Source organism: Spermophilus citellus (genome assembly GCF_964194105.1).
Source record: "Spermophilus citellus genome assembly, chromosome: 4".
NCBI lineage: Eukaryota > Metazoa > Chordata > Mammalia > Rodentia > Sciuridae > Spermophilus > Spermophilus citellus.
Genome location: NC_138185.1, coordinates 50,734,995 through 50,807,083, shown reverse-complemented (window position 1 = coordinate 50,807,083; position 72,089 = coordinate 50,734,995). Strand labels below are relative to the sequence as shown.

The 72,089-nt window shown below is 40.0% G+C and overlaps 1 pseudogene across 1 annotated transcript; it reads left to right on the top strand.

Moving 5' to 3' along the window:
* Nucleotides 1-38,427: 38,427 nt before the first annotated feature.
* LOC308648147 (melanoma inhibitory activity protein 2-like) lies at nt 38,428-47,410 on the top strand (annotated as a pseudogene). The gene is made up of 2 exons: nt 38,428-39,290; nt 46,542-47,410. The product of its transcript is annotated as a melanoma inhibitory activity protein 2-like (transcript).
* Nucleotides 47,411-72,089: the final 24,679 nt, after the last annotated feature.

Below are 72,089 nucleotides of genomic sequence, written 5' to 3'. Positions count from 1 at the left end.
GCTTTACCTACATTCAGCATTTGACATCTTGTTCTACCTTGGGCAGTGTGGGAGGCAGTGGGAAGACAGAGTGTGGTTCCTGCTGCTGTAGTTTAGAGTTGTGGCTTTAAAGGGTCCAGGGCCCATCCCTTGCACACCCCCTGCCAGTGCAGAGGATGCAGGGACTAGGCTATTTGTGACGGACTAGCAGCTGCCCTGCTAGTGACCTCTTCTCACACTAGCTAGGGAGACTCACACCCTCCACTCTTAGCAACTGGAGTGGAAATGCCCACTCTGGACTCTGGTGAGGGACCTGGGAGCTTGACCTTTAACAGCTTGACCTTCCCTCCACAGCTGCTGGGGCCTAGGACAGCATGTAAGAGCTCCTCCTGACCCTCTGTGCGCTGGTATATTTGGAATACCTTTTGTGTCATTCAAGAACTCATAAAGAGCTGAATTTTGAAATCTCTTACTGCATTGTGGATAATAAATTATCTGAATCTAAAAATATGTTGGGGAGGGGAGAAGGACTGGTTTCAGAGTTACATAATGCATAATAGTGGGACTGATATCTCTTATTTAAACTGAAGTCAGCATCTTTGCTTCTTTCTGGGTGAAGTTCTCATCCACCTTGCAGCTGTCAAAATGAGTAGTCTAGTGTCTGCCACCAGAATGTGGTCAGATTAGACTCGGGCTTAAAGGCCAGTGTTCTTGGGTCAGGGACCTGGGCATGCAGGTGGCCAGATCTCAGGGCTGTGGTCCAGAACCACAGGCTGAGTGAGGAACTGGGGGAGCATACAGAAGCCACAAAGGCCATGGTATGGGTCCCTGGGGACACATGACTGTGCCTACTAAAAATTAAGGTTCATATGCATTTAACATCTTTGTAGAGATTTTAAAATTTAAAGTCTCTATAAATCTATGTTTGATCCTTCAAGCTTTCTTTTGAGTTAGGCAAAGGAGTGGGTCGGCAAGATTCATTGCATAGGCAAGGAGCTGAGCCATTTTGCAGGGCAGTGGGGTGGTGGCTTCTGTGGCAGATCACCTGGGCTCCTGTCCTGGCTCTGTGGCTTAGCAGAAATGTGATTCTGGCCAAATCATTGAGTGCTTTTTAGCTTTAGTTCATCATTGTTAAAATGGGGATATAAATGGTAACCTTTCAAAAGTGATGTTTGAGGTTGAAGTAAGATGTTGATAAGACCTGTTAAAATACATCAGGCACTTAAAGGTCCCAGGAGTGGGTTTTGGTGCTTTATCAGGTATTGATATGTATCATTCTGTGTGTTACAAATATGCATTATTATGAACAGAAAATGCATGTAAATTACTTGGCCAGTGCCTATCACTTATCTAAGGGTTTAAGAGAAACTAATTGTTATTATTTATTGTTTATTAGGTACTCATATACTGTATTATTACACATTTGTGAACCAGTTCATCTTTAATTCTTTTTTTTTATTTTGGTGGTCATGGGGATTGAACCTGGGTCCCTGTGCATGCAAGGCAAGCACTCTACCAACTAAGCTACATCCCCAGCATCATCAGTTGCATCTTTCTTTCTTTCTTTCTTTCTTTCTTTCTTTCTTTCTTTCTTTCTTTCTTTCTTTCTTTCTTCTTTCCTTCTTTTTTCTTTCTCTCTTTCTTTCTTTTTTCTTTCTTTCTTTATTGTATATGTGAGTGTGAATAAATGTATTTCCCAAATGCATTCATTAAAATTTCCCAAATATTAATATTCTCTCTCTCAACATAAACACATAATATTATTTTAATAAAGTGTTCAAGAGTAAGTTACACATATAAGGTACTTTGTAAATACTTTGCTGTGAATTTCCCCAGAACGTTAAAATTCGGAAATGAACATCAACACAAAGAATTTTCTCATCTCTTGGCTTTATTATTATTTCTTGTCCCACTACTGTTCACTGTAGCAACCAACCAACCAATCAACCAACCAAAGCCCGGGATGGTGCATTGCATCTGTGCCCCTTGTTCTGAAAGTGTGCAGTGCCATAGTCCAGGCTGCCCTGAACCTTGTTCCTTTCCAGCCTCACTTCTCCTCCTCTGCAGAGCACAGGGTCTGTTTACCTGTCACTAGTGATGTCACTGATGGCCTGGAGTGGCTGGTGTATGCAGTGTCCACACCATACAGCTTCTGTTTCTCCTCTTTGAAATGAACACATCTCCTGCACAGAGATCCTTTGCCACTGTGCAGATATCCTGTTTCTTGCACTTTCAATCACTAGTCAAATGCATGAATGATTCTGTCTGAAACAGCTGTGGTAATAAACGGTGCTTGCAGAAGGTGGTGGTCCCCTTCCACAGTTCCTTCCACATGTACTGGATGGAGTTTGACCCTAAGACACAGCTGTTGTTCCAGTTGTGTTCTTATGTTGGTGTGGATTTGTGTCAGCTGCCAGGATCATTTGCCATAATGCTGAACCATCCTGACTCTGCAGCAGCACCTTCTCCTGTCTCCTGTGTCCATTTGACATCTTCTGAGCATGCTATTAGGTTCTGAGCGTTTTCAGCTCATGACTTTGCACATTCCTCACCTCAGTCTGTGAATCAGCCATTTCTCCAAGCTTCTGGGTTCTTTTCTGGAGAGTGGTGTTCAGAACTGCAATCTGGGCTCTAAGTGTGCTGACTGCTTAAGGGGTGTCATCCTTTGGGTCTGTGCCCTTCCCCTGAACAGAACTTAGGGAAAGCCATATGTGTGCACACACATACATGGTCATACTCCACACATGCACACATGGGCATCCCACCCAGAGCTCCTGCTGGCCACCCATGCCAGGTCCTATTTGCAGAGCTCACCCTGACTCTTCCGCCTCTCCATTTGAAACCCGTTCTTCCAGCAGTGAGAACCCTGGCACTCATTATCCAACACATTGTTTGCTCAATCCTAGATACTAAAGGAGCTTTGGAACTGCTGACCCCCACTGATGTGGAGAACAACCCAGACAGACAGAATTCAATATGTGTTTACAGTTATTTTTGTCTTTGCTCTGAGAGTGTATAGTCAAAATAGTATGCCCCAAAGTCACTTGCAACTACTAGATTCTAATCATTCAACACAATGGAGGTTGATTCTTGCCCACACCCTAAGTCCAACACAGATCAGCGGGGGGTGTGGGGGTGTGGGGGGTGGGGGGGGTGTGCGCGGCGGCTTTGCTTTGCATTGTTCTCTCTCTGGATCCAGAGTGACAGAGCAGTCACAACCAGCGTGGCAGAGAAAGGAGGGCACAGGGACTTGGGTTCTTGGATCCTCTGGTTCAAAGTGAGTGCCTTTGCTCACTCTTCTTCTGTGACAAGGTCACCTCATTTGGTCACACCTACAAAGTGGTCGGAAAAGGCCAACCACTCCCTAGAGCTGATGGGCAAGTCTTGTTATCGAGTGTTGTCCTTATAAATCACTCGGAAAAGGGGATAGGAAAGGTAGCAGAATACAACAATTACTAATAGGGCATTATGTAAAATTGTGGATGTGTAACCGACGTGATTCTGCAATCTGCATTTGGGGTAAAATTGGGGGTTCATAACCCACTTCAATCTAATGTATGAAATATGATATGTCAAGAGCTTTGTAATGTTGTGAACAACCAATTAAAAAAAATTTAAAAATAAAAATAAATAAATAAATAAATAAATCACTGGGAAAAAAATCTGTTTCACAGAGGAGAAAGCTGAAGCACTTGGACTCTTCTTAACTAATACATGAATCCAGTCCATCAGGTTCTCTGCTCTGTACTATTGTATACTGTGTGCATGTACCATGCACACTGAGGCGTGCCCTGTCAGGTGGAGGTTCAGAAGGTTTCCACCTTCTGTAATGGACACAATGCTTCAATGAGTACCCTTGAGCAGGTGGCCTGGGTGGGCATGGCTCTCCATGAGGCAGCCTGTGTGGAATTGTTGAGCAATACAAGGCCTTGGTCAGAAACTCCTTGCTGCTCTTTCCTTCTTGATAAAGTAAATATAGAACCAACCTTGTTAATGTACTACCAGAATTGTATGGTTGCCACATGAAGCCCTAATTCCAATGCCTAGTACATAGCAGAGGCTTTCTAATGTAGGAGCTCTTGTTCTTATTGTTGTTGTGAGTGGAGCTGGGGATGTGGTGGAGCTGTTACTGTGCAGTTCCATGGCTCTAGGGCATGGGCTCTGGCTTTCTCTGTTCCCTTTGTGTGCTCTGTGGGCTGTTCTTCTGATCCAATGAGTCTTTGGGTTCCCAGTGTGGGAGCCATAGCTGCCACCTTCCCTTTTGAAAGGAGGTGCCTGGGGCCAGTGCATCCTCACCCCCTTCTTACCTCTGAGTCCTCTCCAAGGTTCATTGGCCCCTTGAGACTGAAAGCTATCAGAGCTGCTGTTGAGAGACCCTGGCCATCTGAGTGACAAGAAGGGGGAAAGAGGGACTGTGCAGAGCACTCAGGGCTGCTGGGGCCCAGGTCTGAGGATTCTTCTGTGAGTGGAGCCACCTCAGCTCTATAGAGCTCATACTGCTCAGAAGGCCACCTGTGCTTGTTCTACTCACTAAGTTCCCAATACTGCCAGGTCCTTTCCCATTGACATGTCATAGTGGCCATGTCCAGTTGGTACATAGCCCTTCACTCATCACCAACCCTGGGGCATGGCACGAGCATGTTCCCAGAACAGGTATTGCCTCAGTGTTCAGAATATGTAGTGGGTTTTAGTGTGTGTATAAGGTTATGCACCCATCAGTGCTAATTCTAGAACATTTACATCATTCGTGCAACACAATACCATACCTGCCCAGTGACTCACCACTACCTTTCATCCTCCTCTCCATTCACAGCCACTAATCCACTTCCTGCCTATTCTGGACATTTCATATACATGGAATCATAAGATGTGTGTCTGGGCTTCTTTCACTAAATATAAAGTTTTAAGGCCTACCCATATTATAGTATATATCAGTTTAGTCTGATGACTCAGTAGCGTTCCATTTGACAGGTCATCTTGCTAGCATCCCATGGGATTTCCTTAGGTATCTGGCACTTCCCTTCACTTTGATTTCTTGCATTCACAGAGCCAGAGTCAGCCAGGGGTGGAGCTCAGGGCCCATTTGTCCTTCCTGGGTGTGGGTGCACTCTGGGCATGTGCACAGTTCTATGGATGAGTATGGCCATACTTATGCATTCCCAGGAACATGTCATAGTCTTCCAAAGCCCTGTGGTCATCTCCTTACTCATCTTTTCCCTATAAGCTTTTTGATGAACATGCTCTCCACTGCCTCAGAGAGCTGTGCAGGTAAATAATTGCCTGTAATTGCTTTTGACAAATGTCTCTAGGGAAAAGATGGGCCCAGAGTCAAGTTACATACAGCCTTGCAAGTGGTGTCCTCCAGGAAACCCACAGACAAGTTCTGTACCATGGATGGTTTGGGAATGAGGGTGAAAAAGATCTCCAGTGGGGTGTTCTTTCCTGTGGTGCCCACACTGCTGGTTTTTACTGGGAAGGTGGTATCATATTTCAAAGCCATTGTGGAGCTGGAAAGTGGAGGAGTGGCCTAGGTCAAGTTAAAATACCACAAAGGTCTCCATTTTTTACTAGGATCTGTCCTTCTATTTCTTGTATAAATGCTATCCCAGTCATACAAGTGTTTGGTGCATCTTCAGAGCCCAGGAAAAGTTTATTTTGACAGTGTTTGCCAGTTTCCTTGTGACTTTTATGGAGAAGAGAGATTTCTGATGGCCTTACTCTGACTTGCCCTTGGTGTCACCCTCATGTGATGAAAGTGCCTTCCACAAAGGAATGTGAGATGCTATCTATGAATCAGACCTGGAGCTTCCACAGGTAGGAGCAGAAAATGCTTGTTGTGGATGATAGTGGATGTTTAGCAGTTTCTGTGAGCAGCTCACTGTTTTGATGAAATATTGAACGTGGTAATTGCTCTCTCAGTGTGCCAAGGGTACATAGGGATCTACTTTGAGATTTTAGAGAGGCTGAATTTATTAATATTATTTTGAAATTATCTCCTCAAGATCCCATCCCATGCTGGGCATGGTGTTGCACACCTGAAATCCCTGTGACTTGGGAGGCTGAGGCAGGAGGATCACAGTTTCAAAGCCAGCTTCAGCAATTTAGTGAGACTCTAGGCAAACTAGTGAAACTCTCTGTCTCAAAATAAAAATAAAAAAGGGCTGGGCATGTGATTCAGTGGTTAAATGCCACTGGGTTCAATCCCTACACACACACACACACACACACACACACACACACAAATCCCACCAGGACAGAAAACATGTCAAAAGAAGAAGTTTGGCTTACCACCTTGTTGGGTTGGGCTGCCACCTTTCCCACATGTTCCTTACAAATTTGATGTTTTCTCTTGAAAAGTAGCTAGTATTTGCAGGTTTAATATCACTGAAAAGCAATTCATGTATAAAATGATAATAAAGCTCATACTATATTGGGAGGGTCATTGAGGAAACAGACTGGATTATTAATTGCATGCTAGTCATTTAGAACACCACCTGTCTCCTAGTAGCTGTCTCAGTGGCTGTTGTTGCTGTCATTCAAGGCCAGCTCCTTCTCTTGCCCTTCTCCTGGTTTGGAATGGAGAGTGGGGGGCTGACTGAGGACACTGAGTGTGGGACCCATCTAGTGCCTGGGCTGAGGTGGGGACTGAGGAGAGGAGCAATGGATGACAGACTGTTGGAGGGCTGAGCGCCAGTGCTGTGGACTTCCACTGCTGAGCTGAGTTGTGCAGCTGTCGCTGGATTCTCTGCTTGGCCTTCCTCTCCATCCTGGTGTGGAAGTATCTTCTCCTCCATAGTGCCTGCATGAGCCTTGCAGTGGCTCTTTAACTCATTCATTGAGCAAACATTCTAAGATCCACCTGTAATGGCCGATGCATGGAGGGCTGTGCTCATGGTGCACATTCTGCCCTGAGATGTCGATAGATGGCCTGTTAAACATCCATAAGCTCCCTATGGAGTAGTATTTGTTTATCTCTATTTGAAGACCAGGGAACCTCTGCATGAGAGGGAATGTGGGGCAGAAGCTGCCCAGAGTGTGAGAAGGCGGGACTGTTCAGGAAACAGAGAGAAGGGGACAGGAGAATGATGGGGAGGTGGGCAAGGCCCAGGTGGCCTGCCTCAGTGAATGGGACTCTATCTTAAGAACAGTAGGGTACTTTCCAGGAGTTTTGATATAGGAGAGAGCCAGTCTGTGCTGGAGATCTTGACCACTGTGAAGAGAGACACAGGGAGAACCCCAGGGCCATTTTAGCTGTCCAGGTGAGAGAAGTTGGGAGAGCAGGGGAGTTGATAGAGGTGATGGCAGGAAGTTGACAGATGAGGATGAATGATGAAGACAGAACCTATGAGCTCCCAGGGGTCATCAGGGTTTGGAGGGGAATCTCTGGGGTGCTGAAAGGTGAGGGAGGGGCCACGGCACTCAGCTGAGCAGAGGTTTATGATGTGACTAGTTCTCCTTTGTTCTTTGTGCTGTTGTTTTTCTTCATTTGAAACAAAAATGAAGTGTGTACTCCCTGTGTTACTAAGCCCAGGAGAACAGGCAGTCCCTGCCCAAAGAACCCTCAATCCAAGTCCTGGAGAATGCTGGGGAGAATCTTGTGTCAGACATAAGACAGATGCAGGTGGGGCAGTTTGTGGGAGGAGGTGGAGGTCAGGGAGCAGCTTAGTGCTCCCTGGATAGGCTGGGTGCCAGGAGAGGGTCTGGCTGGACTCCTCCCTCATGCAGTTGCATCCCTGACCAGACTCACCCAGCTCCCTAGGTTCCAAGCTCGCTAACCTGCACCTCTTTCCTCCTTTAGGACATGGAGGTTTTGAACACAGCCATTCTCACTGGAAAGTTCTTCTTGGTCCCTGTCAAAGTCATGGGAGTTCAAGAGGATGTTTCCGTGGTGAACATGTGAGTTTGTGGAGTGCAGGTTGGCTGATGAGGATGTTGTGAAGGTACGGGGTTTCATCTGCCTGTGCCCAGCCTCCAGATCTGGTGAGCACCCAAACTCCTAGGGCTGTGGGCCAGAATGACCTCACTAAGCAGCAAATGGCTGAATCAGAGACACCTGGGTCAGATAGTGGCTGCAGGTGGCTGAGCTGCTCTCCTCTCCTGAGCCAAAATCTCAAGGGCAAATCTGTGTTCATTCTCAATTCTTTCTATCTTCCTTTTCTTCTCCTCCCTCTCTTTCTTCATGGGATAATGTTTTCTTAACATCAACAATCCCCATACCAACTCAATTGTTACCAACTCTCTGTGTCCAATAATATTGTTTACTTAATGTATTTTCTTTAACTGCCATGCTTTCTTGGAGTGGCTGGTTGGCTCAGCTACTGGTTAAATAGAGTGTGGTGTTAATAAATGCCTCCCTGTTTCAAACTTAAAAACAGATTTAATCTCATTATAGGATAATAAAACTCATGAGCTTGATGTACTAAATTTTTGTTAGTAACATTAAAATAAGTGACTATTAAAATTTCAAATAGCTCATCCTTAATTTGAATATAACTGAGACATATAGCTCAGTTGGGGTGTCTGACTAAGGGACATTTTTACTGTATGCTTCATTCTAATTAGATACATTTCTGACTCCAAATTCTGCCAGGAAGAAGTCCATGTTTTCAGTTTTCCGTGGTCTTTACAAAGTTCTCCTTGAACTACTTAATTTTGTGTTTCTGCCCATTTTTACTTAGTACATTGGTTGCTGCTTCAGTTTGCAGCAGAGACCTGAGGGAGAAAGGACTTCAGCCTTGAGGATGATCCTTCCTCCTTCAAGTGCCAAGAGAGGCTTTAGGTTCACTCTATCCATGTTTTAGAAGACAACAATGCCCAGCTCTGCCTTTCTTCACCTTCTCCCAGCTTTGGAGAACAGTCAGGGAAACTGTTTAGTCTTAAGAACTTCATGGAAAACAGTAAGGCCTTCAGAGTTTCCCCACGTAGAAAGGGTCTGGGAAGGGTTTATTTCTCCACAGTGTGATCTGTGGGATGCCGTGTCTTGGTCTAGAGAGACAGTTTAGTAAGGAAGAAATGATGTATTTGTGAGATCTAGTAAAAAAACAATGAGTCTGTAGGGAACCCCCATTTGGTGTTGGTTATTTCCTGGGCTTGGAACATTAATTCTCTCTGAGAAGATGTCTGGACTATCTTAAGACCTGTACACACAGCCCTTCCTGGGGCACCTTGTGATGGAACAAGCCCAGGCCTTACCTTCTCAGCTCAGGGAGACCAAGTGCTTGCAGGAGATCATGTGCATGGATGAAAACATGGGCCATGCACTGCTCCTGGCTGCCTTTGGCCATACACAGTCTTTACCTTACTCTGCCTTCCAGAAAGAAGGAGCAGAGATGGCTCTGTGTGATTATACCATCATGGATCCAGGTAAGTGACTCCCTCTCGGTCAGTTTCCTAAGCCTTCATTCCCCTCCTGAGAGCCTCCTGTGGAGCCCCACATAGAATCCTTGTTCTCCTGCCTGGAGAGCTTCACCCAAGTGAGGCCAGTTCAAGTTCATGTATCCTGCTAAAATATCCTCTGCCCATCCTGATATAGTTTTGGAAGCAGACAGGTGTTGCTTATTAAGTGTTGCAGCCTCATGAAAAAGCAAATGATTGTCCACTCTTCCAGGAGTGAAAGGGAGCCCACAGATCATCAAGCTCAGCCCTGCAGTAGGACAGGTCCTGCAGCCATCCTTGCTGCCTAAATCAGTGGGACAGATTTAGTTGAACAGCTGTGATGCACAGGCTGTGGCTTCACTCTTAATGTTCGTAGTAAATTTTGCCATGACTCTAAGATGAATGGAGATGTCCACAGAGCCCTCTGCTGGCCTCAGCCTCATACCAGGGACAGCACCAGACATTGGATAGTCATTAGTATCATTAGGAGAGCCCCCTCCGTCTGTGGGGCTGTTGCTCAATTGCTCCTTTATAGCATAGGAGACATCATAGGGCTCCAAGGAAGAGTTTTCTGGGTCCTTGAAGATCTTCATGCACTGTAAGTTCAGTGGCCCATGTCTGGGATTGAGATAGCAAGGAAGTGGGGATTCAGGAAGATGCAAATTATGGCAATGTACAAATTAGCTTCTTCGACCTGGGATTGTATGACTTTTGAAAGACAGAATCTGAAGGCATAAGTATTTTAAAAACCTGGAACTTGACCCTGATTGGACAAGGTTGAAGATTAAATCATACCAAGATTTAAGTCAACAATTACTCTGAAGTTAAAAATAAAGAAAAAATAGTAGGTGTTGCAGCTTAACAGTGTGTGTGTGTGTGTGTGTGTGTGTGTGCGTGCGCGCGCGCGCATGTGCACATGTGTACATGCACTGTGTACATGTACATGGCTGGCTGGATTTTATTATTTAATTTGTTGCAGTCATGTAAAAATTGACAAATTTGAGCTTCTAATGAAAAAATCACAAGATCATGTTGTCCTGGGCCTTTGGCCCAGGTAGGCCTCACCTGGAGTTGAGTAGAGAATACCCTTTGTGTAAGGCCTGCACCTCCCAAGCTCACCAGTCTCCACTATTCCCTCATCTCCCCCAAGGAGGTAGAGGGACATTTGTCACTTTACATCATACTCGTGAGGCTGGCTTTCTGATCTTAGATTTTAGATGAAAGTGAGTTTTTCTTGCAGTGTGTTCTCATTCTATCTTCCTGATGGAGATTTCTGTCTCTTTATAGCCACTAAGAGGAGAAAATTGGATTGTGTTCTGCCAAAAAATATCTGGGTGGACAAGGGTTCCTGAAATCAAATCACAGGAGAAAAGACTACAGCAAGTGCTAGTGTTTATCCTGGTGATAAGAAGAAGAGGGCCAGGGGTGAGGTGGTGACAGCACTGTTATGTCTTTCAAGGGCCATCATGTGGAAGAGGGAGATTTGTGCTTTTTGCATTCATAAAATGGAAGTTTAAAAGGACCATTTTTAGTTCAACATAAAGGAAGGACTGCAGAGGCAGTGAGTTTTTTGGTTAAGCTTTCAGTCAGATGATGGGGTTCAGATCTTAACTCCACCCCCTTTACCACTGGACCCTGGGCAAATTCCTTAACACCTGTGAATTCAGATCCTTATCTACAAATGGGGATGCTAATGGTATAGTGAAAAGTTACCTTCTATAGAGATTTGTTCTAATGCCATTGTGCAAGGAAGAATGAATATCAATCAAATTAGTCCTGAAAAGTCCTTTAGAGGAGACCTGGGGTTTTGGAAGTTCAAAAAGCAGTTGATTAAAAAAGTTTTTTTCTTGCTTTAAGCCACAGGAAAAGGGAAAGGGTTAGTTTAAAGGAAATGTTGAGGGGACCTGAGCTAAGATGGATTTGGGTAGCTCCCTCTTATTCTTCTCTGTGTCTTCTGGTGAAAGTTTCATCTGGTGGCAATCCAGGTATTCTGAGCATGTCTAATTGAATTGTTATATCTGTATGTGACAAAGTCCTAATGTGGAATTTGGGAAATGATTAAATGAGAATGTATATCTAAAGGACATCACAAAGTGTTTGACCTGTCATATTTCAATGTTGCATGGATAGATGTGCATATTTGTATCTATATTCATACACATGTCCACAATCACATCTACAAATCTTAACCTCTTCTTGGTTGTAAGGGCCACAGTATCTATGGCTGTGTCTATGCTGTTCCCAGCCTGAGCACAGTCTGGAAAAAGTAAATGCTGGTTGAATATACAAATGAATGAATGCTAGAGATTCCTGGAGGTGAGATAAGATACCATGCATGAGTGGTTTTCTCATCTTTGTGGAGCATCTCCACCAAATTTCCTGTTACTGGAAATCTTCAAAGAGAGGTGGAGGGGGCTCTAAAGCCACAGGACCTGGTGATGGGTGGAGACGTGGGCCTGACCTTTGGTTCACCTTCTTCTGCTCTCCTGGGGATATTCCATTCTGCAAAACGCCTTGATCATCTGCTTGTGGAGGGCAGTGCATACAGAGCCCCCAGGAGCTACCAAGATGGAATTCATCTGACATGTTCCCTTAGCAGTTTTCAACAGCACATGAGAATTAAGAGGCACTATTTGTTGAACATTTACTAAGTGCCAAGTACTATCATAATAAGGACATTAGCACTGTTGACCCTCTTCATTGTCACATGGGCTTCTAAGTGAGGCAATATGAGGGCCTGGAATTTGCACACAAGGAAATGGCATGTAGAAAGGCAATGCCACTCCCTTGAGCTCTAGTGGATATGGGATTGCAGTCTCTTCCAGGGCTCTCAGACCTTCACATAATGAGTGTCACTCTAATGTCATGTACAACATTGTGTGGGGGAGGTGGGGGTGGCAGTGACCATCAGGGAGTCTCTTGATGATGGCTTTCTCTGGATCTGCAAAGGACTTGTTTCCATCCACAGCATCTGGAAGGCATGTATGGTAGTTCCTGTGGTTGCTATAGCAGATCACCATGAACTTGGTGGCTGCCTGTGGTTCTGGAAATGGGAAGCCTTGGAGAGGCCAATAAAGCCACCTCCTCCTGGATGCCCAGGGGACACCTGTTCACTGCCTGTTCCAGCTTCAGAGGCAGGCTGCCTTCCCAGCTCATGTCCCTCCTCCATCTCAAAGTCAGCAGTGTGGCACCTTCACCTCTCTTCGTGGTCTCTGATCCCATCACCACATCCTCTTTGACTGTAGCTCTTCTCCTACCCTTACAAAGACCTGCCCAGTCAAGGTTCTTAAACATCTGTGACATTCCTTTGCTATACATACTGCTCTCCTAGGGCTGGTGTCACAAGTTATTACAAATGTGGTGACTTAAACAATAGAAATTTATTCTCCTGTAGGTCAAAAGTCTAAAAGCCCTGCTTTCTTCAGTAACTCTAGAGAGGGTCCTTCCTTGCCATGTGCAGCTTCTGGTGGCTCTGGGCATTCCTTGGATTATGACCAATAAACTTTAATTTCTACTTTCCTTGTCATTGAATTTGGAGTCACCCTGATTCAGGATGATTTCATCTTCAGATCCTTAAGGTTTACATCTGCAAGCCAATTTTTCCAAACAAGGTTTTGTGTGTGTGTGTGTGTGTGTGTGTGTGTGTGTGTGTGTGTTTGCTTTTGGGTTTTTTTTTTTTTTTTTGCATTTGCAGTTGTATCATGTCAATGAGTTGTGGCTTCCAGAGCCATTGTGGCCAGTCATGTTCCTTAGCAGGGGATGAACTCTTACATGCTCTCAGAGAAATAAATATAAGCACAAATAGATCTCAAAATGGTGCCTCCAACTTATGGCTACTATCACTAAGTTTCTGGCCTTCTATCAGCTGGACTCATAATGATGAGATGTTAAAGGGCCAATGAAAGAACATATTAACATATGAAAGCTTTACTTACCCAGGAAGGATCTTGTTTCCACAGGTGGTCTGTGAGAGGTCAGGTAAGGCAGTGGATGTCAGAAGAAACAAAGTCTGCTGCTGAATAGCCTGTGGGCTGCTGGTCACCAGACAAAGCCTAGAGGGCCCAGGCAGCACCTTGGAGAGCAGCCTCACTCCTTGGATCAATGTATCCCTTTGAGGGCTGCAAGGAGTTTCTCCCAGAGGCTGAACTTTCCAAACAGGATGGGCTGGATGATGGTGTGTTCTCAATGGATCCCTTACAGAGAAGAAGTGGCACCAAGGTGGGTTCCATAGATTATTAGGAATTGTGCTATTATAAATATTGATGTGGCTGCATCACTGTAGTATGCTGATTTTAAGTCCCTTGGGTATAAACTGAGGATTGGGATAGTTGGGTCAAAAGGTTGTTCTATTCCAAGTTTTCTGAGGAATCTCCATACTGCTTTCCATAGTGGTTGCACCAATTTGCATCCCCACCAGGAATGTATGAGTGTACCTTTTCCCCGACATTCTTGCCAACATTTATTGTTGCTTCTATTCTTGATCATTGCCAGCATCATCATTTAAAAACAGTATTATTGAGACCGGAGGAGGAAGCCGCCCAGCGCGTGCCAAGCCAGATCGGAGGAGGAAGCCTCCTGGCGCCAAGCCAGAACGGAGGAGGAAGCCCGCCCCGCCCAGTGTGCTAGTCTGGAGGAAGCCCATCAACCCTTAAAACCAATCAAAGGAGGTGTGGCTACCAGCACGGTTCTGCGGCTGATCCAGGTACCCGGTTTCCAACTCCCCCACCCTTAGCTGCCATAACTCAAAATATTTCCCACAAGCTTTTGGGGGTTGTAGCTATGAATGCAAAACAACAACTGTACAGGCACCTGGTTTCTACCTCAGAGACTAGAGTAGGGAAGATACAGGTGGAAGCTCATTTCCTTTCACACTGGCTATACCCACCACCCTGAATACAGAGGCTCAAGCTAGAAATAGACAACACCACCTACTGGAAGCAAGGAAAACCGTGTTCTGAGAGACTTTTTTTTCTTCCCTCTTTCTCTCTTCCACAACTTCAACATATGTGAAACCAAGAACTGTGCGTGAACAACCGAATTACCAAAGTAATATAATATAGAAGAATTGCATATACTCCACCTTCCCCCCATTTTTTTCTTTATTTCTATCTTACTTTCCTTTTCCTTCTCTTATTTCTCTTTTCTTCCTTGTTATTTTTTTCTTTGTTTTCATTCGTATTCTCTCTATCCCACTTTCAATCTCCTAACTTTTGCTATCTATACATAGGATAACTATCTAAATACAAATAGGAGGTTGAGTCTATACATTCTTCCATAAATTACCAGTCTATTGGTTAGAATTCTCCAAAGGTGCTAAGTTAGTTTAACCTCATACCCTCACTCCTTTCCCTCTAAGTATAAGATCCTTTGTCTGAAATTAAGTTTTCTATATGCCAACAGATATGGTATGCCTTTTATGAAACTAATAAATATATTCTTAAGTAATAATCAAAACCAATATCTATAGACTTAGAATCTAACTATAAATGTATTAATAATGAAAACTTGTGCTTAGATAATGTACTGTTGATATTGGGAACTTTTAACATTGTCTTTCTCCGCAAAAGAGGGATTTTGGAGCTATACAAGAACAATATAAATATATAAGGGGAAAAAAATAACACAACAGTTTCACAAAGCTAGAAAGAATCATGAGCAGTATGAAAAGACAAGGAAAGAAAGGACCACAAACAATACAGGTCAATTCAACATTAGATGAGGTAATATCTGCAGCTGATGGAATGTCAGACAAGGAGTTGAGGATATACATGCTTCAGGTGATCTGGAGTCTCAAGAAAGACATTATACAGCAAATTCAGACAATGAAAAATCACTTTGACAATGAATTACATAAACAAATCCAAGAAGCAAAAGATCAACTCTATAGGGAGATAGAGGATATAAAAAACAAACAGAAATCCTGGAAATGCAGGAAACAATAAACCAAATTAAAAACTCAAATGAGAATATTACCAGCAGAGTAGAACACTTAGAAGATAGAACTTCAGACAACGAAGACAAAGTTTTTCAACTTGAAAAGAACATAGACAGCTCAGCGAGAATGTTAAGAAATCATGAGCAGAACATCCAAGAATTATGGGATAACATAAAGAAACCAAACCTAAGAGTTATTGGGATACAAGAGGGTATAGAGGTCCAAACCAAGGGAATGAGCAACCTATTCAATTTAATAATACTAGAAAACTTCCCAGACTTAAAGAATGAAAAAAAAAATCCAAATACTAGAAGCCTACAGGACACCGAATGTACAAAATCATAAGAGATCCACACCAAGACACATAATAATGAAGATGCCCAACATACAGAATAAGGAGAGAATCTTAAAAGTCACAAGAGAGAGGAAGCAGATTACATTTAGGGGTAAACCAATCAGGATAACTGCTGATCTTTCAACACAGACTCTGAAAGCTAGAAGATCCTGAAACAACATATTTCAAACGCTGAAAGAAAAATGGTTCCAACCAAGAATCATGTATCCAGCAAAATTAAGCTTCAGGATTGAACATGAAATAAAAATCTTCCACAATAAACAAAAGTTAAAAGAATTTGTAGCTAGAAAACCAGCTCTTTAAAACATCCTTGGCAAAACATTACAGGAAGAGGAAATGAAAAATAACAATGAAAACCAACAGCAGGAGGTAGCAAAGTAAAGGAAAAAATAATCATAGAGGGAAAACAAACCATGTTAAGTAACATACATAATCAAATATGGCTGGAAATACAAGCCATATCTCAATAGTAATCCTAAATGTTAATGACTTAAATGCACCAATCAAAAGAATAGGCTAGTAGAATGGATTAAAAAAAGATCCAACAATATGCTGCCTACAGGAGACTCATCTGATAGGAAAAGACATACACAGACTGAAGGTGAAAGGTTGGGAAAAATCATATCACTCATACGGACTCCGGAAGCAAGCAGGGGTGTCCATACTTGTATCAAATAAAATAGACTTCAAGCCAAAGTTAATCAAAAGGGATAAACAAGGACACTACATACTGCTCAAGGGAACCATACACCAACAAGACTTGATGATCATTAATATATATGCCCCCAAACAATGGTGCAGCCACGTTCATCAAACAAACTCTTCTCAAGTTCAAGAGTCAAATAGACCACAATACAATAACCATGGGAGATTTTAACACACCTCTCTCACCACTAGACAGATCTTCCAAACAAAAGTTGAATAAAGAAACCATAGAGCTCAATAATACAATTAATAATTTAGACTTAATTGACATATATAGAATATACCACCCAACATCAAGCAGATACACTTTCTTCTCAGCAGCACATGGATCCTTCTCAAAAATAGACCATATATTAGGTCAAAGGGCAAATCTTAGCAATTACAAAGGAGTAGAGATACTACCATGCATTTTATCTGATCATAATGGAATGAAATTGGAAATCAATAACAAAATGAGAAAGGAAAAATCCTACTTTACATGGAGATTAAACAATATGCTACTGAATGAACAAAGGGTTACAGAAGACATCAAAGACGAAATTAAAAAATTCTTAGAGGTAAATGAAAACACAGACACAACATATCGAAATCTCTGGGACACTATGAAAGCAGTACTAAGAGGAAAATTCTTTTCATGGAGTTCATTCCTTAAAAGAAGGAAAAGCCAACAAATAAATGTCCTCACACTACACCTCAAAGCCTTAGAAAAAGAAAAATAAATCAGCAGCAAATACAGTAGAAGGCAAAAAATAATTGAAATTAGAGCTGAAATCAATGAAATCGAAACAAAAGAAACAATAAAAAATTGACAAAACTAAAAGTTGGTTCTTTGAAAGAATAAATAAGATTGATAGACCACTAGCCACACTAACAAAGAGAAGAAGAGAGAGAACTCAAATTACTAGCTTACGAGATGAAAAAGGCAACATCACAACAGACAATTCAGAAATACAGAAGATAATTAGAAAATATTTTGAAACCCTATACTCTAATAAAATAGAAGATAGTGAATGCATCGATAAATTCCTTAAAACATGAACTACCCAGATTGAGTCAGGATGATATGAACAACCTAAACAGACCAATATCAAGTGAGGAAATAGAAGAAGCCATCAAAAGACTACCAACCAAGAAAAGCCCAGGACCAGATGGGTATACAGCAGAGTTTTACAAGAACTTTAAAGAAGAACTAATACCAATACTCTACAATCTATTTCAGGAGATAGAAAAAGAGGGAGAACTTCCAAATTCATTCTATGAGGCCAATATCACCCTGATTCCCAAACCAGATAAAGACACCTCAAAGAAAGAAAACTACAGACCAATATCCCTAATGAATTTAGATGCAAAAATCCTCAATAAAATTCTGGCAAATCGGATACAAAAACATATCAAAAAGATCGTGCACCATGATCAAGTAGGATTCATCTGGGGATGCAAGGCTGGTTCAATATACGGAAATCAATAAACGTTATTCACCACATCAATAAACTTAAAGATAAGAACCATATGATCATCTCAATAGATGCAGAAAAAGCATTCGACAAAGTACAGCATCCCTTTATGTTCAAAACACTAGAAAAACTAGGGATAACAGTAACTTACCTCAACATTGTAAAAGCTATATATGCTAAGCCTCAGGCTAGCATCATTCGAAATGGAGAAAAACTGAAGTCATTCCCTCTAAAATCTGGAACAAGACAGGGATGCCCTCTCTCACCACTTCTATTCAATATAGTTCTCAAAATACTGGCCAGAGCAATTAGACAGACAAAAGAAATTAAAGGCATTAAGATAGGAAAAGAAAAACTTAAATTATCACTATTTGTGGACAATATGATCCTATACCTAGAAGACACAAAAGGGTCTCAAAGAAACTACTAGAGCTAATAAATGAATTCAGCAAAGTGGCAGGATATAAAATCAACACCCATAAATCAAAGGCATTCCTGTATATCAGCGACAAATCTTCTGAAATGGAAATGAGGAAAACCACCCCATTCACAATATCCTCAAACAAAATAAAATACTTGGGAATCTGCTAGGAGCCACAAGCAGATAAATGATGCATGGCACCTTTGCTTGTAAAGTGATGCCAGCTAGCCACTGAGATGATATGATTATGTTAAGATTTACATTCATATGCAAATTGGGCTCCTGCTGTTCACCTTGGCCTGCTACCAGACTCAAGTTACAGGACTCCTGGAGAGTTCCCATTGGTTGGGGAAGGATAGTAGGAGGAAATTCCGGGGGAGGTCCGGGCCCCCTGGTTCCGGGGGAACGCGCGGTTCCGGCAGGCGCCCGCGTAGGAGGACCGGGTTTGGCTTGCCGGCGCCTATGGAGTATTGGCGGCTTTTTCAAAATAAAGTTTTGTTCCTGCTTGAGTGGCTCGTGATTCTGTGCACAGCCAAGTCTGTGGCATTCATTAGCCCAATGTTTCCCTCTATGGCATCGTGGGCAAATACCCGGTATTCTATTCCTTTGATACCCAGCTTTGTTAAACCCTCCTCTTATGGGGCAACTCCTTTTAAAATGTCCTGTTTGATTACAATCATAGCATGTTTTTGGCCTGGCATCTAAAGCCTGTTGTACTGCTGCTAAGACTTGCCCTTGTTCATTAATGTCTCTACATAATTTAATATATGTGTTTAAATCTTCATGTCTCCATGGTCTAATGACCTCTCTGCAGCAACGATTTGCTTGGTCATAAGCCAGTTGTTTTATAAATGGCATTACCTGTTCTGTATTTCCAAATATCCTAGAGGCTGACTGAATAAGTCTATCTACAAATTCAGCGTAAGGTTCATTAGTTCCTTGTATTACCTTAGATAATTGACCTTGTAAGTCTCCATGCCCCTGTAAAGTTTTCCATGCCCTAACTGCATCTACAGCAATTTGTGCGTATACGCCAGGGTCATATTCAATTTGCTGTCTTTGACCCTCATAAGGTCCCTTTCCCAATAGCATATCTATATTTCTTTGAGGGTAACCAGCTTCTGCATTTCGCCTAGCTGTCTCCATGCAAAATTCCTCATTGGCAACCTTCCATAACAAATATTGTCCTCCGTTTAGCACAGATCGACACATGTTAGCCCAATCTGCTGGTGTCATGTCCAAGTTGGTAACAGATTCGACCATGCTTATTGTGAAGGGAGCTTGCGGCCCATAGGTTGTTACAGCCTCCTTTAATTGCTTTATTGTTTTGAAATCTAAAGCATGGTGAATTCGTTGCCCTCCTGCCTGCTCAAGTAGAGGGCATGCTAATCTTTGGGGTTCTGCCTCAGAATTCCGTCCATCAACTACGGGAGTTGAGGGCCGCTCAGCGGTAGATGGAGCTGTTGGTTGAATTACGCCCTCTGGTGATAGAACGGAGTTAGTAGCAACCTCCTGTTGTAATTCTCCACCTGATGGCTGTTTTTCCTCTAAGTTTGCTTTCTTTAAATTTTCCTCTGTCTGACTAGCTTGAGAGACCTTCTCTTTTGCTTGACCTAGCGTTTTTTCTACCATAGTTTGGATTTCTAACAATTTACTTAACAGTTTTTCGGTTTGTTTTTTACTGGATTCTAATCTACTATAAAGTTAATGTAACCCAATAAGATAGGATAAAACAAAGCCGAAACAGAATGAAACAAAAACAGAGCAGAGAATGGTTGTATCAATTTTCTCTTTCTCAGGGCCGAATAACTTCAAACCTTGAGCCAACCATTTTTCCCAGTTCGCCTGAGAAAATTCTAGGGCTAGGGAGCTTGAAATAAAAACAAAATAAATCAAAACAAGAACACATTGTTTTTTTAAATGGTCACCCATTCTGTCGCCTTCCCTCAGGGGCGAGCAATTTTACTCACCTCTAAGTTTCAGGCGTTCCCCGCATGGGCCGCCAAATGCCGCAGTCTTGGCTGGGCACAGAATCACGAGCCACTCAAGCAGGAACAAAATTTATTTTGAAAAAGCCACCAATACTCCGTAGGCACCGGCAAGCCAAACCCGGTCCTCCCACGCGGGCGTCTGCCGGAACCGCGCGTTCCCCCGGAACCAGGGGGCCCGGACCTCCCCCGGAATTTCCTCCTACTATCCTTGCCCAACCAATGGGAACTCTCCAGGAGTCCCGTAACTTGAGTCCGGTAGCAGGCCAAGGTGAACAGCAGGAGCCCAATTTGCATATGAATGTAAATCTTAACATAATCATATCATCTCAGTGGCTAGCTGGCGTCACTTTACAAGCAAAGGTGCCATGCATCATTTATCTGCTTGTGGCTCCTAGCAGGAATCAACCTAACAAAAGAGGTGAAGGATTTATACAATGAAAACTACAGAACCCTAAAGAGAGAAATAGAAGAAGATCTTAGAAGATGGAAAAACATACCCTGTTCATAGATAGGCAGAACTAACATCATCAAAATGGCAATATTACCAAAAGTTCTCTATAGGTTCAATGCAATGCCAATCAAAATCCCAACGGCATTTCTTGTAGAAATAGAGAAAGCAATCATGAAATTCATATGGAAAAATAAAAGACCCAGAATAGCAAAAGCAATTCTAAGAAGGAAGTGTGAATCAGGAGGTATAGCGATTCCAGATTTCAAACTGTACTACAGAGCAATAGTAACAAAAACAGCATGGTACTGGTACCAAAACAGGCAGGTGGACCAATGGTACAGAATAGAGGACACAGAGACCAATCCACAAAATTACAACTATCTTATATTCAATAAACGGGCTAAAAGCATGCAATGGAGGAAGGATAGCATCTTCAACAATTGGTTCTGGGAAAACTGGAAATCTGTATGCAACAAAATGAAACTGAATCCCTTTCTCTCACCATGCACAAAAGTTAACTCAAAATGGATCAAGGAGCTTGATGTCAAATCAGAGACTCTGCGTCTGATAGAAGAAAAAATTGGCTTCGATCTACATATTGTGGGGTCAGGCTCCAAATTCCTTAATAGGACACCCATAGTACAAGAGTTAAAAACAAGAATCAACAAATGGGACTTACTCAAACTAAAAAGTTTTTTCTCAGCAAGAGAAACAATAAGAGAGGTAAATAGGGAGCCTACATCCTGGGAACAAATTTTTATGCCTCACACTTCAGATAGAGCCCTAATATCCAGAGTATACAAAGAACTCAAAAAATTAGACAATAAGATAACAAATAACCCAATCAACAAATGGGCCAAGGACCTGAACAGACACTTCTCAGAGGAGGATATACAATCAATCAACAAGTACATAAAAAAATGCTCACCATCTCTAGCAGTCAGAGAAATGAAAATCAAAACCACCCTAAGATACCATCTCACTCCAGTAAGATTGGCGGCCATTATGAAGTCAAACAACAACAAGTGCTGGCGAGGATGTGGGGAAAAGGATACACTTGTACATTGTTGGTGGGACTGCAAATTGGTGCAGCCAATTTGGAAAGCAGTATGGAGATTCCTGGGAAAGCTGGGAATGGAACCACCATTTGACCCAGCTATTGCCCTTCTCAGACTATTCCCTGGAGACCTTAAAAGAGCTTACTATAGGGATACTGCTACATTGATGTTCATAGCAGCACAATTCACAATAGCTAGACTGTGGAACCAACCTAGATGCCCTTCAATAGATAAATGGATTAAAAAATGTGGCATTTATACACAATGGAGTATTACTCAGCACTAAAAAAATGACAAAATCATGGAATTTGCAGGGAAATGGATGGGATTAGAGCAGATTATGCTAAGTGAAGCTAGCCAATCCCTAAAAAACAAATGCCAAATGTCTTCTTTGATATAAGGAAAGCAACTAAAAACAGAGCAGGGAGGAAGAGCATGAGAAAAAGATTAACATTAAACAGGGACGAGAGGTGGGAGGGAAAGGGAGAGAGAAGGGAAATTGCATGGAAATGGAAGGAGACCCTCATTGTTATACAAAATTACATATAAGAGGATGTGAGAGGAAAGGGAAAAAATCAAGGGAGAGAAATGAATTACAGCAGATGGGGTAGAGAGAGAGAAGATGGGAGGGGAGGGGAGGGGGGATAGTAGAGGATAGGAAAGATAGCAGAATACAACACTCACTAGTATGGCAATATGTAAAAATGTGGATGTGTAACTGATGTGATTCTGTAATCTGTATACGGGGTAAAAATGGGGGTTCATAACCCACTTGAATCGAATGTATGAAATATGATATGTCAGGAGCTTTATAATGTTTTGAACAACCAATAAAAAAACAGTATTATTTATTTTACAAATTCATGGGTACTGTGTGATAATCTGATGCTTTATATAGAATATAATGTTCAAATCAGGGTAGTTAACATTTTCACCTCAAACATTTCAAACTTTAAAGTAACACAATAATTATACATATTTATGTGCTACAATGTAATATTTCAATACATGTGTACAGTGTGTGTTGATCCAATCAGGACACTTTGTATTTCTGTACCTCTCATTCCTCATAATTGGGGCCTTTGAGCTCTTCTCTGGTTATACATAAAACAAAATAAGTTATTGCAAAGAATTGTCCCCCAACTATTTTGTAGAGTAACAGAACTTATTACTTCTATCTAACTCTGTTTTGGTACACATTATCTAATCTCCAACTACCCACACCTTCAACACTTCCCAGTCTCTAGTAATCACTGTTATACATTTAGATTGACTTTTAAAAACTCACACCTATAAGAACATGCAGAATTTGACTTATTTCTGTGAATATAATATCCTCCAATTCCACCAATTTTGCTGTAAATGATAGAGCGTCATTCTTTTTTAAAAATTTTTAAAAATTTATTTTTTAGTTGTAGTTGGACACAATACCTTTATTTCACTTATTCAATATATGTGGTGCTGCACATCAAACCCAGGGTCTCACATGTGCAAGGTGAGTGCTCTACCACTGAGCCACAAGCCCAGCCCTAGAATGTCATTCTTCTATTTCTGAATAATATTTTATTATATACAACTGTGTGTATATAGTGCAGTATCTTTATCCACTCCTTCACTAATGGGATTCTGGGTTTATTCCATATTAGCTCAATAGCTGTACAGTACAGTACAGCCATGAACATGTGTGTCAGGTATCTCATTTCCTTTGGAGATATACCCAGAAGTGCATCATAGAGTAGATCAACTTTAGTTTCTTGAGGAAGTTCCATCTGTTCTCCATATGGCAGTGTTAGTTTGTGTTCCTATCAATAATATATGATAGTTCCCTCTCACTCACATCCCTGCCAGAATTTGTTTTCTTTTTGGTAATAGCAATTCTATCTGGGATAAGATAGTGTATTTTAATTCTTATTGCCATGAAGGCTAAGTAAGTTGAGTACTGTTTTTTTTCTTTTTCATGAATTTCTTGGCCATTTGAATTTACCCCTTTAAAAACAGACATGCAGACTAAGGTAACCAGCGGCCACCATCTTGGACAGCTGAAGTAACCACCGCCACTCGCCGACAGATTGCAACAACAAACAGGTGTGTGTCACCCAGCTCAGCCCCCATACATAGGGGGATTTCGCTTAAAATCTCTCCTAGACTTTCAGGGGGAGGGACTATCAGAGTGAGCCTGCATAAAGACTAAAGGAGAGCTAGAGGCACCTGACCCTCAACCCCCCCCCTCCCATCAGCGGCCAAAACAAAACCTGTCTAGCCAGCGCTGGGGAGGGGCAAGCAGAAAAAATCAAAACCATAGAGTGCTGGGGATCCCAAAAGCCAACGGTGTGACCCCGGAGATCCAGGCTGTCTGATTCGCGCGGCCTGCCCCGAGGCTACAGAAGGCGTGGCGCCCCAGAGAAGGGGTTAACGAGTCAGCAGGGAATTAAGTGGCTGCGACACGGTGGTATCCCACCAGCTAAGCCCAAGCCCGCACTGACCCCCGGGCTGAGTTTGGGATTGTTGACGGGGACGGAAGCGGTACAGCCCCACCCCCCACAAGGGACACTCCACTAAGGTAACCAGCGGCCACCATCTTGGACAGCTGAAGTAACCACCGCCACTTGCCGACAGATTGCAACAACAAACAGGTGTGTGTCACCCAGCTCAGCCCCCATACATAGGGGGATTTTGCTTAAAATCTCTCCTAGACTTTCAGGGGGAGGGACTATCAGAGTGAGCCTGCATAAAGACTAAAGGAGAGCTAGAGGCACCTGACCCCCAACCCCCCCTCCCATCAGCGGCCAAAACAAAACCTGTCTAGCCAGAGCTGGGGGAGGGGCAAGCAGAAAAAATCAAAATCATAGAGTGCCGGGGATCCCAAAAGCCAACGGTGTGCCCCGGAGATCCAGGCTGTCTGATACGCGCGGCCTGCCCCGAGGCTACAGAAGGCGTGGCGCCCCAGAGAAGGGGTTAACTAGTCAGCAGGGAATTAAGTGGCTGCGACACGGTGGTATCCCACCAGCCAAGCCCAAGCCCGCACTGACCTCCGGGCTGAGTTCGGGATTGTTGGCGGGGACGGAAGCGGTACAGCCCCACCCCCCACAAGGGACACTCCACTAAGGTAACCAGCGGCCACCATCGTGGACAGCTGAAGTATCCACCGCCACTGTCCGACAGATTGCAACAACAAAACAGGCACAGAGTGCAGTTTGAACTGCCGAGAATCATCACTGAGGGGAAATCTGGTCTAGCAGGAGAAACCAAGGCTAGCAGGAGAAACCAGGAGCCTAGAGGCAAGGCCCTCGCGACTGGGCAGCTGTAAACTGCAGGCCCACCGGCGACAGTTCACCCACTGCCCGCGTAACTGGGCGGTAGGAGAACGCCCTCCCGTTGGTGACGGATCACCTGCCCGCGGCCTGTGATACTGGGCGGCTGGAGTCTACCCGCCTGCCACGACCGGGAGCTGAAACCACACAGAGACAGTCCAGTCACACCCCCCCATTAGGGCACCCCGGCAAGGAGACTGGGGCCCGTCATAGCAGAGTAGTGTCGTCACTGGAGCTCGAACGTCGGAATTCCTTCCCAGCGGAATCCACGTTAGCAGTCATACTTCAACAACACAAAGGAGAGACATCAGAGTAATACAGAAACAAAACAAATCTATAGAGGAGAGCAGAAACACGACAATCAAAAAGAGCTGGAAAGTAACGTGGACAACATGAGAAAACAAGGGAAAAAAGGATTACAAACAATGCAAGACTACTCAATTCTACAGGAGGACATAGAAACTTCAGAAACAGGTATAGGGAAAGAACTCAAGGCATACCTAACTCGAATGGAAAGGAATATTAGAGAAGACATGAGACAGCAAGTCCAAGAAATGAAAATATATTTTGAAAATGAATTAAACAAACAAATTCAAATGGCAAAGAACGAGCTCTACCAGGAGATAGAGATATTAAAAAAAAATCAAACAATAATCCTAGAATTCCAGGAAACTATAAACCAAATTAAAAACTCAAACGAGAATATTACAAATAGACTTGATCAAGTAGAAGTCAGAACATCAGATAATGAAGACAAGGTTTATCAACTTGAAAAGAATATAGTCAACACAGAAAAGATGCTTAAATCCCACAAGCAATCTATTCAAGAGATATGGGATGTCATAAAAAAACCAAATCTGAGAGTCATAGGGATAGAAGAAGGCACAGAGATTCAAACCAAAGGAATGGACAGCATATTAAATGAAATAATTCTAGAAAACTTCCCAGAGATGAAAGATGGAATGGATTGCCAAATCCTGGAAGCCTACAGGACCCCAAACATTCAAAACCATAATAGACCAACCCCAAGACATATAATTATGAAGATAGCCAACGTACAGAACAAGGAGAGATTATTAAAAGCTATGAGAGAAAAGAGGCAGATTACTTTCAGGGGTAAACCAATTAGGTTAACGACAGATTTCTCATCACAAACTTTGAAAGCGAGAAGATCCTGGAATAACGTATTTCAAACGCTGAAAAATAATGGATTCCAACCAAGAATACTATATCCAGCAAAATTGAGCTTCAAATTTGACAATGAAATTAAAATCTTTCACGATAAACAAAAGCTAAAAGAATTTGCAGCAAGAAAACCAGCTCTGCAAAGCATTTTGAACAAAACACTACAAGAAGAGGATGTGAAAAATAGTGCCCCAAACTAACAGCAGGAAGTATCTCAGTAAAGGGGGAGGAAAATAACCAAAAAGCAAAACTAACCAAACTAAAATAAATAAATAAAGAAGCATGACTGGAAATACAAATCATATCTCAATTGTAACCTTAAATGTTAATGGCCTAAACTCACCAATCAAGAGACATAGGCTAGTAAACTGGATCAAAAAAACAAATCCAACAATATGCTGCCTTCAAGAGACTCATATGATAGGAAAAGACATACACAGGCTGAAGGTAAAAGGTTGGGAAAAATCATACCACTCACATGGCCCTCGGAAGCAAGCAGGAGTGGCCATACTCATATCGAATAAAATCAACTTCAAACCTAAGTTAATCAAGAAGGACAAAGAAGGTCACTATATACTGTTAAAAGGAACCATCCACCAACAAGACATAACAATCATCAATTTGTATGCACCCAACAATGGAGCTGCAACGTTCATAAAACAAACTCTCCTCAAGTTCAAGAGTCAAATAGACCACAACACAATAATTATGGGTGACTTCAACACACCGCTCTTGCCATTAGACAGATCCTCTAGACAAAAACTGAATAAAAAAACTATAAAACTCAACAGCACAATCAATAATCTAGACTTAACCGACATATATAGAATATATCAACCATCATCAAGTGGATACACGTTCTTCTCAGCAGCACATGGATCCTACTCAAAGATAGACCATATATTATGCCATAAGACAACTCTTAGTAAATATAAAGGCGTGGAGATAATACCATGCACCATATCTGACCATAATGGAATGAAATTGGAAATCAATGATAAAAGAAGGAAGGAAAAATCCTACATCACATGGAAAATGAACAATATGTTATTGAATGATCAATGGGTTATAGAAGACATAAAGGAGGAGATGAAAAAATTCTTAGAGTCAAATGATAACACAGACACAACATACCGGAATTTATGGGACACAATGAAAGCAGTTTTAAGAGGGAAATTCATTTCTTGGAGTTCTTACCTCAAAAAAAGGAAAAACCAACAAATAAATGAACTCACACAACACCTCAAAAATCTAGAAAAGGAAGAGCAAAACAACAGCAAATGTAGTAGAAGACAAGAAATAATTAAAATTAGAGCAGAAATCAATGAAATTGAAACAAAAGAAACCATTGAAAAAATAGATAAAACTAAAAGTTGGTTCTTTGAAAAAATAAATAAGATAGACAAGCCCTTAGCCACGCTAACGAAAAGAAGAAGAGAGAGAACTCAAATTACTAACATACGGGATGAAAAAGGCAATATCACAACAGACACTACAGAAATACAGAAGATAATTAGAAAGTATTTTGAAACCCTATATTCTAATAAAATAGAAGATAACGAAGATATCGATAAATTTCTTAAGGCATATGAATTGCCCAGATTGAGACAGGAAGACACACACAATTTAAACAGACCAATAACAAAAGAAGAAATAGAAGAAGCCATCAAAAGACTACCAACTAAGAAAAGCCCTGGACCAGATGGGTATACAGCGGAGTTCTACAAAACCTTCAAAGAAGAATTAATACCAATACTTTTCAAGCTATTTCAAGAAATAGAAAAAGAAGGAGCTCTTCCAAATTCATTCTATGAGGCCAACATCACTTTGATCCCAAAACCAGACAAAGATACTTCAAAGAAAGAAAACTACAGACCAATATCTCTAATGAACTTGGATGCAAAAATTCTCAATAAAATTCTGGCGAATCGAATACAAAAACATATCAGAAAACTTGTGCACCATGATCAAGTAGGATTCATTCCTGGGATGCAAGGATGGTTCAATATACGGAAATCAATAAATGCTATCCACCACATCAATAGACTTAAAGACAAGAAGACAAGAACCACATGATCATCTCGATGGATGCAGAAAAAGCATTTGACAAAGTACAGCATCCCTTTATGTTCAAAACACTAGAAAAACTAGGGATAACAGGAACTTACCTCAACATTGTAAAAGCTATCTATGCTAAGCCTCAGGCTAGCATCATTCTGAATGGAGAAAAATTGAAGGCATTCCCTCTAAAATCTGGAACAAGACAGGGATGCCCTCTATCACCACTTCTATTCAATTTAGTTCTCGAAGTACTAGCCAGAGCAATTAGACAGACAAAAGAAATTAAAGGCATAAAAATAGGAAAAGAAGAAATTAAACTATCGCTATTTGCAGATGACATGATAATATACTTAACAGACCCAAAAGAGTCTACAAAGAAGCTGCTAGAGTTAATAAATCAATTCAGCAAAGTGGCAGGTTATAAAATCAACACGCATAAATCAAAGGCATTCCTATATATCAGCAACAAAACTTCTGAAATGGAAATAAGGAAAACCACTCCATTCACAATATCCTCAAAGAAAATAAGATACTTGGGTATCAACCTAACAAAAGAGGTGAAAGATTTATACAATGAAAACTACAGAACCCTAAAGAGAGAGATAGAAGAAGATCTCAGAAGATGGAAAAATGTACCCTGTTCATGGATAGGCAGAACTAACATCATCAAAATGGCGATATTACCCAAAGTTCTCTATAGGTTTAATGCGATGCCAATCAAAATACCAACGGCATTTCTTGTAGAAATAGACAAAGCAATCATGAAATTCATATGGAAAAACAAAAGACCCAGAATAGCAAAAGCAATTCTAAGCAGGAAGTGTGAATCTGGAGGTATAGCGATACCAGAGGTCAAACTGTACTACAAAGCAATAGTAACAAAAACAGCATGGTACTGGTACCAAAACAGGCGGGTGGACCAATGGTACAGAATAGAAGACACAGAGACTAATCCACAAAGTTACAACTATCTTATATTTGATAAAGGGGCTAAAAGCATGCAATGGAGGAAGGATAGCATCTTCAACAAATGGTGCTGGGAAAATTGGAAATCCATATGCAACAAAATGAAATTGAATCCCTTTCTCTCGCCATCCACAAAAATTAACTCAAAATGGATCAGGGAGCTAGATATCAAATCAGAGACACTGCGTCTGATAGAAGAAAAAGTTGGCTACGATCTACAAATTGTGGGGTCGGGCTCCAAATTCCTTAATAGGACACCCATAGCCCAAGAGTTAACAACCAGAATAAGCAAATGGGACTTACTTAAACTAAAAAGTTTTTTCTCAGCAAGAGAAACAATAAAAGAGGTAAATAGAGAGCCTACATCCTGGGAACAAATCTTTACCCCCCACACCTCTGATAGAGCCCTAATATCCAGAATGTACAAAGAACTCAAAAAATTAAATAATAAGATAACAAATAACCCAATTAACAAATGGGCCAAGGACCTCAACAGACACTTCTCAGAGGAGGACATACAATCAATCAACAAGTTCATGAAAAAATGCTCACCATCTCTAGCAATCAGAGAAATGCAAATCAAAACCACCCTAAGATACCATCTCACTCCAGTAAGATTGGCAGCCATTATGAAGTCAAACAACAACAAGTGTTGGCGGGGATGTGGGGAAAAAGGTACACTTGTACACTGCTGGTGGGGCTGCAAAATGGTGAGGCCAATTTGGAAAGCAGTATGGAGATTCCTGGGAAAGCTGGGAATGGAACCACCATTTGACCCAGCTATTGCACTTCTCGGACTATTCCCTGAGGACCTTAAAAGAGCGCACTATAGGGATACGGCTGCATCAATGATTATAGCGGCACAATTCACAATAGCTAGACTGTGGAACCAACCTAGATGCCCTTCAATAGATGAATGGATAAAGAAAATGTGGCATCTATACACAATGGAATATTATGCAGCACTAAGAAATGACAAAATCATAGAATTTGCAGGGAAATGGATGGCATTAGAGCAGATTATGCTAAGTGAAGCTAGCCAAGCCCTAAAAAACAAATGCCAAATGTCTGCTTTGATATAAAGAGAACAACTAAGAACAGAACAGGAAGGAAGAGCATGTGGAAAAGACTACAGTAAACAAAGACGAATGGGGGGAGAGAAACGGAGAGAGAAGGGAAAGCATATGGAAATGGTAGGAGACCTTCAAGGATACATAAAATTATAAGAGGCTATGAGGGGCAAGGGGGAGGGAAAAAAAGGGAGAGAATTGAACAACAGCAGGGGAGATAGAGAGGGAAGATGGGAGGGGAGGGGAGGGGAGGGGGGATAGTAGGGGTTAGGAAAGGTAGCAGAATACAACAGACACTAATATGGCATTATGTAAAAATGTGAATATGTAACAGATGTGATTCTGCAATCTATATTTGGGGTGAAAATGGGAGTTCAAAACACAATTTGAGTCTAATGTATGAAAGATGATATATCATGAGCTATGTAATGCTTTAAATAATCAATAAAAAATTAAAAAAAATAAAAAATAAAAAAAAATAAAAAATAAAAACAGACATGCAGACCAGTGGAACTGAATAGAATCAGAAATAACCCTGTGTACTTACAGGCAAATCATTCTCAACAAAGGTACCAAAAACATGTTGGAGAAAGGAGAGTAATTTTGATAAATAGTGCTGGAAAACTGGATATTCATAAGGGCGAGATTTAAATTTGACTTCTATTTCTCACTATGAAAATCATCTTGAGGACTGGGGTTGTAGCTCAGTGGTAGAACACTTGCCTGGCCTGTGTGAGGCCCTGGTTTCCATCCCCAGTAACACAAAACAACAACAACAAAAAATGACAATGAGAACAGAATGGTCAAAAACTCAAATATAAGACTTGAAACTGAAGCCACAAGAAGAAATCATAAGAAATACCTTGTTACATTTGTATAGACAATGACATTTTTCATAAGCCCCCAAAAGTAAAAGGAATAAAAGTAAAAAGAGATAAATAGGATTAGTCAAACTAAGAAGCTTCTGTACAGCAAATTTGCCATACAGGAAAGAGACAGGCTGCAAAAGGAGAGAAATATTTTGCAAACTATTAATGTGACAAAGAGTTACTATGTGGAATAGGTAGAAACCTAAAACACTCAATAACATCAGCCACATCATCAACAAAAAATACTCCACAAATAATCCACTGGGATGCTGGGGAAGATTTGCTGCTTAGAAGAGCAGATCCTGGAGAGAAGGGGACTTAGCTAGACCCAATTGCTCTCTGGCAAACTCTGTGCATTGCTTTGTGGACCAGGGTTACCCAATCAGGGTCACTGTGATTTCAGCTGATCTTCTAGATAGTGACTTAAGTGAAACACACTTACAGATTTCCTAAGATGATACTGATTTTGTGAAGTGGAAATGATAAAAGTTCCTTCTCTGTGACTAGGATGAAGGTGAGAGTTTGGTTTCAACCTATGGTCACCTACTACATCCAGAAACATGGCTGGTGGGTAGTGGAAGGCCACCACTTCCTCCTCAGGGAGCACATTTATAATGGTACCATTTTGCAGGGGAAGGTATTAATTTTTATCAAAAGACTTGGAGGTTTTCTCTGAGTGTGGAAGTTGGCATTTCTTATGTCACTCTTGAGCCATTAACCTGATGATCCTTAGCAGGCAGATGGGCTCCTGGTCTGAGACTTGGAGAGGTCTGAGCTGCAGATCTAGATCCAGGTAAAGAGAGGAGGAAGGGAAGTGTCAGATTCTAGTTGGTGGCTTGTCAAACTGGCTGTGTGGAGGCATCACTGGTTGAGTTGTGAGCCTTGCCAGAAGTCCCAGCCTGACACAGACTTTTTAGAAAACAGCTCTGCCGATTTTAACCCAGACTAAATTTTGACTTCTGGAACTTTAAGATAATAAGCTTGTTTTAAGCTTTAAAAGAAGTAGTCAGTGGGGCTGGGGTATTGGCTCAGTGGTAGACCACTCGTCTAGCATGTGCGGGGCGCAGGGTTCGATACTCAGAACCACATAAAAATAAATAAAATAAAGCCATGTGTCCAACTATAACTAAAAAAATGAAAAAAATGTATTCTGGGACCTTTAGCCAATTATGGCATATTGCTAACCTCAGTTTCTTCATCTGCAAAATGAGATCATGGCCCCTAGGTAGTTTTGTGATTGTGTTTTGAATTGATGGTTTATTTCCTGATGTCTCTTCATGACATGATGCCTACTCTTTCCTTTTTGCCCATCTATATATTTTTCTGTTGGGCCAGGAGAGCAAGGTGGTAGCATTTTTTTTTTTTTGCTTATCCTAAAGATGTAAATTAAAATGGATCCTTATATTGTCTAAGTATGAATCTGTGAATGGATCAATTAGAGGGGGTCTAAATGCTGAGACAAAAGACCAGGTTAAAGTGCTACATACTTACCACTATTCTGCAAAATTACAGTTTAATGGGGCAAAAATAATTGCATCTATGTTTCCAGCACTTTTCATGAGTGCTTTGCCTCATGGATTTACTAGGATTTTAATCTAATGCAAACCTCTCTTGGTTTTTCAGAAGATCGTCTTTATGGCTTGAGTTAAATATGTTTTTATGTGACAAAAACCTTTTGTGCATCTTCTAATATGGTGACAGAGTGAAATAAATTATACCTGGGGTTTTATTACTGGTGGTTTGTGTTAATGGAAAAAGGTAAGATAAAGAAAAAACACATTGCAAGGTTATTAAATTGTGTTTACAGGTTTACTTGTTGGAATTTTGTAACAAAATGGTTTTTCTGGCATCTGTTTATCAGTATTTGTCACTAATTAGTGCCTTCAAATTACATTTTATGGGAACCATGTTCTTGCAATCATACTGGTGTCTAATAAATCAAAGCTGTCACAGCTCACCTGCTTTGCTGTTATTAAGTTTTGCTTGTGCTTTTCTGGCTAGTGTATCTCCTGGTTCTCTCTCTTTCCCACAGGTTTCCAACAATGGTTATTCCATTTTTATGAATGGGAAGGAAATGAAGAGTAAAATGGAGAGGTCATGGTTGTGACTCAGTGGTAGAGCACTTGCCTAGCATGCATGAGGCACTAGGTTTGATCACCAGCAGCACATAAAAATAAACAAATAAAATAAAGGTATTGTGTCCATCTACAACTAAAAAAATAATAATAAAAAAGAGTAAAGTGGACATGATAGTGAACTTCACCCACCAGCACTTTACCTCCCAGGCGGAGGTCATTGTCATGGTGTCCTGACTCCTCTTGTAGATTGAGATCTCAGACACAGAGCTGAGCCAGATCAAGGGCTGAAGGATTCTGGTGGCTTCCACCAGAAGGTGAGGATCACATCACAGTGTGTTAGAGTGGTCTGTGCTTGAGGTTCAGATAAATCTGTCTTGGGACTGACTCACACTTTAATATTAACACCTCCTAGAGTAGTTGTGGGGATGAAGTGAGATGACAGATGCACCTGGCATGAGACCTGGCATTGGCTATAGCTATTTTCCATCCCCATCTCATTCCTGTTTATTCCTCTGTTCTTCTTCCTCAGTCCCCCTGCTAGTGGATGTTGGCCATTTTTCATGCACACAGTGCAGATATTAAGACTGTGAGCACTGGAATGAGGCTTCCTGAGTTTAAACCCTGGTTTCCCCACTTGAAGCTCTGTGAACTTGTGGCTTCACCTATCCATTCCTCAGTTTATTTGTCTAAATTGAGAAAAATAATATTACTGAAAAGTTGTCTCAATAATTCAATGACATGATGCATACTCCAGTAGACAGAATTCTAAAGATGAACTGCTTGCTCGCTAAGAATCCCATCTCCTGCTTCACCAAACACTGATCTGATAGTGTGGTGAGGGGGCTTCACAGAAATAACTACAAACAAATTATCAACCCTATGGAGAGTACCCTCCTTGTGAGTCAGACCAATCAGATAAGCCATTTGAGAGCAGGAAATTCTCCCTACCCTCATGGCCACACCATCCAGTGTATGGCCCACAGGCTTGGTCCAAGAGTGTCCTTGGCTTCTTCCACTTCATTTACTTAGTTACTCACTTTCATTGTATGTGACACCAGTATTGGTGTGAAACAGTTTGGAAGGCTTAAAAGTCATCCTTCAGCCTGGAGACAGGAGAAACCCTGGACTAGATGTCCTGTAACTACACAGCAACTGGGCGTTCCTTGCAGCAAGACATCAGGAAGAGCAACTCTTTCTAGCTCATTAACAGCACTCAAGATGGCTTCTTCTACACTCACAATACCATGATGTATATCAACACTAGTCTTCTGAAGACAGAAATTGGCAGTGATAGAGGAAACTTGCACACCTTACTCTTTGGCAAATACTTTTCCCTTTAAGTCCCAGAAATTGACTGTATTCATTAAGTTCATCTTGGCTAACCTCTGTAAATAGGAAAGCCTCCTCCTAAATCTGATCAGGAGCTAGAGAAGTAGCTCAGTGGAGTGTCTGCACATAGCATGAAGAAGAACCCTCAATTTGATCCCAGCACCAATAAATATTGTAAGTATTTATTAAAAATTTAATTTTAAGCAACTTCCCATTATGGTACTATCAAAAGGGAAACCAAAGCATTATACTGGATTCCCCATCTGGCCCCAGGACATGACTCAAGGGAGTCAAAGCCAACCTCAAAGGTGCTACAGACACAGGAAGTGGGTCAGACTCCACCTTCAATCTTCATCTTCCTCCCACACAGACAGGTCTACTCCTGATTTCCAAGAGCTTCCCCATCAATAAAAAGTCATAAGGCCAGGCCCATGAACAAAGAGCCTTTACATGCCCTGGTCTAGTCCCTGTTTGCTGCTTAGTAATTGTGTGCTCATTGCCAAATCCAAGCACACCTTGGGGCTTCCATTTTCTCTCCTATTCAATGCAGTTCACCATTATCCAAGGTCCTTAGGAGGATGGCAGAGCACAATGAGTGCAAAATCCTCCCACTAGGGACAACACACAGTGGTCACCAGGACCATCCCCTAGAGCCATTAACACACCATGGAAGCAGCTCCCTGAGCTGAGTGTGTGAGGGACTGGGTCAAGAGACAATGCCTGAATTCAACCTGGGTTGACCCACTCCTGAGATGTGTGACTTGGACATCTCACAAGTCATCTCTCAGTGACAGTTTCTCTTCTATTACATATGATTCTGCACATGCCAGAATATAACTGTTATACTCAGAAAAGGTCAGAAGTCCCAGAATAAGAAGGAGCTATTTGTATTAGATTGTATCTCTGCCCTTATCCACACTCAGGGTCTGGAGAGCTTAGCTACCACCTCTTGATTCATACCAGTGAGTTCCAGCAAACCTGACATCACTGATGGTCCCTGAAACCTTCCCACCAAGACCTGAACTGCTCTGGCCTTCTGAGCTTCAGTCACCACTTAGCAGTTGCCACTGCATGAAGATGTGGCTTTTAATCTATGGCTATTGAGCAGTAATGGCTCATGAGCTGGTGGGTCAGGAGCCCTGCCTCTCCTCTTGGCACCTCTCACCAAGTGTCCCAGGAAGGTCTTCAGAGGTGTTTTCAAGCTTCCCCACACCCTTTGTATCCCTAACCAACAATTTCTTTATAATGTGCCCAAATATGCTTTCTCTAGCCCAGGACAACAGGATTCTGAGTCAGTCTCTAGCCACAAATGACAGTGGATTTAAAGGAATTCCTGACTGCACCCATCACAACCCCATTGTCAAGATGGTCTAGAAGAAAACGTGCAGGTGATTCCTATCACTGCATCCTCTCAGAACAAAGGTGTCCCTTTGCAGAATGCAACTAACGTTTAAAGCCTCCTGGGTCACCTGGGCCTTGGGCAAAAGGCTGTGAGAGAGAAAGCTGATTCTTATACCAGTGGGCAGAGGAAGTGAGAAAAGTGAGTGGCTGGCACCTAGATGGCCTTCAGCCTCCATCAAAGTGTAACTACTGCCTCAGCGAGGGAGATCCTGGGCACAAGGGAGAAACACCTGTCTGGCAACAATTGCTAAGACTCAACCCCAGAAGTTATAGCTCAAAGGTGACCTACTGGGTAGCTCCAAGGGCACTGAATTCTGTAGGGTCAAGGTCAAGACAGCCTGCTGGGAAGGCTCAATCTCCTGTCTGGAGAAACTCCTCCCCAATTCCAGTTACTGCAATAGAAGCCCTCAGTGAACTTGATGGCATAGAGGTGGGATAGAAGTGAAATCCTCCAAAATCAGTGCCTCGAGGTGCCCTAGAAAACAACCACAACCCAGGGATATGGCATGAGGTCAGGGCCTAGAATCAGGGCTCAATGTCCTAGCTTTGGAGACCATTCAAAATCTCTGCATCTTAGACACTAGAGGTGCTGCCAGGGAGTTGGTTAGAATAGCTAAGAGGAAGGGGATCCTCCAAGGGATCCAGATGTCAAGTTTTGCCCCCCTTCAGACTTTTCTCCCCATAAGAAAACAGTCTGCAAAGTGGTCAGCTGCCAGGCAGGAACTTGGGAACACGTGTGATTGCAGGTAGTGGGCTGCTCACTGCTATCACTTGAAGTTGTTGCTTTGTTTCAGAAACTGCTCTTTCAAAAAGGCCTGGAAGAACCAGCTTAAACCTGTCAAAGATACACAGCTCCTTTTCTAAAGTGACCTTGGGTAAACTTTGCTCACTCTAACTCATTATAATACTAAATTTTCTGCCCTAAATGAAGTTCATCTGTCATTGGTTTGGTTTGGTACTGGGAATAGAAGCCAAGGGGTGCTTTACCACTGAGCTACATTTTGTGGTACAGATTTCTCAGAACAAAAGAAAGAGAATACGATGCTGTCTGTATCATTGTGAGCCCTCCAGAAATCAGTTTGAGACATTCTTGCTACTTTGTAGTATAGAAATAGAATGCCCAAACAGGAATGTGTATTACCTTATATGAAGACAAAGGCTAGTATGTAAAAGGAAACTAACTAGAATATATAAGGGATCATTCCCTACACTAAATGCTGAGCCTTTGAATAAGAATACACTGAAGCTGGATTCACACAAATAAACACTGCTTCCTATTGAATACTTTGGTGTCCCCTGTCTCTGTATGAGAATCCCATGCAACATTTTATTCTGTTTTGTTTGATGCAAACACTGACTTATCCTTCTCATTGCTATATATTTATAATGACCAGTTTGCTTAGAAGTATTTACATCCTATGAGAAGTGAAAAGAACATCTGAAAAAAGATTTTGATGACTCTTAAATAGTAGTCTACAATAACTGACATGAAAACCAACTCAAGTTGTAAGCTCCTTCTTTTTAGAAACATTACATATGCTGTAATTCTTTAAAATAACTTATCAAAACTGATTTGTGCCCATGTTTGCACTCTTCTAAAATTACTTTTAAAATAGTCTAACACAAGAAGTTTTCTATGGCTTCTACAGAAATTCACACGGCTTCTACAGAAAGTGTCAACAGACCTGGAGATATAGCTCAGTGCTAGAGAGCTTGTGCAGCATGTACTAGGCCTTCAAATTTAACCACCAACACTGCAAGAAAAGGAAATGAAGAAGGAAGGAAGGAAGGAAGGAGGGAGGGAGGGAGGGAGGGAAGAAAGAAAGGAAGGAAATAGGGGACAGGAGGGGAGGGAAAGGAATGAGTCATTAAAACAAAAGGACAAGTGGTACAAATATAAATATATGACATACTAGCTCTTTAAATATTTTACAGAGCTTTAGAATTTTAGTGACATCAAGCTGGGTGATATTATTATGACTGTACAGAATGGCACATAATAAGTTCTGGCCTAAACCAAACCAATGGGTGGGTGACCTGGAGAGGACTCCTCTCTGGCTTGATTGGGACAGGCTTGAACCTTTGCTGCTTCAAGATTCACAGCAGAGTGAAGGGCAAAGACTACTCTGACAGGCATCATGAGTGTGCTAGGCCCCTGGGAGACCATGACCAGGGTTCCCCATGCCCATGCATGGAGCCCCCCCCCCAACCGCTGGTTCACAATGATCTGCTCTGTTGCCTGGTGCAGGTTTGTTCCTGACCAAAGGCCTGAGTGTCCACAGCTTGTTATGGCATGGCTGGGCATGGTATGGTAGCAGAGGGAATAGCCAAAGTAGCCTTAGCATGATGGAAGGGCAATGGCTGCCCCTCAGCCCTACTTGGGGGTGGTCCTGGAAGAAGTAAGCAGGGTTGTGGTCTGCCTTGTCTGAAGACATGGAAACACACCCTAGTCCTTATGGCTGTCCCTGAGAATTGGTGATATGTACAACTATTGGATTTTTTGTTGTTCTCTTGTTTTTGTGGAGAAGTTATCAGTCTTTGAGAAGCAAGCATTACATGAGAAGAGAAAAACAGCTTGCTCTAAAACTTTCTGACTAATTGAAGAAAAATGTAAACTACTTGAAAAGGTTAGTCTTGTTCAAAAAGACTATGAAGACTTAGAGTCATCTTTAAAGGATGCCATTTTGGAGAAGGATTCAATAAAATCAGAAAATTTGGAGACAATATATGAAAACCTGGGTAGGTCCATATCTAAACTTGAGGATGAAATACTCTTTCTAGAAAAAGAGCTAAAAGAAGAGAAAACTAAACATTTTCAACAGGATGAATTGATGGTAGATATATTAAAAACAATTAAGTGCCTAGAAGATGAATCAAAATCCCTCAAATTTCAAGCTAAAACAACCTTGAGAATATTTAAAATGAATAAAGAAGCAGTTACAGTAGCAATAAAAGAGGCTTTGAATGAAAATTTCTACCTTCAGGAAAGTCAGAAACAACTTTTACAAGAAGATGAGGTATGGAAAGAAAAAGTGAATAGCCTCAATAAACAGAAAATGACACTTGAACACTCTAAAGAACATGCAGAACAAGTTCTAAGAGATAAAGAAAATCACATTAAATCTCTGACTAAATACTTGCTGCAGATGAAAGATTGGGCTCCTGTGCTTGCAGAAGTTCTAAAAGATGATGGTAACTTGGAGTTGGAAATGGAGAGTGAATCAGAAATTGGTGCTCACTTTGAAGATCAGCCAAAAGGGGCTTTGAAGAAACTGGTTTATGTTGCAAAGTTAAAGGCCTCTTTTATTTATTTTTTTTATTTTTGGGGTTTTTTTTATTGGTTGTTCACAACATTACAAAGCTCTTGACATATCATATTTCATACATTAGATTGATGTGGGTTATGAACTCCCAATTTTTACCCCAAATGCAGATTGCAGAATCACATCGGTTACACATCCACAATTTTACATACTGCCCTAATAGTAATTGTTGTATTCTGCTACCTTTCCTATCCCCTACTATCCCCCCTCCTCTCCCCTCCCAACTTCTCTCTCTACCCCATCTACTGTAATTCATTTCTCTCTTTGTTTATTTTCCCATTCCCCTCACAACCTCTTATATGTAATTTTGTTTAGCAATGAGGGTCTCCCTTCATTTCCATGCAACTTCCCTTTTCTCTCCCTTTCCCTCCCATCTCAAGTCTCTGTTTAATGTTAATCTTTTCTTCTTACTTTTCCTCCCTGCTCTGTTCATAGTTGCTCTCATTATATCAAAGAAGACATTTGGTATTTGTTTTTTAGGGTTTGGCTAGCTTCACTAAGCATAATCTGCTCTAGTGCCATCCATTTCCCTGAAAATTCTATGATTTTGTCATTTTTTATTGCTGCATAGTACTCCATTGTGTATAGAAGCCACATTTTTTTTATCCATTCATCTATTGAAGGGCATCTGGGTTGGTTCCACAGTCTAGCTATTGTGAATTGTGCTGCTATGAACATCGATGTGGCAGAGTCCCTGTAGCATGCTCTTTTAGGTCTTCAGGGAATAGTCCGAGAAGGTCAATAGCAGGGTCAAATGGTGGTTCCATTCCCAGCTTTCCCAGGAATCTCCAAACTGCTTTCCAAATTGGCCGCACCAATTTGCAGTCCCACCAGCAATGTACAAGTGTACCCTTTTCTCCACATCCTCGCCAGCACTTGTTGTTGTTTGACTTCATAGTGGCTGCCAATCTTACTGGAGTGAGATGGTATCTTAGGGTGGTTTTGATTTGCATTTCTCTGACTGCCAGAGATGGAGAGCATTTTTTCATGTACTTGTTGATTGATTGTATATCCTCCTCTGAGAAGTGTCTGTTCAGGTCCTTGGCCCATTTGTTGATTGGGTTATTTGTTATCTTATTGTCTAATTTTTTGAGTTCTTTGTATACTCTGGATATTAGGGCTCTATCTGAAGTGTGAGGCATAAAAATTTGTTCCCAGGATGTAGGCTCCCTATTTACCTCTCTTATTGTTTCTTTTGCTGAGAAAAAACTTTTAAGTTTAATTAAGTCCCATTTGTTGATTCTAGTTGTTAACTCTTGTGCTATGGGTGTCCTATTAAGGAATTTGGAGCCCGACCCCACAATCTGTAGATCGGAGCCAACTTTTTCTTCTATCAGATGCAGAGTTTCTGATTTGATATCAAGCTCCTTGATCCATTTTGAGTTAACTTTTGTGCATGGCGAGAGAAAGGGATTCAGTTTCATTTTGTTGCATATGGATTTCCAGTTTTCCCAACACCATTTGTGGAAGATGCTATCCTTCCTCCATTGCATGCTTATAGCCCCTTTATCAAATATAAGATAGTTGTAACTTTGTGGATTAGTCTCTGTATCCTCTATTTTATACCATTGGTCCACCCGCCTGTTTTGGTACCAGTACCATGCTGTTTTTGTCACTATTGCTCTGTAAAATAGTTTGAAATCTGGTATCGCTATACCGCCTGATTCACACTTTCTGCTTAGAATTGCTTTTGCTATTCTGGGTTTTTTATTTTTCCATATGAATTTCATGATTGCTTTATCTATTTCTACAAGAAATGCCATTGGGATTTTGATTGGCATTGCATTAAATCTATAGAGAACTTTTGGTAATATCACCATTTTGATGATGTTAGTTCTGCCTATCCATGAACAGGGTATATTTTTCCATCTTCTAAGATCTTCTTCTACTTCTCTCTTTAGGGTTCTGTAGTTTTCATTGTATAAATTTTTCACCTCTTTTGTTAGGTTGATTCCCAAGTATTTTATTTTTTTTTGAGGATATTGTGAATGGAGTGTTTTTCCTCATTTCCATTTCAGAAGTTTTGTTGCTGATATACAGAAATGCCTTTGATTTATGCGTGTTGATTTTATATCCTACCACTTTGCTGAATTCATTTATTAGTTCTAGTAGTTTCTTTGTAGACCCTTTTGGGTCTTCTAGGTATAGAATCATGTCATCTGCAAATAGTGATAATTTAAGTTCTTCTTTTCCAATTTTTATGCCTTTAATTTCTTTCGTCTGTCTAATTGCTCTGGCCAGTGTTTCGAGAACTATATTGAATAGAAGTGGAGATAGAGGGCATCCCTGTCTTGTTCCGGATTTTAGAGGGAATGCCTTCAACTTTTGTCCATTCAGAATGATGCTAGCCTGAGGCTTAGCATAGATAGCTTTTACAATGTCAAGGTAAGTTCCTGTTATCCCTAGTTTTTCTAATGTTTTGAACATAAAGGCATGCTGTACTTTGTCGAATGCTTTCTCTGCATCTATCGAGATGATCATATGGTACTTGTCTTTAAGTCTATTGATGTGGTGAATAACATTTATTGATTTCCGTATGTTGAACCATCCTTGCATCCCAGGGATGAATCCTACTTGATCATGGTGCACTATTTTTTTGATGTGTTTTTGTATTCAATTCGCCAGAATTTTATTGAGGATTTTTGCATCTAGGTTCATTAGAGATATTGGTCTGTAGTTTTCTTTCTTTGAGGTGTCTTTGTCTGGTTTCGGGATCAGGGTGATGTTGGCCTCATAGAATGAATTTGGAAGAGCTCCCTCTTTTTCTATTTCCTGAAATAACTTGAAAAGTATTGGTATTAATTCTTCTTTAAAGATTTTGTAAAACTCCGCTGTATACCCATCCGGTCCTGGGCTTTTCTTGGTTGGTAGTCTTTTGATGGCTTCTTCAATTTCATCCATTGATATTGGTCTGTTCAGATTGTGTGTATCCTCCTGACTCAGTCTGGGCAAATCATATGACTTAAGAAATTTATCGATGTCTTCACTATCCTCTATTTTATTGGAATATAGGTTTTCAAAATAATTTCTAATTGTCTTCTGTATTTCTGTAGCATCTGTTGTGATATTGCCTTTTTCATCCCGTATGTTAGTAATTTGAGTTCTCGCTCTTCTTCTCTTCGTTAGCATGGCTAAAGGTCTGTCAATCTTATTTATTTTTTCGAAGAACCAACTTTTAGTTTTGTTAATTTTTTCAATAGTTTCTTTTGTTTCAATTTCATTAATTTCCGCTCTGATTTTAATTATTTCTTGCCTTCTGCTACATTTGCTGTTGTTTTGCTCTTCCTTTTCTAGGGCTTTGAGTTGGAGTGTGAGCTCATTTATTTGTTGGTTTCTTCTTTTTTTGAGGAATGATCACCAGGCGATGAACTTTCCTCTTAAAACTGCTTTCATTGTGTCCCATAGATTCCGATATGTTGTGTCTGTATTTTCGTTTATCTCTAAGAATTTTTTGATTTCCTCCTTTATGTCTTCTGTAACCCATTGTTCATTTTCCATGTGATGTAGGATTTTTCCTTCCTTCTTTTATCATTGATTTCCAGTTTCATTCCATTATGATCAGATAAAATGCATGGTATTATCTCCACCCCTTTATATTTACTGAGGGTTGCCCTATGGCATGATATATGATCTATTTTTGAGAAGGATCCATGTGCTGCTGAGAAAAAAGTATAGCCATTTGATGATGGTTGATATATTCTATATAAGTCAGTTAAGTCTAGGTTATTGATTGTGGTATTGAGTTCTATAGTTTCTTTATTTAACTTTTGTTTGGAGGATCTGTCCAATGGTGAGAGAGGTGTGTTGAAGTCTCCGATAATTATTGTGTTGTGGTCTATTTGATTCTTGAATTTGAGGAGAATTTGTTTTATGAATGTCGCAGCACCATTATTTGGTGCGTAAATATTGATAATTGTTATGTCTTGTTGGTGAATGGTTCCTTTTAACAGTATATAATGACCTTCTTTATCCCTTTTGATTAACTTAGTCTTGAAGTCGATTTTATTCGATATGAGGATGGCCACCCCTGCTTGCTTGCGAGGACCGTGTCCGTGGTATATTTTTTCCCATCCTTTCACCTTCAGCCTGTGTATGTCTTTTCCAATCAGATGTGTCTCCTGGAGGCAGCATATTGTTGGATTTGTTTTTTTAATCCATGATACCAGCCTATGTCACTTTATTGGAGAGTTTAAGCCATTAACATTCAGAGTTACTATTGATATGTGGTTTGAACTTCCATCCATGTTTGATTGTTTATCCTTTTTTTAAAAAAATTTTTGTTTGTTTCTCCATGATTGTCTTTCCCCTCGCCCTCTGTCTTTACTGAGGCACTTCCCACTGATGGTTTTGGTTATTGTTTTTCATTTCTTCTTCTTGTAGTGTTTTGCTCAAAATGCTTTGCAATGCTGGTTTTCTGGCTGCAAATTCTTTTAACTTTTGTTTATCATGAAAGATTTTTATTTCGTTGTCATACCTGAAGCTTAATTTTGCTGGATACAGAATTCTTGGTTGGCATCCATTGTCTTTCAGTGTTTGAAATACATTGTTCCATGACCTTCTTGCTTTCAGTGTCTGTGATGAAAAATCCGTGGTTAACCATATTGGTTTACCCCTAAATGTAATCTGTCTCCTTTCTCTTGTAGCTTTTAATATTTTCTCTTTGTTCTGTATATTGGATAGCTTCATAACAATGTGTCTTGGCGTTGGTCTACTGTGATTTTGTGTGCTCGGTGTCCTGTATGCATCTTCAATTTGTATATCTGTTTCTTTTTTTATTTCTGGAAAGTTTTCTGTAATTATTTCATTCAGCAGGCTTCTCATTCCCTTGGTTTGAATCTCTGTACCTTCTTCTATCCCGATGACTCGTAAGTTTGGTTTCTTCATGTTATCCCATAACTCTTGGATGTTTTTCTCGTGATTTTTTACCAGCCTTTCTGAGTTGGCTAGACTCTTTTCAAGATGGTATATTTTGTCTTCATTATCTGACGTTCTGGTTTCTACTTGCTCCACTCTGTTAGTGATACTCTCAATTGAGTTTTTAATTTGGTTTATCGTTTCCTTCATTTCTAGAATTATTGTTTGATTATTTTTTATAATCTCTATCTCCTGATAAAGATGCTTAACTTCTTCTTTTATCTGTTTATGAAATGCATTCTCAATGTGTTCTTTCGCTGCTTGAATTTGCTGTCTTGTATCCTCTTTAAGGTTCCATTCCATCTGTCTTAGGTGTTCCTTGAGTTCTTTATATGACCATTTTTCTGATGACTCTGGGTCCTCCTGTATATTTAGGCTGTACTGCATTGTTTGTACTCCTTTTCTTCCTTGTTTTTTGAAGCTGCTCATGTTGCTTCTTGTTCTGTTTGACTGCTGAGTTACTGTTTACTCCTATAGATTAATTTGATGCTTGGGAGGAAAGGTATTTAAAGGGAAGGGAAGAAGTCTCTAAAGAGAATGAGAGTAGGCAGGTAGAATTCAAGGAAAAAAGGGGGGATAAGAAAAATGAAAAGACTACAGAAGAAAAAGAATAGGAACTAAAAAAGAAAAATAATTAAAAAAATAATAATACTAATTAAAAAAATTTAAATTAAAATTAGTAGGAAAAAAAATTAAAAAAAATATTTTGTAAAAAAAATTTAAAAATTAATAAAACAACAAGAGAGAAAAAAATGAAGATGAAAGAAAAACCCAAATCAAAAAAAAAAAAAGAGAAAAGAAAAAGAGAAAAAAAAATTAAAAAAAAAAAACCTAATAAATGCCATCTTAGAGTTTGATTAACTTCTCTTCCAGTAGATGGCGCTGTGCCCACCAGGTCAAGTTTCTCCTGTCAATACACGGGAACCAATCACTGTGCAGCAGCTCCTCCCAGACTGGGCGAGTCTCCAATCCTGAGTGTCTAGGGGCTCCTCTTGTGTCTAGTCACTTCCCACTTTTTCTCTAGCCAGGCCCCTCTCACCACAATACTGGCTACATGCCAAGTCTGCTGCTCCCGGGAGCCCTGTTTTCATGAACGACTGGGCACACTCTTCCAGTTTGCCATTCCCTCAGAATCTAAGTTTGTAGAGTTTGGGGCTGAGAATCCTCAGCGGATTTTACTTGTCCTCCGGTATCCACTTCCCCGTAGCTGGTGCAAGAGACCTCAGCAGTCAGCCCTGGTGGGAGCGGTAATTCTGCTCCACGGGTCCCGCACCACCTCTGATTCCCTCGGGCTGGCTGTAGCACTCATGGGAGAGCTGGGAGGGGCCCTTAAGGTTTTCCCGATGTGTGGAGAGGCAAGGCTATGGGATCACACACCTGTTTCCACGAAGTTATCTCCTCCGCAGCAGTTTGATGACTTCGTTTCCCTTTGCTGGTCGACCAATTCAACGGGTGGGTCCTTCTCTCACAAGCCCCGTTTCAAACCTGTGGCCACTACTTATGAAGGCTCGGTAGGCATTTACCTTCGTATGATGAGAAGGGCTGACCAGTTGTTTCAGCCGGATGAATTAATGCCGAGTCATAGCTGTTTGTCTGCGGGAAGCAGGTGACCGGGAGTTTGAATTCAGCGGGTCAGAGCTCAGTGCGTGTTCCCGGATCACTTGGATTTTAAATTGTCACTCATCTTATCAGCTGTTTCATATAATTCGGCAGCTCATTCGCGCGGTGAAGAGTCTGCTCTATGGTGCTCCGCAGGAGGCGGCGGCGGCTGCGGCGGCGGCAGCAGCGGCCTTCGTGACCCCCGGGGAGGGGGTGCGGGTTGGGGGAGGGGAGGCGGCGCCTCAGGGCCCCGAGGTCCGGGTGCCAGACATGTAGGAGAGCGGGCGGGGTGGGGGAAAGAAATTGAGATCTAAATTTAGAGACTGAGCTTGGGAGGAGAGACAGCTGGGGAGAAAGAAGCGAGGCGGAGCGGCGGAGAGGGGAAGAAGATGGGGCCGATAGAGCCGTGCAGCTGGGGCTGCAGCCTTACTGCTCGCGCTGAAGTCGTGATGGACTCCCTTCACCTTGGCTGGATTAGTGTCGGATTCACTCCACCTAGGCCCCTTTCTTGACACGGTGCTGGGTTTTTGTCGACAGATCTCCTTTAATGATCTTTACCTCATCTTTTCAGATGCGGCGGCGCGGGGCACAGAGCGGCTTACTCACTTCCCGCCGCCATCTTCCCTGGATTCTCTAAAGGCCTCTTTTAAAACCTTAGAAAGAGAAGGAAATCAAATTTTTACTTTATTATGTGAAGTAATTGAAACAAAGGAAGGTGTTATAGGACATATTAAAAATCTTAAAACAGAACAAGCATCTTTGCAAGCAGAAAATACACAGTTTGAAAGTGAGAATCAGAATCTTCAGCAGAAATTTAAAGTCATGATGGAACTATATCAAGAAAATGTAATAGAACTCCAATGGAAACTAATAGGAGAGAAAAATTACCAGGTAGAGCAAGAAGTGAAATTTTCCAAAGTGGAAGAAAAGATCAGCTATACAACTAAACCACTGGAGACCTATAGAAAATGAGCCAATAATCTTGAAGAAGAATTGAAGAGAACCATTCATTTTTATCAGGAGCATGTTAAGTACAATGAGAAAAAACACAAGGTAATGAGTTGGCAGCTCAGAGTGCTTAAAGATACCTCAATGATTTAAGAAAACAAAATTATCACAACAGACAAAAATTAACTGAAATGGAGTTCAAATTTAAAGTTGCAGTTGCAGAAAAAGATTCTTCTGCACTTGATGTTTCAAATACAGCCTTTGGCAGAGGTCATTCCCCCAATGGTCCCTCACCATTGAGTCGACCTCCATGTGAAATGAGACCTTCTTATGTGGAAAAGAAGGGTCCACTCATACTCTCACCTTTGGTGCCAGTGGGAGAAGGAAGAGGCTCAAGGGGCCCAGAGAATTCTCTGGATCATCTGACCAGCAATGAAAGAAAATCAAACTGCAATAGGTTAACTGATCCTCAGAGAGCACCTTCTGACACTGGACCCCCGGCATCTCCATGTCAACAGGCCCATATGATAATGATCCCTCCACCAGGCCAAACATATTCTGATCCACAGCTTCCTCTACAAAGGCAAGATGGATGTCATTCTAATTATTGTACACCATCTGTATCAGCATAATTCAAAAGTTCCACTATGCTGCCTTTGGAAAAAATGGAGGGGTCTACATCTTCAGATATTAAATACAGTAGAAATGATACCAAAGTCAATCATGGTGATACCAATTTGCCTGATTCATCTTTCCCTCCTAAAAATGAAGTAAGTGGCTCTGGCTTTGCTTTTTCACCTTTCCTTCCAATCCTTTCCAGTGGATCCAAGAAGTCAGTTCATGAGAAGAGGACCTTTTTTTCCTCCACCTCCTCCAGGAAACATGTATGGAGCATCTTGAGGATATTTTTCCACTGGGTCCACCACCCCCTCCATTCCCAATGGGACTGTAGTGTTTTCCTCATTATCTCCCCTCAAGAGCTGGATTTCTTCCCCCCCTCCTCCCACCCCCGCATTCTGAAAGTAGAAGTGAGTTCCCTTCACAGTTGATTGCAGCTTCAAATGAGCCTGCTACTAAACATCCAGAAGCACAAAGGAAACCTGACAATATTTTGTATCTGCCTTCAAAAGTAACTTATCTCTCATTTATAGTTTAAGCAACTACTTTTATTTAAGTGATTATACTTTTGCTCCAATTGAAGCTTAATGGGATTACAATTCTTAGAATAGTAATTTGTAAATAAACATGGTTTAAATATGAATCTTATGAGTAAATTATTTTCATTTTATCTTATTCTAGAGAGTATAACATTTAATTTGATTAATGCACTATTATATGAGCAACAAATGGAGTTTTATGTATGCAATCTTGCAGTTGAGGATATTTTAAACTCCAAACAAAGGCTGTCCCTTTATACAAAGAAACATATTTACTGTGATTGTAGCAAATGTGAAAGTAACTTTATGCTTAATGAAAGATTTTAATTGATATAAAATCTTGTTTGGCATTGATAATAAAAATCAGCTAGTTTTCCATAAAAAAATACTAGAGCATATTAAGAGTAAATCAGAAAACACAACTATATATGTCATGGAAATAGGAGATTTCAAATAAAAAATTCAGTTATCAGAAAATTTGTAGAAATTGGAAACTTCACTCTGTCCCTGTTTTCCCTTACATCTTTTTTTAAAATTTTGTACCCATTTTGCTGTGGTTCACTGATATTGGGAGTGTCCTAGACTTTGTTTTGTTTTCAGGGAGACATTTCTAAAATAGAAATGACTTATTAGGACACTGAAATGAAGAAACAAAGACATAACTCCAGATTTTGTTATTGGTAGATCCGATAGTCATAAAATGACTCTGCTAAACTACTATAAATGTCTGAAGTTCTTAATCTCAATTTCTATATCATTCATATAAGTAAAAATTTACAAAACTACACCAGTCCAGAGATGACACTTTGAATAATGTTTCCCTGTTAGAGACCAAGAAAGAACATTTATTAAAAAATACCCTAATTAAGAATTAGTGGTTAAAGTTTTTTTTCAAGTGTTAAATATGCTCTTCAGGTTTTTGTAAAGAATATACATTTAAGTCTAAAATAAATGCCATAATATAATTTTCTTCTTAAATATAAGAAGCAGCTTTATCACAATTGATGGCCAGTGGAGACTTTCAGTGATACTTGAGCCCACAATTAATTTAAATGAGAAAAAAATTGGGGTGTTGAAAAAGAAACTCTACAAGTTCAATAAATCTAATCTGTTTTCCCTCAAGAGTAACACTGGTTGTTAAATTAATCCTATAATTTTTACTTTCTAGCATAAAACATTGCTTGCTCTAAATGAATGGAAGACAAGTCTACATTCATGGTCTGTATAAAATGGACTGATGAACCCCCACTGATGTTAATTCAGAACTACTTCTGCCCTAACTACTGGAGAATAGTTCCTAGTATATTTCATGTTTGACACCAAGAAACTGGAAGTAAGGTGATTTTAGGTTGAAAACAGAACTGAAATTCCTAAATACCATGATACAGTCCTATAAAAAGTTATAGTTTCAGAAGAAAAACCTGAAAGGACCTCCTAAATATGACACTATTTATTGAATCAGATTCCAACTTTGTTTGCAGCTCTGAAAATGACAGTTAAATAAAATAAAAACAATATTAAAAATTGGCAATTTATAGAAAAATTAAGTATTAAGTCCAAAAATGAAGTCATATACACAGTACATATCTATATGCACTTTACCTAAATATTTGGGCTATTGTTGTAAAAATCAAAATTCTCACAACTATAAAAGAGTCCTGCTCCTGATATTTGAGCTGTCATAATTTAAAAAATAGTCTTTTTTTACATGACTTATGTGGAGAAATATAGCACCAGTGAATGAAACTAATAGGTATATGATTGTTTTATTTATAAAGGTTTTTTTAATTGTGGATAGACATTTACTTCATTTATTTATATGCAGTACAGAGAATCAAACCCAATGCCTAACACATGCTGGGCAGGTGCTGTGCTACTGAGCCAAGACCCCAGCTCATGAGTATGTCTTAACAACCACTAACAATAATCTAAAAAGGAAATAAGTATATCTCTATTATCAAATAAATATAAGCCAAAAATACGTAACAACAATAATGAGACCTGAACTATTTTCTAATGTTCTACTTTTTTCAGGGATTCTTTGATTCTATAGTGGTTTTATCAAAGGCCTGAAATATTTCCTAGCACTTGGCCAACATCTACTCTTCTACAATAGAGGAAATTGGTATGGTAGAATTCATTTCATGAATAAATAATTTCATATACTCAGGGATATCAATATTCCTCAAATATGCTATGGACCTGAGAGTACTGATATTCAGTAAAAGGATTATGTTTAAAAAATGAGGGCTGGGGTTTTGACTCAGCAATAGAGTGATCACCTAGAAACTTCAAGATCCTGGGTTTGATCCTCAGCACCACATATAGATAAATAAAGGTATTGTGTCTATCTATAACTAAAAATATTTTTTTAAAAAAATGGTAAACATGGAAAATTCCACATCATGTATATTATAACCACAACAAAACATTTAAAATGAAAAACAACTGAGGGATGCCATTGAGGGAGCTGTGAGTTCTCACTGAGGTGGGTTCTCAGTGAGGATGGAGGGTGGCCTGATTTTAATAGGTGTTTTAGGTGGTGCCACATCCTAGGATATCCAGTCTGGTGAGGTTTCCATTTGAGGATTCATTTGGAAAGGCTTTATTGGTAATGGAATGCGGTTCATAAATCCTTGCCTGAAATTTTGGATGGAAGAATCATTGTGCCATTAGCTATATTAATATTGGGTAAGAGGACAACTTGCAACTTTTTTTTGTCTTTTTTTTTCAACATACAATTTTATTAAGGTCAAAAATATGACAAATGTGGCCTCCTATTCTTAGAGTGTTTTAAAGTGACAGATTCCTGGAAATAAGAAATGACAACTTCCTTTGGGACATATAAATCTCTAATCAAAATATGAATATACTTTAGGTACCCATAGGAAAATTCTGTGATATAAATTACATGATGCATTTTTTCCTGAGTCCCCTCTTTTCTGTTAGCCCATGCCTCTAAGGACAGCACCTCCTGAAGGCTGCAGGGCCTGCTGCCTGAGAGCAGTGAGCTCTGTCCTGAGGAACCTTAAAAGTTGCTCTCTGGTGAGATCCAGAGGAAGGCAGGAATGGAGAAATCTAGGCAGGACAATGGAATGGCATGACAAGGAATATTCTGAAAGATGCTGTCTTCTGTCTGGAGGACCTTCTGGAGAAACAGGTGTTGAAAGGAATTGTGGCCCCAGGGAACTTGGGGGAGGAACTATGGAAAGCATGCTGTGAAACCTGGCTTCTCCTAGGAACTTTTCAGTAAGCCTGTCTTTAACTGTGCCTGGAGAGGTGTGTGGCTGTCTGCACATGGGACAAAGTGCCAAGTTGGCCCTTTCTTCATCAAGGATAAAATCAGGGCCTTCAGCAACTAAGTTAGACCCTGTCTTTTTGTGACTGGCTTTTTGAGTTGGCCTAATATTTTCAAGGTTCACTCTTGTTGTAGCATGTTATCAGTACTCCATTCCTTTCTATGGCAGAACAACATTACACTAGATGGATATGCTGTATTTATTAATCTATTTTGTTATTTGACTGAGTCACTTGTACTTTTTGGCTATTTGAGTAACACTGATGTGAATACTCATATACAAACTTTTGTGTGCATGTCTAATTTTGTTTCCCACACCTAGGAGTGGGATTGCTGGGTCACTTAGTAAGTCTCTGGTCTAACATGGAAGGAGTTGCCAGACTCTGCTAGAAAGCAGCCACATCCTTTATATTTTCTTCCCCAGGTCACTGTGTATTTCTGTTCCTGAGAACATGTGCTATTGTCAATGTCTTTGATTGTAGCCATCCTTCTAGCCATTAAGTCATCTCTTGTTATGACTTTGATTTGCAATACTTTAATGATAAATGATTAAATGATGACTGTTTTGCAAACATAATGATATTTAGAGAAGTACATATTCAAGTCTTTGGACACTTTTTTGGATTTTCTTTGTTGCTTAGTTGTAACAGTTCTTTCTATATTGGGAGTAAGAATCATTTCTGAGTTATAATCTATGATTTGCAAGTATTTTCTCCCCTTCTGGGAGTTGTAAATTCAATTTCATAGTGCATTCTTTGACACTCAGAAGCTTTTATTTTCAACAAAGTTCAAGTTACTTATTACTTCTTTTGTTGCTTAGCTGGTACCTTATATTAGTGACCACTAATAATTGTAAGGCCAAAATTATGTATTCCTATGTTTTTTTCTAAGAGTTTGTAGTTTTAGCTTTGCATTGAGTTCTGATATATTTTGAGGGTGTGTGTATGTGTGTGTGTACACATGTGTGTGTGTGTACACGTGTGTGTGTATATGAAGTGAGGGAGGGAGTCTAACTCCATTCTTTTCTGTATGTTCATCTGTTCTCACAGCACCCTTTGTTGAAAAGGTCCTTTGTCATTGACATGCCCACGCATCTTGGTGATGCCTTAGCACATCATAATACCCTTATGACCATACACATAAGGGTTTTCTACCAAAAATCATTCATGATTTGCTCTTCAGAAAAAGGAGCCATGGTGACAGGTTTTCTGTCTATAGCCTTCCCAGCTCACTGTACAGTGCTCACCTGCAGGTATAGGTACAGTCTACACTTGCAGAGGCTGGGCTGTCTCTTGGTCTCAGGGCCTGAGGACTTCACTTCCAATGAGCCTTCATGCCCATCCCTCTGTGTTCACATGACAGATAAGCAGTTCTGCTAGATGACACCCTAATTGCTACTTGACCAAGCACATGTCCATCTAGACTGGCCAGAGACCCGGGCACATTGAATCCCAAATGGACCGTTAGTCCCCTCAAGTGCATAGATACAGATAGATATCACACAGGTCTCTTCCTAGGATGTCATCCAAAGGGGCACAGCAGCACATTCTGTCCTAATCTATCCATGTATCAATCAGTTATTGATTGTATGGGTAGGGCTCTTGACACTTTGGACCTCAATTCCTCTGGTGAGGGGAGTGGATTGAGTCTTCTGAATTGATTCCTTTGAGGCAGGGGACAGGTTTGAGTTGACACAGGGAGAAGTTGGCAGCCAATTAACTGGGCCCCTATAGACTGGCTTCCTGTGTGAACCTCCCCAAGACCCTGAAGGGGTCCTTCTTCTTAGGATGGCACTTGAAGCCTTTCTACCCACACACTTAGGACTCTATAAGAGCTAACTCTTTACCTTGCACCTGCTCAACTCTGGAATTGGATCACCCATTCATCTTTGTGCACAGAACTTTCGGCTCCATTTCTATCAAGATCGACTGCTTGGCAGAAATTCTGCTTTCTCTGCTCATATTTCCCCTCAAAATTTGCAAAGATAAAGAGTGTGATTTCTATTTTTGGTATAATTTGAGTTAGATCATCATGCAAACTTTATTTTTCTGAAACACATTTTAATGTATGTAATTATGCCCATAGTTGTATTGTATTTTAACTTTTGATCAAAATTTCACTAATATTTTTATATGACATAGCTCAGAGAGCATACTAGGCTTCACAAGCATTAACAAGAAACACTGTTGTATCTTTTTTATTTTTTATTATTAGTTGTTCAAAACATTACAAAGCTCTTGACATATCATATTTCATACATTTGATTCAAGTGCATTATGAACTCCCATTTTTACCCTGTATACAGATTGCAGAATCACATCGGTTACACATCCACGTTTTTACATACTACCATACTAGTGTATGTTGTATTCTGCTGCCTTTCCTATCCTCTACTATCCCCACTCCCCTCCCATCTTCTCTCTCTACCCCATCTACTGTAATTCATTTCTCTCTCTTGTTTTTTCCCCTTTCCCCTCACTTCCTCTTATATGTAATTTTGTATAACAATGAGGGTCTCCTTCCTTTACCATGCAATTTCCCTTCTCTCTCCATTTCCCTCCATCTCTTGTCCCTGTTTAATGGTGATCTTCTTCTCATCTCTTCCTCCCTGCTCTGTTCTTAGTTGCCCTCCTTATATCAAAGAAGACATTTGGCATTTGTTTTTTTAGGGATTGGCTAGCTTCACTTAACATAATCTGCTCTAATGCCATCCATTTCCCTGCAAATGCCATGATTTTGTCATTTTTTAGTTCAGAGTAATACTCCATTGTGTATAAATGCCACATTTTTTTATCCATTCATCTACTGAAGGGCATCTAGGTTGGTTCCACAGTCTAGGTATTGTGAATTGTGCTGCTATGAACATCAATGTAGCAGTATCCCTATACTTATAGCTCTTTTAAGGTCTCCAGGGAATAGCCCGAGAAGGGCAATAGCTGGGTCAAATGGTGGTTCCATTCCCAGCTTTCCCAGGAATCTCCATACTGTTTTCCAAATTGGCCGCACCAATTTGCAGTCCCACCAGCAATGTACAAGTGTATCCTTTTCCCCGCATCCTCGCCAGCACTTGTTGTTGTTTGACTTCATAATGGCTGCCAATCTTACTGGAGTGAGATGGTATCTTAGGGTGGTTTGATTTTCATTTCTCTGACTGCTAGAGATGGTGAACATTTTTTCATGTACTTGTTTATTGATTGTATGTCCTCCTCTGAGAAGTGTCTGTTCAGGTCCTTGGCCCATTTGTTGATTGGGTTATTTGTTTTCCTATTGTTTAATTTTTTGAGTTCTTTGTATACTCTGGATATTAGGGCTCTATCTGAAGTGTGAGGAGTAAAAATTTGTTCCCAGGATGTAGGCTCCCTATTTACCTCTCTTATTGTTTCTCTTGCTAAGAAAAAACTTTTTAGTTTGAGTAAGTCCCATTTGTTGATTCTTGTTTTTAACTCTTGTGCTATGGGTGTCCTATTAAGGAATTTGGAGCCTGACCCCACAATATGTAGATTGGAGCCAACTTTTTCTTCTATCAGACTCAGAGTCTCTGATTTGATATCAAGCTCCTTGATCCATTTTGAGTTAACTTTTGTGCATGGTGAGAGAAAGGGATTCAGATTCATTGTGTTGCATATAGATTTCCAGTTTTCCCAGCACCATTTGTTGAAGATGCTGTCCTTTCTCCATTGCATGCTTTTAGCCTATTTATCAAATATAAGATAGTTGTAATTTTGTGGATTGGTCTCTGTGTCCTCTATTCTGTACCATTGGTCCACCCGCCTGTTTTGGTACCAGTACCATGCTGGTTTTGTTACTATAGCTCTGTAGTATAGTTTGAAGTCTGTGTATAAATGCCACAGACATTTATCACTATACTGCCTGATTCACTCTTCCTGCTTAGAATTGCTTTTGCTATTCTGGGTCTTTTATTTTTCCATATGAATTTCATGATTGCTTTATCTATTTCTACACTGTTGTATTTTAAATATTAGATTTCTTCAAGATGTGAATAGGTCTTAAATGTAAATATAACAGACTCATAATTCCATGACAATTAATAAGCTTTTAGTTTCCATCCCATACTTTACAGTTAAAGGAAAACCCCTTAGACATGCTACATTTAGTGGAGTTTCTTAAGCAAGGAAAAGAGAATGGAAACAAAATGACCCACTTACCTGTCACCCTCAAGACTGGAATAGCTTCACAGCACTTATGCCTCCCACATGACAAGGCAGTGCTGATGAAGAGGAACAGTGAGGCTGAAAACAGCTTCCCAGGTCACACAGATCCCCATTCCTAAGATTCTACAATTCACAGGCTCAGCACTGCCACTTCTGTGACTCACAGTGTTAGGAGTGTCCTCTGCACTAGGCTTTAACTAAAAAGGGTGAGCACTACCTTCATTGGCAGATCCCAGACTCAAGGGTGGAGTCACCCTCAGGCCAAACCTAATTTAATGTAATATGACAAAGTTTTAAGAAATGAGTAGCATATATAATTTCTACAAATTATTTTAGAAAATGTCCTTATGATAACATCATTTTAACATTTTTTATTCAAGTCTAAATTAACTTAACAATAACTTATAGCTGCATACAGTGCTTTGTGTGTAACAAAGAAAATGAATAAATCATGTAATAAAAGAATTGTGAGAAGTGTGACTAAGGAAGTTCCCAATAATAAATAGTTCTTGGACCTGTATTTCAGAAAAACCTACAGTGTACATACTAATACATAGAAAATTCAAGTTGAGTGCTGAATATGTATGGATATGGAGCACTTTTTTTGGTTCTGGGAATTGAACTCAGGGGCATCCAACCACTTAACTACATCCCCAGCCTTGTTTTGTATTTTATTTATTAAAAGAGAGTTTCACTGAGTTTTTTAGTGACTCACTTTTGCTAAGGTTGGTTTTGAACTTGGTATCAGCCTCCCTGAGCTGCTGGGATTACAGGCACACACTACAGTGCCTGGCAATGTGGAACACTTTTTAGTGTGTTTAAGGGCCTGGGCTCAATCTCCAGCCCTGTAAAGATAGAGGGAAATCAATTTAAGTTACATACTTTGAAAACATGGGCTAGGATTGTGGCTCAGCAGTAGAGTGCTTGCCTAGCATGTGTGAGGCCCTGGATTCAATCCTTAGCACCATATGAAAATAAATAAAGATATATTGTGTCTAACTATAACTAAAAAAAATTAAAAATAAAATATTTTAAAACTCAATATCTATATGAAACATATTTCAGACTGCATAATATTTTAGTGCAATGATCATTAAAAGTTCTCATTTTGCTAGGGACAGTGGCACATGCCTGTAATTTCAGTGAATTGGGAGGCTAAAATAGGAGAATGTTTACAAATACAAGGGCACTTTTAGCAATTTAGGCCATAAGCAATTTAGTGAGACCATGTCTCAAAATTTAAAAAAGAAAAAAGGATGGAGATATGGCTCTTTGATAAAGGATTCTTGGGGTAAATTATCATTACAAAAAAAATTCAACTGGGTGAAGTTTAACACATACACAATCCTACAATCCCATTTATTTTGGAGGCTGGGGAGAGAATGGAAAATTCAGGGCAGCACAGGCATCATATAGAGGTCCTGTCTCAAAATAAAAAAAATAAGTGTGGGGATGTAGCTTAGTGGTATAGTTCCCCTGTGTTTGATCCCTAACATAAATAAAATTCACATGAGACATTATTATATGCCACATTAAATTAAAATAGCTCAAAATGTAAGTCAAGCACAAAAAGAATTATGAATACAATATCACAGAAAAAAATTCTCAGATACTTGATATCTTAGATGATCTTGTACCTCTTTGAGCTTCAATGATAGTCAGTGCATTTACAATTATTACAAAAGAGATCAGTGCTATGAGGATACTAATATGCACTGAGCACTTAATTTGATATTTATCTTTAATTAATTCTATCAAGATCAAGGATGGGGGCTGGGGATGTGGCTCAAGCGGTAGCGCGCTCGCCTGGCATGCATGCGGCCTGGGTTCGATCCTCAGCACCACATACAAACAAAGATGTTGTGTCCGCCGAAAACTAAAAAATAAATATTAAAAAAAATTATCTCTTTAAAAAAAAAGATCAAGGATGCTTTCTAAATTCAGGTCAGTATATTAAAAAAAGGTTTGGGATTGATAGTAAACTGGAATGTTTATTTTACAACAATACAACTGCTTACCCTTTAAATCTTTATTCAACAAGATATCATTATCAGGGCTGGGGTTATAGCTCAGTGGTAGAGCACTTGCCCCTCACATGAGAAGCACTGGGTTTGACCCTCAGCACCACATAAAAATAAATAAAATAAATAAATATATTGTGTCCATCTTTAAAAAAAATTATAAACAAAGATTCCATTGTCTTCTGAAGCTGTACATTTCTACTCTTACCGCATGTTGAATACCACTGAAAATCAAAACATTTATTTTTCTTTTAATGAATTATCTGTAATGTTGGTTTATGTTGCTGATCACTTTGTATACAATCACAACTAAATCCTAGAAATTTTTATCTTCCAGCAAATAGTATTCCTAAACACTGAAATAAAAAATTGTTCTTATGTTTGATAGAAAACTATTCAAAATCAATTTATGCTGATTCATCAGAGAACTGTAGATATATTTTAAAGATAATGTGGATAAACCTTTCTGCTTTAATGAACACCTAATAAATATCTGACTCAGCTATGAGACTGAATATTAAGTATTGATCAAATCCATTAATGAATTCATATTTGTAAAGAGCTTTAGCTCTCATTAAATATACCAGGTATTCAAAACCATTAACATCAAGTTGACTTTGTAAGATGGTGGTATAAACTGGGGTAAAAAGTCCTATTGTAGGGTGTTCCCCCAAACCCTCTGCCAACTCCTGTCAGTGAGGATAGCAAATAGAATCTCACCCACTCACCCTGCGCCCAGGCTGTGGGTAGTCACTAGCTCAGTGACTACTGGCTCACAGCAGTACATTTTTGGACTGTCTATTTTTCATAATAATAATCTATAACTAATGTTAGGATTAAATATCCTTATCATACAATAATGATGATTTTTCCTCTGCAGTACTGGGGATTCCAGGGCCTCTCACATACTAGGCAAGTGCTCTACCACCAACCTATATCTCCAGCCTCCTTTAAATCTTATTGTGAGACAGTGTTTTTTTACATTGCATAGTTTGGACTCAAATTTGTAATACTCCTGCCCCAACATCCTGAGTCACTGAAATTACAGGTATGTTCTAACATGGCTGGCATGATGAGCTAAATTTACTATGAAAGTTCAATAAAAGACTGGTAGGTTTTGTACCTTTCTATACTTTACTAAGCACAGAGAAGTGAATGTGATCTATAGTCATCATAAAACTATTAGCAACATAGCCACAATGCAGATGTAGGGGGCACCTGTGAAGTCATGTCAGTTAAGCTTTGTTTTAACACTTCTATGCTGTTCAATTTGCCTTTAGTATAATAGCTGCCTTTAGGTTAGACACAAAGAACTGAGAGTCAGTCAAACATTTCAAAATCTTGAATACATTCCAAGTGTAAAATGGAAAACAATTATTTGGGGTAGGTCAGTTTAAAACACAAGCCACACCACTATCCAAATGTAAATTTTAGTTAGGTGAGTGTTTCCTTCCAATAATGTCAGGTAGTGAATTACTTCACAATACATCTTTACCCTTTAATCCTGCCTCTCCTTTTTGTCAAAATTCCTGCTGCTTGCAAATAATGATGAGAAGGGTATGATTACTTTTATAATTTGTAAATTTGAGCCTATTTTCAGAGTTACTAAATTTGTATTCCTTTTTTTTCAGTGTTATCTGCACTAGAGTAGATTATTTCAAGAAGTCAGTATATATCTCCCTATGATAATGTGGCAAAACACAAACTCAGTTGCATTTAACATGTGAGACAGCATTCAAACTGAGAGCATTTAGTTTTAAAAGCAAGCTCATGCACTGTTGTTTTTTTTAATGTGATGGTGTATTACCAAGATCATAGTTTTTTGAATGATAACTCAATGGTTAGGCTTTCATGGTGACATAATGAAATGTGATGTGGGGTATCATTTCAGGAGTTCATTCACTGAGCAGGGAGGAAGAAGAGACTTGAGGCTCCACCAATCAGCATGAACTAAAATTTTCTGAACATTAAAACCCAATAAAGATTGCTGTGATGTGACTTACAGAGAGGAGGCTGATAATCTCTTCTTCACATTGAAGTCATCATTTTGACCCTGCCTGCCTCTCAGGTGGTTTGGGAGGTTCCATCAAAGAAAAAAAGTGCATGAACAGCTCTTCTCCCTGATGATCACATATTAGATGAAGAAGGTAAAATGAATTCAGAAGGTGTGAAGTACCTGAATGAACTAATAAGTCAGTGACAGTGACCATGGGAATGAACTCATGCAGCCAAATGTTCCCGTATGAAGATGAACAGGGCCCACACCAAAGAGAATGAAAGGCCTCCCACTGGACCTGCTTCAAAAGGATCCCATGGTGCCCTAGCAACACACCATGCTGTCAATGCTGCCTGGGAGCCACTGCCCATTTCACCTGGGGCAGAGGAAGAGTGGTTGAGGGAGGTTGAGAAGAGGTGCAAGAGGTCCTGCACTTCCCTCTCAGAGGCCCAATCATAACTGACAGAGGTGGGAGAGCTGGGGTCATAAGAAGCTCAAAGGATATTTCTGGTGGGAGCAGCAGAAGCAGTTGGGTAACCCACAGGAACACAGACTCTGGATGTTATTCACAGACACAGCTCAGATCTTCTGCCCTGTGTGTCCTCAGCAGCCAGCCATGTATGAGATGTACTGGCAAATGGCTGGTGGCAATGCATCTTTAGCACTGAGGCTGTCAGGCAGAAGGAGGCAACAAACCAAGGACTTGGAGAAACAAGAACAAGAATCAGAATCTGAAGAAGTCAGGGGGAGGGAATGTACAATCTACAGTTTTTTTATATGTATTGAGAAGTGACACTTCAGAGAAGTGGTACCATAAATAGTCCCAAAGAGCAGAGTGCAAGTGTCCACACAAGTACACATTCAGTGTTCTCCATAGCTAGTTTCACACCCAATATAATACTATGGTGGGAACAGATCCACAACCGCAGGGTAACCACATTAAAACCCAGAGAAGGAAGTCTCCACAGCTGTTCCACAGTAGTCATGGATCTGTGAGCATGGCATCTGATTTGGACCTTGCATCTGATTGGGCATGAAATAGTGTTTCTTGCCTATCCACTTAGCAAGGATTCAGACCAAGTATTCAAGTCCAGGTTGTGGGAATGCAATGAGACCTGCCCTCTTCTTTGCTATTCTTTCATCAATATTTATATATGGCACCACTACTCTGGCTAATTAGGGAACCATAAAATAGACACAGAATGTATGCAGTAATTCCACCTCTGGTGGATCACGAAAAAAATATTTAGAGGTCCTGACAAAGGCCGATGTACTAAGTGTTCACTGCAGTGAACCTATGTTTTTAGAAGATCCAAACTTGGTGAGCCCAGCGAAGCTGGGTGTAAGATGCATCCTTCCATGTGTCCAAAAAGCCGACCAAAAATACTTTGGAGATATTTCAGTACATGTGTATTCAACTGCTTGCTCCTAAAGTGTTCACAGAAATAGCTGTCCTTTTCTACTTCAGCTTAGGGCAACTTCAAAGAAAACAAACCAGAGACTGTGCACTGAAAACTAATTAAGTGGGTGAACTTTCAAGCAGGTAGCACAAATCTTGTTTGTTTACCACCATTATTTACATACATCCGTATAGGGCAACATGAAATGAAACAGGAACCTTCAAGGGAACCGTTGAACCTAGAACACCAAAATTGGAGAATCAAGTATCAAAGTAATCCAACAAAAATTGACCCTAAACCTAACACTAACCCTAAACTTAACCCTAACCCTAAACCAAAACCTTACCCTAAAATATTAGTGAACCTTTGAGCATAGAAGACCCAAACTTGGGGAGCCTTCTGGGGCTAGGTAATAGGTGAATTCTGCCCAGTATCAATGAAATATGATCATAAAAATTTTGGAGATATTTCAGTACAGGGTATTCCCCTGCTTGCTCCTAAAGCACTCACAGATGAAGCTTTCTATTTGCTCTTCAGCTTAGGCAATGAAATCTAAGAACAAACCAGAGAGTACACACTGAGAACTGATTGAGTTTGTGAAGTTTAAAGTAGCTAGCACAAATCCTGTTTGATTTCCACTTTATTTCCATTCATTCCTATAGGACACAGTGAGGTGAAACATGAAAATTCAAACTCTTCCACCAGTGAACCATTGAACCTAGAAGACCAAAACTTGGGATCCTAGTAAGACTAGGTAAAAAAAAATGAATCTTGCCCAGTATTGAATAAATTGGACCAAATTAAACCCTATCCCTAACCCTAATGCTAACCATAATCCTAACCTTAACCCTAACCCTAACCCTTACACTGACCTGTTAGAGAAACTTTGATTCTAGAAGACCCAATCTTTGAAAGCCTAGAGGTACTAGGAAAAAAAAATGAATGCTGCCCAGTGTCAAAGAACTCCAAGTAAATTTAACCTTCACCCTAACACTAACCTTGACCCTAACCCTAAAACAAACCCTAAGCCTACCCTGTTAGTTAATCTTAGAACCTACAAGATGTGAACTTCAGGAGTCTAGTGGGGCAAGGTAATGAATAAATTCTGCCCAATATTAACAAAATTCGACCATAAAAATTTTAGATCTATTTCAGTACAGGGTATTCCCCTACTTGCTCCTAAAGTATTCAAAGATGAAGCTGTCTCTTTCTACTTCAGCTTAGGGAAAATTCAATGAGGAAAAAAACAGTGTAGACTGAGCACTGATTCAGTGTGTGAAATTTCAAGCAGCTAGCACACATTCTTTTTGATTTCCACATCTATTTTCATTCATCACTAAAGAACAAAATGAAGTGAAATATGTATTCAAACTATATCTCCCAGTGAACAATTGAATCTATAAGACCCAAATTTTATGAACCTTGTGGGAGACCAACCTTACGCATGACTGAGTCACACTCCCCAGCTGGGTGCTGAGGCACTCAGTCACAGAAATGTGGCAGAGCTTTCCCCACTCTTCTTGGATGCAAGGGTCGGAGTCTTGTGCATGGGTGTGTCTTGCTACAGCCCCATGGGTGAAGCTATGCTCACCTGTTCCTTTGTAATATAACCCCTTGCCCTGTTTAGGATAGAATCATCCATGGAAGGGCCTTGTGTGTGTCCCCTTCTCTTACTGTGCCCTTGGGTGTGGCCTACCCAGGTGTCAGTCAACCTGCTGATAGTGGACATCATGAAGACAGACTCAGCCCCCTGAAACCTGACCCCTTGCCTCATTTGAATAGCTTCTCCTCAATAAAAGGGGTCAGCGCATGCTCTCGCTCTCTCTTTCTGTGGACCCTTAAGGTCAGAGGAGCCATCACAGCAACCCCAAAGAAAAAGGTATTTGTGTCTCTTGTGTGGTTATTTCATGCAGCCCAGTCAGCCCAGTTTAACTGGAGTGACCCCTGAGCCTTTTAGTCATGAGAACAGAAACCCGGCAGTTAGAGTTATGTTTAGCATTGGAGTCAGGGTTAATTTTGGTCTATTACCTAGTCCCATTAGCCTCCCTAATTTTGGGTCTTCTAAGAACAAAGGTTTGCTTACATGTTAGATTTAGGGTTAGTATTAGCATTATGCTTAGCATTAGAGTAAGGGTTAAAATTGGTCAGATTACTTTGATACTTGCAGGATTCATCTTTTTCCTAGCCTTAGTAGGTTCCCTAGTTTTGGGTCTTCTAGGTTCCATGGTTCACTTGCAGAAACACTCTGAATTTTCATGTTTCCCATTAGTTTTCTCTATGGGATGTATGAAAATGGAGGTGGAAATCAAAGAGGATTTGTGCTAGCAGCTTGAAACTTCACACTCTTCGTCAGTTTTCAGTGGGCACTTTCTGGATTGTTCCTTGTTGAATTATCCCTTAGCTGAAGGAGGCAGAAACAACAGTACTTTGGGGTTGCTTTATGAGAAATAAGAGAAATACCCATGTACTGAAATAGTTACAATAATTTTTGTTCGAATTTTTCTGATACTGAACATGATCCAACTTTTATGTAGCCCAACTATGCTCCTCATGTTAGATAGTCTAAGTTCAAATGTTTGGTAACAGGTTAGCATTATATTTAAGGTTAGTGTTCATGTTCAGGGTATGGTTAATATAGGGTTAGGGTTAAATTTGGATGGATTACTTTGATACTAGGAAGGATTAATGCTTTATGAAGCCTTACCAGGTACTGCAAGTTTAGGTCTTCTTGGTTCAATGGTTTGCTTGTAGAAACAGTTTGGATTTTCACTTTCACTTCATTTTGCTCTATACAAATGAATGGAAATAGATGTGGAAATCAAATAGAATTTGCATAAGCTTCTTGAAAGTTCACACACTCAATCAGTTCTCAGTGTGTCCTCTCTTGTTTGTTCCTTGTTGAAGTAGCCCTAAGGTGAAGCAGAAAGGAACAACTTTATGTGGGATCACATTAAAAAGAAAACAGAAAATTAGGCATGTACTCAAATAGCTCCAAAATTTTTTTTGGTCGGATTTCTTTGATACTCAGCAGGATTCCTCTATTACCTAGACTGACTGTGCTCCTAAAGTTTGGGTCTCCTAGTTTAGAGGTTTGCTAACAGGTTAGAGTTCAGTTCAAGTTTTGGGTTAATGTTAGGGTTTTGGTGCGTGTTAGTGTTAGGGTTAAATTTTGTGAGATTACTTTGATACTGAACAGGATTCATCTTTTCCCTAGCCTCACTAGGCTCACCAAGTTCATATCTTTTAGGTTCAAAGGTTTGATAACAGGTGAATGTTAGGTTTATGGTTAGTGTTATGATTAGAGTTAAATGTGGTGGAATTATTTGGACACTAGGCAGTATTCATCCATTACTCACCCTTAAGAGGTTCCCCTAGTTTGGGTCTTCTAGGTTCAATGGTTCACTGACAGGAACTGTTTGAATCTTTATGTTTCTCTTCATTTTGCTCTGTTAGGATGAATGGAAATGGAGGTGGAAATAAAAAAATGATTTGTTCTACCTGCTTGAAACTATACACACTCAAATATTTCTCAGTGTGCTCTTTCTGGTGTCTTCCTTGTTGAAGTTGCTCTAAGCTGAAGTAGAAAGAGACAGCTTTATCTGTGAGAACTTTAGTAGCAAACAGGGGAATACTTATGTACTGAAATAGCTCCAAAGGTTTTGGATGTATTTCAATAACAGTGGGCAAGATTCATCTTTTACCTAGCCACGTTAGGCTTCTCACATTTGGGTCTTCTAGATTCAAAGGTTCGCTAAAAGTTTAGTGTTAAGTTTAGAGTTAGGTTTTCATTTAGCATTAGAGTTAGGGTTAATTTTTTTTTAACCTAGCTTCATTAGGCTTCTCATTCTTTTTTAAGAACAAAATTTCACTAACATGTTAGGATTAGGGTTAGGGTTCTGGATATGGTTATCATTAGAATAAGGGTTAAAATTGGTCAGATTACTTTAATACTTGCAGGATTCATATTTTACATACTCTTAGTAGGTCACCTAGGTTTGGGGCTCTGTTGTTCAATGGTTCACTGGCAGGATCTGACTGAATTTTCATGTTTCACATCATTTTGCCCTAAAGGGGTGCATAAAAATGGAGGTGGAAATCAAGCAGGATTTGTGCTAGCATGTTGAAACTTTGAAATACTCAATCTGTTCTCAGTGCCCACTCTCTGGTTTGTTCTTTGATGAAGTAGCCCTAAGCTGAAGCAGGCAGAAACAACTGTATTTGGGAGCACTTTAGGAGAAAACAGGGAAATACCCATGTACTGAAATAGCTCCAAAATTTGTTGGTCAATTTTTTTTTTTATACTGAGCATGATTCATCTTTTCCCTAGCCTCTCTAGGCTCTTCAAGTTTGTATCTTCTAGGTTCAAATATTAGCTAACAGGTCAGGGTTAGGTTTATGTTTAGTGCTAATGTTAGGGCTATGGATAGTGGTAGGGGTTATATTTAATCAGATTACTTTGATACTGGGCAGGATTAATGCTTTATGAAGCCTTACTAGGTACCCCAAGATTGGGTCTTCTAGGTTCAATGGTAGGAACAGTTTGAATTTTCATTTTTCACTTTATTTTGCCCTATAGAAATTAATGGAAATAGATGTTGAAATCAAACAAAATTTGTGCAAGTTGCTTGAAAGTTCATGAATTCAATCAGCTCTCAAGGGCACACTCTCTGGTTTGTTCCTTGTTGAAGTAACCCTAAGGTGAATCAGACAGGAACAACTTTATGTGGGAGCACATTAGGAGAAAGCAGGGAAATAGGCATATACTCAAATACCTCCAAAATTTTTTGTTTGGATTTCTTTGATACCAAGCAGGATTCATCTTTTACCAAGACCCACTGTGCTCCTCATGTTTGGATCTCCTTAGTTCAGAGGTTCGCTAACAGATTACAGTTAGGTTCAGGGTTTGGGTTAATTTTATGGTTATGGTTAGGTTTAAAGTTAGGGTTAAATCTGGTCAGATTACTTTGATACTGAGCAGGAATCATCTTTTCCCTAGCCCCACTAGGGTCCCCAAGTTTATATATTCTAGGTTCAAAGTTTCTCTAACAGGTGAGGGTTAGGTTTATGGTCAGTGTTATGGTTAGGGCTAAATGTGGTGGGATTATTTAGACACAGGGCAGTTTTTATCCATTATTGATCTTTAAGAGGTTCCCTAAGTTTGGGTCCTCTAGATTCAATAGTTTGCTGGCAGGACCAGTTTCAATCTTTATGTTTCTTTTCATTTTGACCTATAGGGATGAATGGGAATGGAGGTGTAATTCAAACAGGATTTGTGCTACCTGCTTGAAACTACACACACTCAAACAGTGTATGCTCTCTCTGGTTTCTTCCTTTTTGAAGTTGGTCTAATCTGAAGTAGACAGCTTTACCTGGGAGTGCTTTAGCAGAAAGCAGGGAAATACTTACGTAATTAAATAGCTCCAAAATTTTTTAGCTGTGTTTCTTTGACACTGGGACAGATTCATCTTGTATTTATCACCATTAGGCTCCTCACATTTGGGTCCTCTATGTTGAAAGTGTGATAGTAGGAGCAAATGTGACTCCATTTTGTTTTATGACTTTATCCTGTAAAACAACCAAGCCAAGTAGAAGAGTCATGACTGGGGCAAGATGTTCTTTTCCTTTTGCTATAGAAATCTTTAAGAACACAAAACTACCTAATGGGGTATTGTTTCTGTAACTAGGGTAACGGGGCTCTGTTTCTGTAACTGGGGTGACTGGGCTAACTGTGATTGGTTAGGCTTCCCTCCACTTGACTGCACTGTCCTGCTTCTGTAACCTGGCTTGCTTGCATTGGCTAGACCCCTTGAACATCCCTTTTGTAGTTTTCAGGCTTATAAGGAGTGCCCTTGCAATTGTTCGGGGCTGATCAGGGGAACAGCTTTATATTCTGGATAGCCAGTGTGCTTCAATAAAGGCTTGATTTGATTATACATGAGTGGTATGGAAGTCAGTTTATGAAACCCTGGGCAAAGCTTTAACTATAACAAAAGGTTTGCTAAAACTTTAGGATAGGGCTATGGTTAGGGTAGGTTTAGAGTTAGGGTTAAATTTGTTTTTTTACCTAGCCACATTAGGCTCTCCAATTTGGGTTCTCTTTAGAACAAAAGTTTGCTAACATGTTAGGATTAGGTATAGGGTTAGTGTTATGGCTAGCATTAAGGTAAGGGTTAAAATTGGTCAGAATACATTGATACTTTCAGGATTCATCTTTTACCTAGCCCCATTAAGCTCATCAAGTTTGGGGCTTCTAGGTTCAAAGGTTCACTAAATTTTAGGGTTAGGGCTAAGGTTAGGGTTATGTTTAGCATTGGAGTTAGGATTAATTTTGGTCTATTACCTAGCCCCATTAGGCTCTCCAATTTTGGGTCTCCTAAGAACAAAATTTTGCTTACAGGTTAGATTTAGGGTTAGGGTTAGCATTATGCTTAGCATTAGAGTAAGGGTCAAAATTGGTCAAATTACTTTGATACTTGCAGGATTCATCCTTTACCTACCCCTAGTAGGTTCCCTACATTTGGGGCTTCTAGGTTCAATGGTTCACTGACAGGAACACTCTAAATTTTCATGTTTCACATCAAGGATGCATGTCTTTGGAGGTGGAAATTGAACAGTGTTTGTGCTAGCAGCTTGAAACTTCACACACTCTATTCAGTCTCAGTGCCCACTCTCTGCTTTGTTCCTTGTTGAAGTAGCCCTAAGCTGAAGCAGCCAGAAACAACCATATTTGGGAGTGCTTTAGGAGAAAACAGGGAAATACACATGTACTAAAATAGCTCCAAAAATTTGGGGTCAGTTTTTTTTTGAACTAATGAACCTAGAAGACCCAATCTTGGGGAACCTAGTAAGGCTAGGAAATGGATTCATCCTGTGCAGTAACTAAGCAATTTGACAAATTTAACCAAACCCTAACAACAACCATAACCATAACCCAAAACTGAACCCTAACTTGTTAGTGAACCTTTGAACCTAGAAGACCCAAACATAAGGAGCATAATGGAGCTAGGTTAAATATGAATCCTTCCCAGTATCAAAGTCATCTGACCAAATTTAACAATAACCCTAATGGTGACCATAACTGCAAACCATAACCATAAACTAATTCTAACCATAAACCCAACTCTATCCTGTTATCACACATTTAAACCTTGAATATCTAAACTTGAGGAACATAATTGTGCAAGGTAAAAGATGAATACTGCTCAGTATCAAAAAATCTGACCAAAAATTCTGGAGCCATTTCACTTCATGGGTATTTCCCTGTTTTGTTCCTAAAGTGCTCCCAAATACAATTGTTTCTGCCTGCTTCAGCTTAGGGCCACTTCAACAAGGAACATACCTGAGAGTGTGCACTAAAAACTGATTTATTGTGTGAAGTCTCAAGATTATAGGACAAATTCTGTTTGATTTCCACCTCCATTTTCAAGCATCCCTATAGGGCAAAATTACATGTAACATGAAAATTCAGAAGGTTCCTGCCAGTGAACCATTGAAGATAGAGACCCCAATCTTAGGGAACCTATTAAGGCTAGGTAAAAGATGAATCCTGCAAGTGTCAAGTAATCTGACCAATTTTAACCCTTACTCTAATGCTAAGCATAACACTAACCCTAAACCTAAATCTCACCTGTAAGAAAACCTTTGTTCTTAGAAGACCCAAAATTGAGGAGCCAAATAAGGCTAGCTAAGAGACCCAATTGAACCCTAAATCTAATGGTAAACATTACCCTAACCCTAACCCTAAGACTAAACTTTCAGTGACATTTTGAACATAGAAGACCAAAATGTGAGGAGATTAATGGGGCAAGGTAAAAATAAATATTGCAAGTGTCAAAACGATCCAACCAAAAATTTTTGGACCTGTTTAAGTAATTTGTATTCTGTTCTTTTATCCTAAACTGGCCCAAATACAGTTGTTTCTGCCTGCTTCAGCTCAGGGCTATTTCAACAAAGAACATCCAGAGAGGGCACACTGAGAACTGATTGAGTTGTGAAATTTCAAGCTGCTAGAACAAATCCTGTTCAATTTCCACCTCCATTTTCAAGTATCCCTATAAACAAAATGACTTAAAACATGAAAATTCAAATTGATCCTGCAAGAGAACCATGAACCTTGAAGCCGCAACTTAGGGAATCTAATAAAACAAGGTAAATGATGAATCCTGCAGGTGTCATAGTAATCTGATAAATTTTAACCCTTACTCTAAGACTAACCCTAAACCTAACCCTAACCCTAATCCTACCCTGTTTGTGAACATTTGTTCTTAGAAGACCCAAAATTTGGAAGCTTAATAGGGTTAGGTAAAAGACCAAATTTAACCCTAACTCTATTGTGAAACCTACCTCTAATCCTAACCTTAATCCTAAATTTTAGCAAATCTTTGAATGTAGAAGACCCAAATGTGAGAAGACTAATGGGACTAGGTTAAAGATGAATCTTGCCCTGTGTCAAAGAAATCGAACCAAAAATTTAGAAGCTATTTCAGTACACTAGTTTTCCCAGTCTAACCCCTAGAACACTCACAGATAAAGCTGGCTCTTTCTACTTCACCTTAGAGCAATTTCAAAAAGGAACAAACCAGAGAATGTGTATTGAGAACTGATTTAGTGTGTGAAGTTTCAAGCAGCTAGCACAAGTCCTTTTTGATTTCCACCTTCACTTCCATTCATCCCACTTGGGCAAATAAAATTAAACATGAAAATTCAAACTTTTTTGTCCACCGAACCATTGTACCTAGAAGACCCAAACTTGGTGAACCTAGTAAGGCTTGGCAAAGATTGAATCCTGCTCAGAATCAAAGTAATCTGATCAAATTATACTCTAAACCTAATGCTAACCCTAACTGTAACCCTAACCTAAACACTAACCTGTTAGCAAAACTTTGAGCTCAATAACCCAAATTGGGGAAGCCTAATGAAACTAGGTAAATGATAAATCTTGCTGAGTGTCAAAGAAATCTGACTAAAAGATTTTTAGAGCTATTTAAGTACATGGGTATTCCTCTTGTTGCTCCTAAAGTACTCACAGAAAAAGAAGTCTCTATCAAAGGCAGCTTAGGCAACTTCAATAAAAAAACAAACCAGACAGTGTGCACTGAAAACTGATTAAGTGTGTGAACTTTCAAACTGCTTGCACAAATCCTGTGTGTTTTCCACCTTCATTTCAGTACAACCCTATAGAGAAAAATGAAGTGAAACATGAAAATTGAAACTGTTCCCACCAGTAAATCATTGAATCTAGAAGTCTAAACATGGGGAACCTTGTAAAGATAGGTAAATAATGAATCCTGCCCAGTATCAAAGCAATCCAACCAAATTAATTCCCTAACCCTAATGCTAACCCTAACCCTAAACCTAAACCTAACCCTAACCATAACCCCAACCTGATAGAGAACTTTTGTTCATAGAAGATCCAAACTTGGGGAGCCTAGTGGGGTTAGGGAAATAATGAATGCTGCCCAGTGTCAAAGAAATCTGACAAAAATTTTGGGAACTATTTCAGTACATGGGTATTTCCCTGCTTGCTCCTAAAATTCTCACAGATAAAGAAGTCTCTTTCTACTTCAGCTTAGTGCAACTTCAAAAAAAAAAAAAAGAGAGTGTGCACTGAGAACTGATTAACAGTGTGAAATTTCAAGAAGCTAGCACAAATCCTTTTTGATTTCCACCTCCATTTCCATACACACCTATAGGGCAAAAGGAAATGGCACCTGACAATTCAAACTATTCGTGCCAGGAAACCTTGAAACATACAATACCCAAACTTGTGGAACCTACTAAGACTTGGAAAAAGATGAATCCTGCCCAGTATCAAAATACTAAGACCAAATTTAAACTTACAATTAAAGATAACCATAACCATAATCATAACAGTAACCTGTTAGTGAACCTCTGAACCTTGAATATCGAAACATGGAGAGCATAGTGGGGTCAGGTAAATGATAAATCCTTCCACATATCAAAGTAATCTGACCAAATTTAAACCTAACCCTACTGCAAACTATAACCATAAACTTAACATCAACCATAAACTCAACCCTAACCTGTTAGCACACATTTGAACCTTAAATATCCAAACATGAGGAGCATAGTTGTGCCAGGGAAAGATGAATACTGCTCAGTATCAAAAAAAAATCAGATCAAAAATTTTGGAGCCATCTAAGTACATGGGCGTTTCCCTGTTTTTTTCTTAAAGCACTCCCAAATACAGTTGTTTCTGCATGCTTCAGTTAGGGCCACTTCAACAAGCAATAAACCTGAGAGAGCACACTGAGAACTTATTGAGTGTGTGAAGTTTCAAGCTGCTAGCACAAATTATGATCAATTTCCACCTCAATTTTCATGCATCCCTATAGGGCAAAATGATGTGAAACAAGAAAATTCAGAATGTAACTACCAGTGAACCATTGAACCTAGAAAACTCAGACTTAGGGAACATATCAAGGCTAGGTACCATATGAATGCTGCAAGTATCAAAAGGAATCTGACCAATTTTAACCTTCTTCTAATGCTAATGATATCCCTTACCTTAAATCTAAAGCTAACATGTTAGCGAGCCATTGTTCTTACAAAACCCAAAATTGGGGAACCTAATACGGATAGGTAAGAGACTCAGTTTAACCCTAAATCTAATGCTAAACATGACCCTAACACTAAAAGTAAGCCTAAACTTTTAGAGAACCTTTGATCATAGAAGACCCAAATGTGAGTAGCTCAATGGGGCTAGGTACAAATGAATCTTGCCCAGTGTCAAACAAATCCAACCAAAAGTTTTTGGAGCTATTCAGTACATGGGTATTCCACTCTTTTCTCCTAAAGCACTCCCAAATACAGTTGTTTCTGCCTGATTCAGCTCAGAGCTATTTCACCAAAGAACAAACCAGAGAGTGTGCACTGAGAACTGATTGAGTGTGTGAAGTTTCAAGCTGCTAGAACAAATCCTGAAAAATTTCCACCTCCATTTTCATACATCCCTATGAAGAAAAATGATGTGAAATATAAAAATTCACACTGATGATGCCAGAGAACTATTGAACCTAGAAGCCCTAAAGGTATGGAACCTAATAAGGCTAGGCAAAAGATGAATCCTGCAAGTAGCATAGAAATCTGAAAAATTTTAAACCTTGCTCAAATGCTAACAAAAACCCTAACAATTACCCTATCCTATCCTTTAGCTAAAATTTATTCTTAGAAGACCCAAAATTGGAATGCCTAATAGGGTTAGGTAAAAGAAGAAGTTTAACCCTAACTCTCTTGTGAAACCTACA